Source organism: Neofelis nebulosa, chromosome 4, assembly GCF_028018385.1.
Source record: "Neofelis nebulosa isolate mNeoNeb1 chromosome 4, mNeoNeb1.pri, whole genome shotgun sequence".
NCBI classification, from domain to species: Eukaryota; Metazoa; Chordata; class Mammalia; order Carnivora; family Felidae; genus Neofelis; species Neofelis nebulosa.
In genome coordinates, this window is record NC_080785.1 from 10,304,923 (window position 1) to 10,377,011 (window position 72,089).

General features: G+C 36.5%; 1 long non-coding RNA gene and 1 pseudogene across 1 annotated transcript; both read right to left on the bottom strand.

Moving 5' to 3' along the window:
• LOC131508420 (protein FRG1-like) overlaps positions 1-2,744 on the bottom strand; it is a 4,863-nt pseudogene extending 2,119 nt beyond the window's left edge.
• Positions 2,745-7,379: 4,635 nt separating this feature from the next.
• LOC131508802 (uncharacterized) lies at positions 7,380-33,815 on the bottom strand. Its single transcript, XR_009260157.1, has 3 exons — positions 33,761-33,815; positions 26,759-26,837; positions 7,380-7,548 (listed from the first exon to the last, which is right to left on the bottom strand). It is a non-coding gene; the product is annotated as an uncharacterized LOC131508802 (long non-coding RNA).
• Between the last annotated feature and the right edge of the window lie 38,274 nt (positions 33,816-72,089).

Consider the following 72,089-nt stretch of genomic DNA (forward strand, 5'->3'; position numbering starts at 1 on the left):
TAAAATGTCCTTTTTTTGATCTCAGGTCATAAGACATTTTCCTGTATTTAAAAAAAAAATTGGAGCTTTGTTTTTCCCTTAGGTTTCGAATTCATCTACAGTTTATTTTTATATGTGAGATGAATCTGAGGCCTTAGAAGTGCTAGTAGGTTTCCATTTTTGCAGGACAAGTTACCACAAATGTAGCAGCTCAAGACAACCACCTCTTGCACACTTCTGTAGGTGAGATATGGGCGTTACTGGGGGTTCTACCTAGTGTCTCACAAGTTTGAGATCCAAGTGTCACTGGAATAGCCTTTTATTGGAGTCTTGGGGAAAGAATCTACCTTCAGGCTCCTTCACCTCATTTGGCAGAATTCAGTTCAGGCTGTTGTAGGACTAGGTTTTGATTTTCTTGTTGGATGTCAACTGGGATCATTCTTAGCTTCTGGAATCCTCTCATGTCCTTTCTAAAAACCTTCTCCATCTTTGAACCAGCAATGAAATCTCTCTCCCTCCCTCTCTGCCTCTCTCTCTCTCTTTCTCATAATATCCTTTTTGCTTTTGGATCTCTCTGATTTCCTCTTTTATTATCATCCTGAGAAAACACTGATTTATTTATTTTTTTAATTTACTTTGTAAAATTTACATCCAAGTTACTTAGCATATAGTGCAACAAAACACTGTTTTTATTTTTATTTTTTTAAATCTTTGTTTATTTTTGGTTTTGAGAGGGGGTGGGGTAGAGACAGAATCCGAAGCAGGCTCCAGGCTCTGAGCTGTCAGCACAGAGCCTGATGCAGGGCTCAAACCCACAAACTGTGACATCATGACCTGAGCTGAAGTCAGATACTCAATCGACTGAACCACCCAGGCACCCTGGAAACACTGTTTTTAAAGGACTCACCTCATTAGGCTTGGTTCACCTGGATAATCTACTGATAATATGGTCAATTGATTAGTAACTGTAATTACATCTGCAAAATATCTTTTATCATGTAGTGTATCCTAGTTATGGATGTAATAACAGAGGGTGGGGATCATTGGGTCATCTTAGAATTCTGCTTGCCAGGAAGTGTACTGTGGGATGTGTTTGCTACGCAATTATTTTATATTTTCTTCATGGCTTTGTTTGAATCTTCCCCTTAAAGAGCTGAGAGAGAGAAAGAGGCTCTGACCGAGTGCTTCTGAAAATCATTTAATATATATTAAAATAATCATTATAAAGTCTATATTTTAACTTTATAATACAGTCAGGGATACAATGCAATATTTGTGTTTACACAGTTTTTACCCCAGTCAAGAAAATGTCCTATCTATACATGTCTATTTTTAATGTATTTAACTTAATAATTGACAAAGAATTATAAGATATATATTCTATCCTTCTGTTGAAGGCACTTAGATCACTTTTCATATATATACATGCCATATTGAATTTGAGGCAGTAACTCAATTATGACCATGTTGATAGGATGGGAAAAGGAACAGATGTATGTGTGCATTTGGCATTTTCAGAAATTAAAGTTCTGCAGGAAGCATTAACTTTTTCTCATTTTTAATTTTAAGGAATGCAGCCAAGTGGATTTTTGTAATGGACTCACGTACCTTCTGGAGCTCCTTAAATTATTGTTTTGGTTTCACATAAAGTGAACATTGTGTGCAAGAGTGCCCTTGGGAGAATTGCCCTGACCACACAGCCATGATTTAATAGAAATAATGGAAATCCATGATTTAATAGAAATAATGGAAATAAGTGAGCTGCATTTTACTTTCCAATTGAATTATGTGGCTTTTCAATCGAAAGATAGGGATGGATACAGATAAAGGTAGATACAGATATAGATCTTCTTTCTTTGTTCTCAAGGCCACTCTTTCTACTGAGCTGGGTCCTAGAGATCAACAAGTCAACATAATCATCTCAGTTGTAAAATCCGTGAAACCTCTGAAGATAAAATAACTTACTTGCCTAAAATTGCATTGACCTGAGTCTCAAATCTAGGCTGTGTGTCTCAGTTCATCCAGTCATTCAATTTTGTAACTATAGCTATATAGCACAGATTATTTGAGGGTTATAAATCATGTGCTAAGTTCTAGGACACTGAATGGGTGAATATTTGGGGCCAAAAAATGTCACGTTAAGAAAAATCATCCACTTGTTGAAACCTGATTTCTTTTTTATATAAATAGAAAGTCTGTCTGTGTCTAAGTTGTATTTCTTACTTCATTTTAGGTTTTCTTTAGACATTGAATCCAAGTTCAGTGAAATTTCAGTGGAATATGACAATGACACAACTATACCTTTTGCATTTTAGACTATTCATAAATTTGATATTTTTATGTCTCTGACATTTCAAGCTATGGGATGATATATATAATGTATAATATATAATGTGTAATATATAAATTATACATTATTATTTATGTATATATATGTATATATATAATGTATATGTATATATATAATGTATAATATATAAATTCATAAAATCACTGCAAACAAATATAATCCAATCTTTGTTGGAAAAAGAATTTGTCTTTTATTTTGAAGCACCTGGGTGGCTTGCTTTCTTCGGTTTCCCTGGAAGACGATGTTGTCGCCTTTTGGGGGTATTGCAGCAACCTTTACTCCCTAACTTCATCTATCATGTGAATTCCCCACCCTAAGAGTCCCCTCATCTTTACAAACTTGTCCTTTAAATAAGGTCATAAATCAGGTTTCTCATTACTTTTTCTGCTGCTTCAGTCAGCACTAGAAGGAGCATTTTGGCTTAACGGTATTGGAAAGCCACTAAAAATACCACGCTGGTGCTTGTTAACATATACTTAGTCCCACTTGGAGCCAGGGCTAAATTACTACCCAATTAATATGGGACAGACAAGGAGGGGCCGAGGGATGGAGAGATTCAAGAGCTGCTGTAACCCCATCCACCAGTTATCGATTTGTCCTGCTAGAACAGTTTAATGGAGAATTGCACACTCACCACACTTAATTTGACAGTGGTGTAAAAAGTAGGTTAGAAGCCTTCACGTCGCCCCCGAGCTGAAGAAGTAGAACTGAGAATGGAAAGACTGTTGAAAGGAAAAGATGAGCAAGTCTTGATGATTCAATAGATAAGAGGAATCAGGGAGACAGAAAAGCAAAGGACAACTATGCTGTTCCATTCTTATGTGACCATCACTAAATAAGAAATGCTGAAACAAAATAGGTTTGGGAGAGAAGAATGTAAGTTTAATTGAAGATAGTATCAGTTAAGAGACCTGATGATGTGAAAGAAAATTATATCAACCCCTGGTCACTTATGGAAAAAATATCAGACACAGGTTCTTGTAAGATGTTGGTGTTTTATAAGCTCTATGAGACAAACAAAATTAACTATTAAATAATAATTTTAAAAATGTATAACTGATTAATTTACACGAAAATATATTTCATTCAACATCTTAGCAACTAAGGTAAAGATATCAGAAGATTAAAAAAAATAGAGAAGTTCCTGTATGATTGCCCCCACTCACCTAACTCCAGCCACATAGGCTTCCTTGATGTTCCCTGATTATGTCATGGTTACTCTTGTCACAGGGCCTTTGCACTGGCTTTTCCCTGTACTTGGCATATTCTCCACATGCCTAACACACTCACTACCTTTGAGTCTGTGCCAATGAACCTTGAAGATGTATTCACTATCTTTTTTTAAATTGTAGCCTAACCTCCGCCAATATTGAACCCTCAGTCCTACTCCATTTTAATGTCTTTTGTTTTTTATATAGTACTTGACATCCCCTAACATACAATGTAACTATTATGTTTATTGGTCACTGTCTGCCTCATCTACTAGAAGTCAAACTTTATTCTTAGAGGTTTTTTGTGTTTTGGTCACTGAATATTATTATATATTATATGATATTATATTAATATGTATATATTATTTATATTATATTATATATTATTTATATTATATGTTATATATTATTTATATATTATTTACATTATAAATATATAATATATATATTTGTGTTGGCCACTGAATTATACATAGATAATTGAATTATATATATATAATTATATATTATATAATTATAATTATGCTATACTATATTATATAGTATACCATATATAATATATATTTTAATATATATCCTATATTGTGTATAAATATGATTGAATTATTGATAAATATTATTTTACATATAATATATATATTTAGTGAGCAAAACACAAATATATATAATATATTATATATAAATATATTTATATATATTTATATATAATATATTATAAATATATATTTATATATTGTTATATTTGTGTTTTGGTCACTGAATAATCTTATATATAATACAATATATATATTGTAATATATAATATATATATTGTGTGTATATATGATATATATATATATCATATATATATATGATTGAATTATTGAGCTGTTGGTTAACTTGACTATCTTCTAGTCGTTTCTCATCAAAAGAAAATTTGCCTCCTGAAGCACCGTTCATATATAAATGCAAGGCATAAAACGTAACTTTAAATTGTCATCAAAATTATTAAAACTAACCTATACCAAAACTTCTGATATGTGCCAGGCATTCAGTTAAGAGGTTTACAAGTAATACTTCTTCCTCAGATATGTTAGGTTTATCACACACTCACTTTTCATTGAGGTACTTGAGGCAGTGAGGGCTTCCACAGCTTCCCTGGGGACATTGGGCAGGACCAGACTTCAAAGCCTGCTCCTAGTCCATGGTGAGTGTCCTAAGATTTCCTTAAAGGAGTATGACACCCATTACCTACAAAGACTCATTTTGGTTTGGTAGCAACATTTGGTCTTACACCGTACCGTGTAAGTCGAACGGTAACTTAATTTTTCTTGAGACATAGACCTAATCCAAAGGCTCTATTCACTTCATTGCTTTGAGTTGTGAGGTATTCTGAGAGCAGTAACTATGGAACATCTCAAATTTTCACCTAGAGCTCAGTACTGATCTTATACCAAGGGAAAATTATTTCTATCACTGTTTGGAAAACTGTGATGCTTTTAAGAACGCATCCTTTCATTGCTTTAAACATTCACATTTGTTCAATAGATATAGGTATTAAGTGTCTGTCACGTTGTAGGCACTGTGTCACGCACTGAGTTTATGATGGACAAAATGACTATGGTCCATATCATCAATGATTGTATGGAGAAAGAGATGTTAGGCAAAGGCACAAAAAACTAACTTAAAATTATAGGTGTGACAAGCGCGATGAAGAGACACATACCTGATACTAGGTGAAAAATACTAAAGAGAGCTAATTTTTAATGTATAACTTTAAAGAACATCTTTTAGGTATTATGATATAGATGATCTTTATGTAGTTAGCAAACTGGTTTAATCCTAAATCCCAAGACAGTATTTCATGTGTGGGTCTCTGGTGTGTGTGTGTGTGTGTGTGTGTGTGTGTGTGTGTGTGTGTGTTCATGTATTTATGTGTGCAAAACTTTTCAGTGCTAGGCTCTTGGGCTCAGCCAGTCTTCTCTTTCCTATTAATCATCCCTTTGCTGTGAAACACAAATGTGATAAAGAAACTTCTCTTTCCATACTGACAGAAGTTACAAAATTGGATATAGCATTTTTTATTTTTAGCTAATTATAAATCAATCCCTTTTTATGTAATACTCAAGGTGGTTTTTTGTTTTGTTTTATATTATCCTACTTCATAAGGATTCTATGGGAACATGTACTAGCTTATTTGTAGAACATGATTTTCAGAATGTAATGCAGAGAGATTTTGTGAGATGAAGGTAAACTATTTTTGAGTAATCCACTTTTTAATGTATGTAGGTAAGCAGCATAGTAATTTTCATAGCCATTTAAATTTGTTTCTCTATGTTTCCCTCTACCTCTTTATGCACTACCATCACCATTATTAGTGTTATCCTTTTTTGTCTTCTTTGAAAAATTCATTATTAGACTAGTTAAAATTAGTATAATAATGCAAGGGCAAAAATTAAATCTCCACTTGTCCAAGATTAGAAACTAATATTCATAATATTAAATAAATTTTACATTCTATTTTGATGAGACAAGAAATCACATTACAAAATCTGTCTTCAGGTGAGGAATAGCTTGACATAGAGGGTGAAAAACATCCACGTTTTTGCCATGTATTTTTGCTCTTCTATTGTGATATTAACTTTATTTTCTTGGTAGCAGAATGCTCAGTGTCTATTTAGATTTCATCATTAGTTTCAAGGGAAAGATTAACATATGGTTGGATCATATATTTAACTCATGTGAAATACGATGCACACTGGGAGGGAAATTAATAATAAAGCCATATTCTAAAAATATAAAATACATTCATTAATTATCTTCTAGTTCCTTGAAAACATTAAAAAATTTTCCAATTTTTTAAAAGCTTTTTCTTTGGAGCTTTTTAAAAGAGCTCTAACATATAACTTATTCACATGACAAAGAAACATTTTTAGTTCTGAAAAATTGATGCAAATAATGTTTGTGGTGCCAAAAAAGTTAATTTTCTCTAAAAATCAGGAAATTTATTTGTTTTTAAATCACAGAAAGTTGAATGATAAAGGAAGTGAGATCTATCCCTTCCTCCCTGAATGATCAACTGCCAATTTCCCCTGTGACTTTAAACATACTTCATTATCATGGAAATGCTCGATTATGTGAGCAATAAAATAATCTTCTCTTAAAAGTTGTTGATTTACTTTGTAAACTAAACCAAGCAAAATAAAATCGGTACTGTTCTTAATCATCTTATAAATGAGTACATTACAATCATATCATGATTTTAGGCAGAATGTAGATGAAAGGTATAGCCATAATTTGGTCATATTTTAGTGAATTATTGTAGTCATACACTATTTTAAATTAGAAATAAGTGGGATATTTTCTGAATCTTAAAACATTCATTTTAAATGAATCTTAGTTTTAAATAAAAGTTCTACATTAACTTTTAAAGTTCTACTTTACCCAAATAATTTTTTTTTAACTCTAAAAATTTATTTTTGTTTCCCATTCTTTATTTTACCTAACTTCAAGAATAGAATTATAAAGCTCAGACAATCCATTCCTGGACCTTTCCAGATCTGCCTCAAGCCAAAATGCATTTATAGCATTTTGAGAAGTTATTTTCTCAGAAAACAATAGGACTATATTTTCAAGGCCAGAGAACTTCAGATAAAGAGTTGAGCTCTGAGCCTCTTGTCTAAAAATACAATACCAAAACTCATATTTATGCAGTTAATCTCATAACCCAAGAAATTCATAGAAAATATGGTATTTTCCATGTGCATAACCTTTTTCTGATCTAGCTATTTATAAGTGAATTTTTTGGAATGAGATTTAAAAATTTTTTTTAACATTTATTCATTTTTGAGAGTGAGAAAGACAGAGAATGAATGGGGGGGGGTGGTGGCAGAGAGAGGGAGACACAGAATCCAAAGCAGGCTCCATGCTCTGAGCTGTCAGGACAGAGCCTGACGCACGGCTCGAACTCGTAGACCCCGAAATCATGACCTGAGCCGAAGTCCAACGCTCAGCTGACTGAGCCAGTCCCTGGAATGAGATGTTTTTAGGGTTTGTGCAGTATAGTTAAATGAAATTCTTGTTTAACTTAGAAACATATTTTCTAAATGTCTTTGTACATGGATAATTTTAAACAAAAACATATAATTCATGACAGAATTTATAAGAAATAGCAGAGGGAGGGAGGGAGGGAGGGAGGGAGGGAGAGAGAGAGAGAGAGAGAGAGAGAGAGAGAGAGAGAGAGAGAGAGAAAGAGAGAAAGAGAGAAAGAGAGAAAGAGAGAAAGAGAGAAAGAGAGAAAGAGAGAAAGAAAGAAAGAAAAGAAAGAAAGAAAGAAAGAAAGAAAGAAAGAAAGAAAGAAAGAAAGAAAGAAAGAAAGAAAGAATGAATCACAAGAAGGTTCCATGCTGTCAGCACAGAGCCTGATGTGGGGCTCAGTCCCGGCAAACTGTGATATGGTAACTTGAGTCAAAATCAAAAGTGAGACACAATGGAGCCACCGGGTGCCCCCAAAACAAATGATTTTAGAACAATGTTAGAAAGATAGCTTACTACCTTACTGCTGATACTAAGTGAAGTCCTTTCCACCAAACTTGTTTTAAAAAATGTATTAGAATTATCCAGAATATGGCAAGTTGTTGCATGGAAGAAAGGGTAGGTTTCTTAAGCAGTAGAAATTATACACAGAGGTTATACATTATGCCTCATAAAAATGATTTTCCTTCCTTTAGAGAGGGGGAGAGAAATAGAAAAATTAAGTGCAAAAAAACAAGCAAACATACATTAGATCTATGAGTACATTTATTTCCCAGTTCTAGGCATGACTTCAGCTCCGTGAGGACAACTAAGTTTTGACATGAGGTGAAGCACATGTGTCTTATTTTGAGTCCCTCTGGAATATAGTATTAAAAAGACTTTAGTGATGGTGGTTTTATTTAGGAGTAAATCCCAGAAAGATGTGCAGAGTAGAGAAAGCAGGAGAAGGTGACAGGAAAGTATGAAAAATCAATAAAGGGTCATTGAGGAGTGGGTATAATGCTGTGGGCAGTAGAGGCTTAATGTTACTGGGGTCCTCTAAGAAACCATGTGGAATAAGTTTCAAAATCGTCTTTCTGGGTACCCCTCCCATGAACGGGGTGGAAAGCTGATAACACCGGCCGCTGCTGTCCTCACAAGAAGGAAAAGCTGGATAAACTACAAGAGCATACATTTTCATAAATTTTCTTCAGGTTATTGAAGAGAAGAGTTTGCAGGGCAAGCAAATAGCCTGAACTCTTTGGAAAAACCAGCTCCTCCAAAGAGAAATGGAATACAAACCCTGGGTCACCTTGGCATAACATGAGCAAAATGGACACCAAGCACCACATGAGTGGATAAAAATATTTGAGCTACAATACTTAAAAATGTGCTGAACATTGAGCGTGCGCTAGGGGGAGTGTCTATGGCCCCTCTGAGCTTCAGACACAAAGGGAGTTAGGATGCATTTACAGACTTTCTTCAGAGACCTCTACTGGCTACGAAGATGATTAGGGGTGAGGCACATACTGAATAAAGCCTCCATGAGTGGTACAGAACTGAAGGATAAAAGTTGCTGCCATCGAAGGAAGAAAAAATGGTCCACAAGGACAATTTTTTTGTTCTGCAGAACAAGCATCTTAAGCTACTGGAGAAGGGCGGCAATCTTTGTGAGCACCTGTGAGGATCCTGTGTGGCTAGTGGAGAGGAACTAAAGACAAAACAAAAAGGAAAAAAAATCTTTACAACAGGCCAATGGTGGGAAAATTGAGAGATTTCCTACTTCTGAAGAAAAGACAAGAAATCCTCTTCCACAAAATAGCTGCCAAAAAAGGTAGAGTTTGGCCTCCATAGGAGTAAGAGTAGTATCACTACGAAAGACACATCTCTGAGACCCCAACCTAGACTCCCCTGGCACCTGACTCCACTGGCATGGCAGCAAACACTGAGTAATAAGCAGCCACAGACTGCCATTGGGAGAGGGACACATACATAGAGCTTCCCTCTTAGGCACCAGTCACCAGGAAGTTTGAAACTTAAACATGGAACAGCAGCATTGAAGAAAACCCCTACAGCAACCAAGCCAACATCCTAACCACAGGTAATGCAAGAAACAAATGGAAGTGGATGCGTAGAAGTTACCCAGATTAACAACACATATCAAAATCAGCCCAACTCTGGAAGAGGTTGATTCAACTAACTCTAGCTAAAACTAAAAATCTAGCACAGGAACAGGTATGTCCATTTTCAGAGGTAAATGCTATATAACTCAGTGTTCCTGTTTTCGCATGATGACCATGATTTGATAAAAAAATTTGAGGCAAACACAAAATCACAATGTCAAGAGACAGAACAATAAACATATACTCAACTGAAGAACCAGATGTTGATACTATCAGATAAGGGTGTTAAAATAACAATGCTTACCATGTAAAGGCATCGAGTGCACAGGATGGACATCCTTTACCAATAAGAGGAGCAAGATGGAAAGCAGAGGAAAGAGTCAATGGAAACAGTAACAACAATAACAGGTAGAAAGACAAAAAAGGTTTTGGCAGGCTTGTCAGTAGATATAAGACATCCTAGGATTGACACAAAATGAGAAAAGAACTAACAGTAGCAACAGTCAACCCCAGAACATCCAAAAGCTGTTGGACAATATCAAACGTCCTTACATGTCTGCGATTGGACTCCTACTTGAACTTGGAGGGTATTACACTAAGTGAAATAAGCCAGACAAATATGTGGAATTTAAAATCGTTGAACTTCTGGAAGCACCGAGAGGAATGGGGCTGCCAGGACTTTGGGTGATGAAGAAAATGGGGAGATGTTTATTTAATGGGAGAAAGTTTCAGTTATGAAAGATGAATAGGTCTGGAAGTCTGACATACAGCATGCTGACTCCAGTTAATGATACTGTATTGTATACTTGAAATTTGCTAAAAGGGTAGATCTGAAGTACTCTCACCATAAAAAAAAGTTATGTGAGGTGATACAAATACTAGGTAGCTTTATTGGGGGGATCATTTTATAGTGTCTACATATACTCAAACATCAAGTGTACATATTAAGTATACACAATTTCTATTTGTCATTTATACCTCAATAAAGCTGAAAACATTTTGAAGTTAGAAGAAAAAAATTATATAGAGAAGAATAGGGATTAGAATTACAATGGTTTTTTCTTTTCAGAAGCCATGGAAGCCAAAAGACAATGGAATTACATCTTAAAATTCCTGGGGAAAAAATAGTTCAACCCAGAATTCCATACCCCAAAAATAGCAACTCTCAGGAATGAAGGCAAAATGAAGTCCTTGTTGAAGAATTCTTGTGGAGACGTGTCTGAGAACATCCCAAAAAATCACAGATGCATTTGTCTTTTGATAGTCTAAGACTGAAAAGATCAAGCAAATTTATTTTATTCTGAATACTGGGTACCACAGTGAGAGAGAAGCACAACAAATAAAGCAAGGGGGGAAAATTAAATGAAGCTTTTAAATTTGAACTGAAATTGGAGTTATTGGTATGAACTCGCGGTGTTGAGTATTGATGAAGAGATAGGTGAGTATAGATGTCTTGTATGTACAAATGTGTATTTCCTAGCTCTGTTTGCTGAGAAGGTTAGAAGCAGTTGTATTCAACAACACTGAGCACATCCAGTCACCAAATACTTGTTTCTAAACACTATTGTTTTAGATAAAATTCACCAGGGCTCTTCAGTGAAATACCTTTCATTAGAAATGCCACTGGTTTTAAAAATTGTATTTGTTTTTTGTCCACAGTTGCTTGAAGGATATATGTTTTGATAATTCAATTATTTCTTTATAAATGGACAGATAACAGACATAAACAGAAAGCATTTACAAAGAAGAAATCAATATTAAGTAATAGGTGTCCAATAATTTATTTTGTAAATATATATATGATTAAGCTAGATGTAGCATTTTACAATGTATATGATACATTATATTTTTGTCACAAAATTCTCAGCATATTTTCTTCAAGCAATTTTAAATTACCATACATTATAAAACTCATCTTGTAAAAACAATGACATTAGATGAAATGGATCATTTGAAAATAATATGATATGAACCCTCCAGAGAGTGTGTGTGTGTGTGTGTGTGTGTGTGTGTGTGTGTGTGTATACAATATATATCATATATATGGTTACAAAATTGTGTAGACTGTTCAATTCCAACATGAAACGCAAAACGCGCACAACATGCATCTCTTCAGAGCCACCAAATCGACTAAAACCTTACTCTTTTGAAAATTGATTACCATCCTCCATTTGCACAAGATTATATTGACATGGCTGACTACCATTGATTATCATTGATGGAGTCACCAGAATGCTACCCTTTCAAAAACTGACTAGATTCAAAGGTTTGATTTTGTGTTTAAGTTTAGACCTACGTCTAACAATAATTTTTAATCTAAAAATGTTCACACCTAACATTCATGAATAATGAGAATTTAAAAAATATCTTTCTATTCTCACTTGGTTTTGCATAACAAATATATTTTCTAGTAAAACATTTTAACATACTTTTTAGGTCATATCACTTTGAGCAAGATCACTCACTTATTTCCAACAAAAATGGAGTCAGTGATTCAGGTCTCAGACTTCAAAACAAAAAGTCTTTATTTTACCTGAATTTACATGAATTTCATGAACACATGCTTAGTAAAGATCAGTCATAATGTGATTGTGCCAGAACATGAATTGACCTGACATTCAAAGAATGTATATTCCTGCTTACGCTACCTTGCACTTAGTGGGTTCCTTGAGTTGCATGGATTCTCAGACTCTTGAATATTAAAAAGGGATTCTTCTACTTTCTACATATTGTTACTGTGAAAGAATATTACATGATTTTGCCAAAATCAGCTGGGAGTTAGGGTATTAAAGTACGAAACAGGATGAAAGAGGAAATTTGGATACACAGACAGGTTCACATCTGTGATGTGGGTGGGGTTTCAGAATATACATGAGGAGTCATGAAGTGGTCTGTGTAGTAGGAGGGATGGGTATTAATGGATAATGTACTATCTATGACTAAAACCACAGGTCTTCTCACAACTGAAGAGTTTGCGATGGATATCTTTCCTAAACCTCTTTTTCTGACAGTGTTCTCAGTAGTGTTGCTAAAGAGCTGTCCTTTCGTGCAATGTAACCCTAGCCTTAGTTGACTGATATATAGAAGAAGAAGCATAAGATTGACCCCTGGGTTCTAGTAGTTCCTAAGGGGCTTTCATCATTGACTTTCCTGTAGCTGTCCTGATGTATTTCACTAAGATTACAATGATTTCTCCCTTTTTCTTGGGTTTCTTTCCACCTGGATCAGTTAGCTTTTGCTGCTTACCAAGCACCACAAAACTTAATTGTCTTAAAACATTTTATTATTGCTTAAGAGTCTGTGAGTCAACTAGGCAAGTCTGCTGATGTAACGGTAGGTAGGTGCATGATGTTGGCTGCACTGCCTTGCACATCTTTGTAGTCAGGTACCATACGAGCTAATGCTCAGTTGGACTAGGAAGACTGCAGGTGGGTGCCTTTTCTGTGCACCATATGGTTTATCTACCTTCAGAAAGCTAGTCCAGTCTTGTTCAAATGGCAGCCAGGTAGGTCTCCAGGAGAAGGAAAGGAAGAGAGCAGGACCTTCTGCAGTCTAGGCTTGGAACTTCTACACTATGCCATCTGCCACCATTCTCTTGGCAAAGGAAGTCACAGAGCCAACCCAAATTCAAGGGGTGGAGAAATAAATTCCGTTTCTTGATGCAAAGAACTGCTAAGTCATACTGTAAAGGAGAAGACTGGTGGAGTGCTATGGTCATTTTTGCAATTTGCCACACTGTCAACTGCAATCTGACTAGTCTGAACTGATAGAAAATCCACATTTTCTGGAGAATTTTGTCTTACAGCAGAAGAATGTTGAGACTCCTGCATGCCTGAGTAGGTGGAGCATCCAAATCTTGATTTCGGCTGAGGTCATGATCCTCATGGTCATGGGATCAACCCCGTGTCAGGCTCTGTATTTGAGTGTCAAGCCTGCTTGGGATCCTCCCTCCCTCCTTCCCCTCCTCCCCCCCCCCTTTCCCTCTCTCTCTTTGCCCATCTGCTCCACTCATGCTGTTTCCAAAACTAAAACAAAAACAGAAGAGTCTTTCATTAGGGGTCAGGCTTACTTAAGAATACTTTTTATACAACAGTGACAATTTACTAATCCCCTGCTTAATTAAATTATTAAATGATGATATACACCTTTGTAGAACTGTTATATCTAGTAGTAACTACAGGAAACTTTTGGCTAAGATCGTTTAATTAAAGTAATATAATTCTTAAATTTGAAATGATGGTATTGCTGGTTAATTGAAGTTTACCAAATTGTTCTGAACTGTGAGAAAGGCAATTTTTGTCCCTCTGTTGTTATCGATATTGAGAGAGCAATATTAAACTTTTTAACAGGTTGTTTAAACCATAATATGCGAGGAAACAAGAACGTTTAAACTTGAGGGTATTAAATCCAGGAAGCACAGATGGACTGAGTAGATGAGGGAATTAAAGAATTATTACATGATTAGTCAACGGGGGAAGATAACAATGAAGATATCTTCTCCATTATAATGCTTTATCATCATAAAGAAAAGATAAAACCCCAAATGTAATAGATTTGAATCCTGTTTTGATCCATTGAAGTACTGATTCCCATTTTGATGATGGTGATGTAGGTAAGAGTTCAAAGGAAGGTTGAATTTTTTTAATCCTAAAATGACCTTCTATAGTCTTTGTTTGTAACAATGTTAAAATATTACTCTTTGCTATAAAGGATGACTGCAAAATCATACCGATCATCAACAGGAAACACTAATAAGTCCTTACAGGGGACACTTCTTCTTGATGGTTGGGCCAATCTAGAGCCTTTCTGAAATGCATTGTAATCAAGACCTAAGTATTTCTGGGACTTAGACCATCTCCCTCCTCACTGTCAAGATTTCTGAAGGTTAGTGTATCTCCTGCCTTTTTTTCATATTCTCCTGAGACTCCACGTAAGTTTTATTTTTTTTTTTTTTTTTTTCAACGTTTTTTATTTATTTTGGGGACAGAGAGAGACAGAGCATGAACGGGGGAGGGGCAGAGAGAGAGGGAGACACAGAATCGGAAACAGGCTCCAGGCTCTGAGCCATCAGCCCAGAGCCCGACGCGGGGCTCGAACTCACGGACCGTGAGATCGTGACCTGGCTGAAGTCGGACGCTTAACCGACTGCGCCACCCAGGCGCCCCCACGTAAGTTTTAATTGACAGGTAGCTGCAAACTAATTTTTTCCTCTTAGCTTCTGGCTGTTGATTTTCAGGATAAGTCGTGAATATTAGTAGCACATCTATGTAATGGAATCTATTTAGCAACATCTCTTCCCAGTGAGTATAAAATATAATTTTAAGCAGGTCTTCATGAAAAATGTTACAGATCAGAAAGAAATTGAATAGCTTGGACACATGGCTGTGACCATATATGAGTTTTTTTAATTTTTATTTTTGAGAGAGAGAGAGAGCATAAGCAAGGGAGGGGCAGAGAGAGACTTTGGGACAGAGGATTTGAAGCAGGCTCTACACTGACAGTAGCAATCCTGATGTGGGGCTAGAACTCACAAACTGCAAGATCATGAGCTGAGACCAAATCCAAGGCTCAACCCCCTGAACCACCCAGGTGCCTCATGGTTATGACCATATTAAAGAAAAACCTCAAGGGACACCAGGTCTAATCCAGCTTATTTCCCACCTATAACAGGAAGGGGAAACAGTTCAGCCCATTAGGAAAAACAATTAGGTAAAATGATGCTTATTTTTAAAAATAGTAAGATACAAAACTTGTCTGAATTACCTCATTTCAATGGAATGTAGAATTAGGAAAATGATTATTACTGATGAGAATGTCCTATCGTTTCATGACTTAGACTACTAACTCTAACAGCAGACATCATTAATTTAGTTTGAGCCAATTTTTACATATTCAAAATACAACTAGTGTATTACAAAGTGTAGTTAGCATAGAAACATGAATATTGTGATGATTACCCATGAGTTTATATAGTTATTTGCTTAGCACCTGGTACTACATCTTACATTTAGTATGTGCTGAGTTAAAAATGTAGTGCCTTTCAGGGCACCTAGGGTGCTCCGTTGGTTAAGCATCCAACTCTTGATTTCAGTTCAGCTCATGATGAGATGGGACCCCACCCCCCACCCCCCACCGCCCCATAAGGCTCTTTGCTGACAGCTGAGAGAGCAGAGTCTGCTTGTGATTCTCTCCTCTCTCTACCCCTCCTTTACTCGTGCTTTCTCTCAAAATAAATAAACATTTAAAAAAGACATAGTGCCTTTCTTTGAATATTGATAGCAAGATTAAGATCCTCAAGAAACTAAATATCTTGGATGCATAGCTATGTTATAAAAAAGCTTCACAAAACACCTGGTATAATCCAGCTCATCCTCTGACCTACAGGAGGAAGAGGAAGTACTTGGATAAATACTGATCCTAAGTTACTTACCTCTGAGTTTTTCTTGATAAGATCGAACAATTATTTCCTGGTTAATCAGTCCTATAAATTCTAGTTCTGATTGAATAATGTGCAAGGTGAGTTTACTATTCAAATAGAATTTAATAGTTCTTAGGAAAAAAACTTACCCCAAATTTTATGGTTTTCTTGTTTGTTTTTTGGCTATGAAGGAAAGACACATTTTAATAGCTGTACGACCAAGCACATATAATTTCAAAGAGTTAAAAAAAAAAGAAAAAGAAAAAACTAGGGGAAAATGTGTTTTCCCCCATTGAATGTGGAACAGAGGCTGAATAATAAAATAATTATCTATTGTTATACTAAAAAAGAAAATAAGACGTTAAATTATTCATAGTAAATTCATTTTTGAATATTCAAACAAAAAAGCCTTACTTTTAAAGATAAGCACAAGCTATACAGCTTTGTTGACATGCATTAATAGTATCTGATGAGTTCAGGATTGATGACCCTTTAAGGAATTTTCAAAGAATGGGAATGGATGTTCTATAGTCAACTAACTGCTTTTACACTTTTAAGAAAAAGCCAGAGAGTAAAATTACAAATACTTCAATCCTTACTCTAAAGCCGATTAAAACCATTGTCCATTCATTGTGGAAAATGGAGAAATTAGAGTAAATATAACCCCATTTATAGCAAGGTCCTTAAAAGATATTTTTATAGAACCACTAAGCTTTCTCTCCCATAATGGTCTCCCCCATCCCTGGCTTTATTGGGATATACTTGATAAAAACTGTATATGTCTATTTTATTTTTTAATGTTTATTTTGAGAGAGCACATACATGAGTGGGGGAGGGGCAGAGAAAGAGAATCCCAAGCAGGCTCTGTACTGTTAGCACAGAGCCCAATACAGGGCTCAATCCCACAACCCTGGGATCATGACCCAAGCTGAAATTAAGGGCCCGAACCTCAACCGACTAAGCCACCTACGTGCCCCAGACAACTGCATATATTTAATGTTTACAGTTTGATGAGTTTGGACATATGCATATACTGGAGGGAATCATTACCACAATCAAAGTGATAGACCTATCCATCACAACTAAAAGTTTCTTTATAGCCCTTTGATTTTGTTTGCTTGTTAACGCTTAACATAGGACTTATTCTCTTAATAATTTTTTAAAATGTTTCTTTGAGAGAGAGACAGAGACAGCACAAGTAGGAGAGGGGCAGAGACAGGGAGAGAGAGAAAATCCCAAGCAGGAGCACTGTGTCAGCTCAGAACCGAGACTCAAGCTCATGAACAACGAGATGGTGACCTGAGCCAAAATCAAGAGACACTCAACCCATTGAGCCACCCAGGTGCCCGTCTCTTAACAGTTTTTTTTTTAAGTACAAATGGAGTATTGTTAACTATAGATATTATTTTATACAACAGATATTTAGGACTTGTTCAGGATATATTTCCACAGGAATTGAAATCAGGATCACAAAGAGATAGAAAGTCGATTGCCAGGGGCTGGAGGAAGCTGGAAATGGGGAGTTACTGTTCAACTGATGTAAATTTTCAGTTATGCAAGATGACTAAGCTCTAATGTTCTCTTGAATTCACTCTATTCAAGCTTTGATTCTGATCACTAAACTGAAATTATTTTTGTCAGAGTTGCTAAATCCAATGTTCAACTCTTGGCCCTCATCTTAATTGGTCTGTCAGCACATGTAATATAGTTGATTAGTCGCTCCTGCTTGAAACTCTTGCTAATTTTGGTTCTAGGTGAATACATTTTATTGGCGTTTCATAAATCTCACTGAATCTGACTTCTTAATATCTTTTTCTGGTACTTCTTCCTCTTTTCAAACACTAAGCCTAGTAGCATTGCATCCAATCTAAACTAAATCTCTTAAGAGAGATACTCATGGCTTTAACACCATGTGTATGCTGAAAAAATCCCAATTCTCTTATTGAAATATAATTAACATACAGTATTATAAAATTTTCAGTTGTACAATGTAGTTATTGGGTAATTCTATATTACTCAGTGCCCATCAAGAGAAGTATAGTTACCATCTATCACCAAACAACATTTTTACAATATCATTGACTATATTACCTATGCTGTACTTTTCATCCCTGTGACTTACTTGATAACTAGAAATTGGTACATTTTAATCCACTTTATATATTTTTCCTGTCCGCCTCACAAAACTTCCCTTTGGTGACCCCCGGTTCTCTGTATTTAAGTGTCTGGTTTTCTGTTTGTTTCTTTGTTCATTTGTTTTTTAGATTCCACATATAAGTGAAATCATAGGGTATTTGTCTTTCTCTGTTTGACTTATTCCACTTAGCATTATAACTCTCTAGATCCATCTATTTGGTTGCAAATGGCAAGAATTCATTCTTTTTTATGGCTGAGTAATATTCCAGTGTGTGTGTGTGTGTGTGTATCTCCCATCTTCTTTGTCCATTCATCTATCAATGGACACGGGTTACTTCCATATATTGGCTATTATAAATAATGCTGTGATAAACATAGAGGTGCGTATATCTTTTCAAATTAGTGTTTTCATTTTCTTTGGGTAAATACCTAGTAGCGGAATTACTAGATCACAAAATATTTCTATATTTAACTTTGAGAGTAACCTCCATAGTTTGGCACAGTGGTTTCACCAATTTACATTTTCACGTTATGTAACGTATGTGCACAAGCATTCCTGTTTCTCCATTTCCTTGCTGACACTTGTTACTTCTTGTCTTTCTCATTCTTATGCAACTCAACTCCCCCCCCCAATCAAATAATCCATTTAAAAAAGGAAAAGCCATAAATAGGCATTCCCCCCCCCCCAAAAAAAAAGATATGCAGATAGCCAGCAGACACATGAAAAGATACTCCATATCACTAACTATCAGGTAAATGCAAATCAAAACCACAATGAGATATTATTTTATACCTGTCAGGATAAAAAAATCCCATTTTATATCTTAATATATTTTTCATTAAGCTTCAGTCTTGTATAACTCTCAACCTACATGATATGTATATTTTTTTTCCTTTATGGGAGTCTAGACAAGAGTTGATGCTCCCTGGATCATGTTACTAGAGGTATAGGGGGAGTCTGGTCACATTCTGGATATATTTTGAGGATAAAGCCCAGAGAATTTGCTGAAGGTTAAGATGATGTGGAGAGAGAGAACTAAATGAGCAAAAACGTGCTTTATATATTTCTTACCTGAACAGTGAAAAGAGTCTCATTTATGTAAAATTTTAACGGAGGTGAATATATGGATGTCAGTTTTAAATTCATCAGACAATATGAATTGGTGCTTGTGTAAGATTGCATTTATTATACTTAAAGGGAATACCATGCATTAAATCACACAAAGATATTTGCTGAGGGCTTACCTAGAGATAGAACAATGAACAAAAACAAACACAACTTGCTGTCGTGACACTTGGATTTTAATGGGGGGAAGGAGGCAGTAAACCAGAGATAAACAAGGAAATGAGATAAACATAGATTAATAATGATAGATCTAATCTAAAAGGTTTAAGATATTTAAGATCCATGAATAATATGAAATGAGGTGATTACCTTGGTAGGATGAGAAGGAGAATTACTTTAGATAAGGAGGAGAGCCTTTCTTCAGAGTTGACAGGCCAGGATCTGGGGACAGCACATTCCAGGAAGGTTCTGAGGCTCATTGTCTAAATAGGTGCCAGTCAGGATATACCCTGGAGACCACAGGTTGGGAATTTTGTTCTCAGTGAAGCGGGAAGCCACTAGAGGGTTTCATGCAGGAGAGGTATGACTGTATTTTGTTTTTACTAATGATGATGTTACATGGGTGTGGATTTAAGAGGGTCAAGAATGGCAGCAAGGGGAAAATTTGGGGACAGTGTGACAGTTGTAGATATGACAGTGACTTGGGTTAGTTCTGTGACCAAAGTTCAATGTCTACAAATGTTAATATGTGGTATTATAAGAGTTATCAATGTATATTTCTGGAGCTTTAAAGAGTTTTGAGAAATATTTCTTTGGCTTTATGTTAATTTATTTCTTCAGTAAATATTTGTTGAACATCTACTTTGTACTGGCAACATAGTCATTTTCTGTCGCTTTGAAAAGATTTAGGAATACTACAACTGGCAATTTTTTGATCATAAAAAGAACATTTTTTGTTGGTTGGTTGGTTGGTTGGTTTTAACTAGGCTTAGAAGAACAGGTATTACCTAATCAATCCTTCCCGCTGATAACTGGTAAGAGCCAGACACATGGCTTTCTTCTTCCCCTGACATACACTAAATTATTTTTATCTCACTATTTTAAGAATATGTACAATTGCACCTTCTTATAACAGTAGCAAATATTTCATTTCCATAACTGTTTTATAGGTAGTTTTTGCTATTGTTTTGGAGATATAAAGCATATAGGCTCTTATCCCAGCTCCAGGAACCAATTAAAGTTATTATGAGTTCTTCAAGAGTGGGTTTTAGAGTATACTTATATAAAGAAGTAAGCAATATTTGTTTCTCCAATCCATTGTTACTTATTGCAAAGCCATGGACAGAACGTTATAGAGCAAGAGGAAAGGCACAGAGGAAAAATTTGAAGAACCAGGGTAACTGCCTTTTACTTGCTAGGATTTGATAAGTTACACAATGTTTCTATTACACTGCAGTTTTGGTTTGCAATCTAATACAAAATAGACAATTTTACCAAAATATAAACTCCATTTGATAACTTTTGTTTGTAATGGAAATGGAAATAATATCATGCCTTGTTGATAGAGTTTTGCATTGTATTAAGGCTTCACCTTCTTTCATTTTCTCCATACCATTATGTCCAACAAAGAAGTCATCAATTATCCTCACCACTTTTACTGTAACTTCCATTAACTTAATTCAAGCTCCCATCTTCTCTCACTGAGATATTGTCATCCAGGCCTTCTAACATGGCATCCAGGCCATCTTCTGTACCACTTCTAGAAAATATTTTATTGAAGGCAACAGAAGGTATAGAATGGTTCCCCAAAGATGTACATGTCCTACTCCCCAGAACCTATAAACATATTGCATGGCAAGAGGAAGATTGAGGGCAGAATCAAGTTTGCTAATCAGCTCACCTCGATATGGGGAGGTTATCCTGGATTATCCAGGCAAGCCCAGAGTGATCATAGGATGCTTATAAGTGGAAAAGGGAGGGAGGATGGAGTGTCAGACTGATGTATTGTAAGAAAGACTCTTCTAGACCGTGGTGGTTTTGAATAAGAAATGGTACTCGACACCGTGCTGACAGTGCAGAGGTAGCAGTTTTGATGAGCCAAGGGATATGGCCAGCTTCTAGAAGGTGGAAAGGCAAGGAAGCCTAGAGTATTTCCCTAGAGTCTCCCAAAGAAAAGCAGATCTGCAGGTACCTTGATTTTAGCCTTGACACCCATTTTGGATTTCTGACTTCCGGAAGTGTATGTTTATAAAGGTTGTTTCAAGCTACCATGATAGCTTGGCAATTTGTTACAGCAGCCACAGGAAATTAGATGTCACACCCTAATTTGCAATCTTCTAATGATTCCTCGTTACACTTGAGATAAAGTCAGTAGTGTGCTAGCAAATGTTGAGCAACTAGATCCCTGGGATAAAAAGCCCTGGTTTGTAGTGTTTGCCTATTTCAGTGTTATAATTACTCAAACTCTGATCTTCACGCCACCAACCTGACCTAAATGAAGGCCATGACTGTACAAATCCCGTCCCCAACGAGGTGGCTTTCAGATAGCCCTTAATCTACCTTCTAAGTCTCCAATTGCAGTTCATACATCTTTCCCTGGTTTCTTTCATCTTCTTTGCATGTACTGGCCTTTTCCCTGGGAGACTTCCTTTCTTCTGCCCGTTAGAACTGCACTAATTATTTACAGATCAACAAAGGCGAAGCCTCCCCTACCCATTTCACCTCCGACCTCATTAAATTCCCAGGCAGCATAAAGACCACAGCTGCCTTTTTTGTTTTTCTGATGTCAAAAGTACCTCGAAGCTTCTTTTACTACAGAACGTATCCCAAATTGTGGCAATTTTGTATTTTAGCTTTCTTTCCCTAGTTTGAGACTCCTGGAAGTACAGATATTTCCAGGTTTTTAAATTTAATATGCTGGCATAGATGTAGGCTCCTAAGAAATACGTGGAGATGTTGGGTGGATAAAAAGGCGTAAATGATCTGGAGGGACTAAGTCACGGGAATCAAAGGCACAGCATAAGGAATACAGTCATTAGTGTTGTAATAGTGACGCCTGAGGACAGATGGTGGCTACCCTTGTGGGGAGCATAGAATAATGTCTAAATGTGTTGAATCACTATGTTGTACACCTGAAATTAATGTAACAGGTAACGTGTGTCAACTACACTCAAAAAAAATACAAAAATAAAGGTAATGTACATTAAGCTCACACTCTATACAAAAGAGGAGCAAAAAAAGATTAGTTCCATTTGAGACAGAAGTAAAGATGGTGAGGGAAGTAAGACAGATTGAGTATGAGTGGAATAATTTTGGTAAATGAGAAGAGGCTGAGCCCAGAGTTTCTTGACATTCTCGCTGGTGCTGGACACTGTGCTGGCGACACAGTGGTGGCAATGTCTGCCCTACGCAATCTAAGAGAGCAAATATAAACCCGCTCGCTGAATGAGAAACTCGCAGGTTAGATTTCTAGAGAAGAAAACCCGCTCGCTGAATGAGAAACTCGCAGGTTAGATTTCTAGAGAAGAAAAAAATAAATTTGGGGGTCTTTGCAACTGCCAAATGAAAAAAAAAAATAGATACGGGCGACTCGGTGGCTCAGTCAGCTAAGTGTTCAACTTTGGCTCAGGTCTTGATCTCACGTTGGCAAGTTAGAGCCCCGTATCAGGCTCGGTGCCTCGGATCCTCTGTCCCCGTCGCTCTCTGCTCCTCCCTCGGTTGCTTTCTCTCTCTCCCTCTCAAAAAGAAATACACATTAAAAAAAATTTTAAAAATTAAAAATAGATAAAAAGAATAAGAGTTAAAAATTTGAAATTTGAGCAAATAAAGAAAGCCAGTTTAACAATGTTGATATCATAATATGAAATCTAAGGTGAAGAATACGAATAAAGTAAAAGAATAACAGGAAATGTTCGAAGAATCTGCAAAAACAACAAAATCAGGCATGAACTTATAAGCAATTCAATGAACAAGACAGGATCAACCCATAGAAGGGCACCTGGGTGGCTCATTCAGTTAAGTATCTGACTTCGGCTCAGGTCATGATCTCACGGTGTGTGAGTTCAAACTCCACATCAGGCTCTGCTCTGACAGTGTGGAGCCTGCTTGGGATTCTCTCTCTCTGTCTCTACTCCTCTCCCACTCATGCTGTCTCCCTCTCTCCCATTCAAAATAAATAAACTTAAAAAAAAAGAATCAACCCATACAAAGGGAAAGTGTTGATTTTATTAGAACACATCAGCAGGTTCACAACTAATTTGGAAAAGTTGAGTTTATCTGTTTGACAATCTTATGGATCAAAAATAAAAAGAAAAGGAGGGAGGAAAGAAACAAAGAGACAAAGTAAATTGTTCTGGTTCCAATAATGTGTGTGATAGTGACATGAATGGGTCCTTCCACTGAGAACAAGCTGATATCCTAAATAAAACATTTGAAAAATAGTAACCTTTAGAACAACTTTGAGAACCTAGTGAAAATATAAGGTATTATTCTTAAGTGTACAATTTACTGAACTTGTACATGTGCATTGTATCCAAGTACATAATAATACTTAGATTGATTATTCATTATTTTATAATATTTGTATACTGCTAATTTTTAGTGTTAATCATCATATGCTTAAGGGTTCACAGATGTCCTTATTATTCAGTTAGAATCTAGAACTTCACAAGAAATGACGTTATAAAATAATTATCTATTGTGAAACTTAAGTATCCACAAAATCTATTTTATTATCTCTCAAACCTTTTCACTACCCAGATTTCTGGTGTAGAGATCAATTTTGTTGTTTTGCTAACATGTAGAACGGATAGTCCATAGAGATTCAAGGAAGGGAGGAAACTTGTTGGCCGAGGTCTTTTTCAGTGGCCTCTTCCTAACTGATAATACGCATCAGACTTGAAAGACCCATCAACATGGTAAAGACAAATTCTAGATAGTGACTATGAGGTCTCCCACGGTTCATTATTATTTTTTATTAATTCTTTTGGAATACTTATGATAAAGATACTGGACTCTGGTATGTTTGGAGATAGAATTGTTCAAAAATGATTTTTTGGCCCATCTCTGAATCTGTCATTATTAGCTCAAAAATTGCTTGAAGCTTACCAGGTAGTCTCTTAAGAATTGTATCAATAGTTAATCATTTGAGCCTTGTACTACCTTCCAATAATGGCGTCCTCAATTAATAAATGAAAAACTTAGGCACAGATAGGCAAGGTAAGTAGGTAATTCTCCCTGAGCCACTCTGAGTGGCACAGCTAAAATGTGAATCTACATAGTCTGTGTCTACGGTGGGTTCATTTACAGTTTATGCTGATTGATCAGTTCCTTTTACAAACAGAACAGGGTTGTTAGTTAATTGCATGACAGAAAAAAGAACGTAATTTAGCCAGGACATTTTCTTGGTCAGTGTACTTTTTGTTGAAAGTATCATATATCTACATTTACCAGAGAATAAGGAGAGAAATGTGCCACAAGGGTATAACAAAATTTATCTGGTCCCAGAGTACAATTTCCAGTGAAGTTGCATGAGTCACTAATCTCACCCTTTTCCTTTCTTTCCAGGATAATCTGGCTTCTCACATCTGCTTCTCTTGGTTTCTGCTTCGTTTAATTCTTTCTGTAAAACACTTCTCTCTAGTGACTTCAATTGTGATTGCTTAATCAGTCTCACCTCCAAGTCTATTTGGTGTAATTATGAAAGTTTCAGGTTTTTGTTAGACTTTTCATAACCCTACTGCTACTAGAGTTATTGGAATGTACCAAAAAAATAAATGCTAGATTCTTTGTAGCCTTCATGGTCAAGTTGGCTCTATAACCACTACTTCCATCCCTGACAGGCATGGCTTTTGTGTAGTTCTTTTTTTAGAGGGTAGGAGGAGAGTGTGAGTGGGGGAGAAGGGCAAAGGAAAGAGAGAGAGTCTTAAGCAGGCTGCACACTCAGCATAGAGCCCAATGCGAGTCTTGATCCCACCACCCTGGGATCATGACTGAGCCCACATCAAGAGTTGGACACATAACACCTGAGTCACCCAGGCGCCCCATGTATAGTTCTTACTTACAAATGTCCAGTGATGAAAATTTGCTTGAGATTCACAAAGCAGAAGTGAGACAGTAATCACTGGGAGGTCCTGAAGCTTAGAGAATTCATCAGTTTGTCGATTTCATTGTTGGCTTCACAAACTCGTATGTGGCAAATGCAGGAGCTTCTGGGACTTATCCCCCAGCTTCCAGTCTGCCTTTGCTGTGAACACTGAAGATTTCCCCACAAACTACCTTTTCAACCTGCATCCCTATGCTCTAGTCCAAGACCTACACTTGGGTATATCTGACTTTGAGCAACCACTATCCACATCTTCAGAGGTACCTTTCTTAAACTTCATCTATTTTTTAATGTTTATTTTTTATAGGTGGAGGAAGGGCGGAGAGAAAGGGGGACAGGCAGGATCCTAAGTGGGTTCTTTACTGACAGCAGAGAGCCCGATGTGGGGCTCAGACTCATGAACCATGAGGTCTATACCTGAGTGGAAGTCGGACACTTAACCGACTTGCCCCTTGAACTTCTCTCCAGTTTTTCTAACACTCGTGTAGGATCATAGTTTCTTTTAAACTCTTTCTATTAAGAATACATAAGCTTCTTTTTCCAAATAATCTCTTTTGATATACCCTTGTAATATCTCAAGATATTTTTGTGTTTTTTGTTTGTCTTCTATATATGATACTTACCTGAATTCTAGGCCAATAAATCAGTTTAAAAGTTACTATTCTTAGTACAGTGGCAATATATTTAAGCTGTGTTTTCTCCTCACTTTATCTGTAATGCAAATTTAATGACTTGAAATACCTACATTACCACGTATGCATATAACCGTACCTCTGCTTGAATGAGCTTTTTTTCTTAATGTTTATTTTTGAGAGAGAGAGAGAGAGAGAGAGAGAGAGAGAGAAAATATGAAGCAGGCTCCATGCTCTGAACTCCAGCACAGAACCCTATGTGGGACTTGAACTCATGAATCGCTAGATCATGTCTTGAGCCAAAGTTGGATATTTAACTGACTGAGCCATCCAGGCGCCCCTTGAATGAGTTTTTGGATAGCTCAGTTATAGAAAGTAGAGAATACTCATCCCTATGAGAACACTAATGCTAGTGTCCCTTGAAACTAATGCACATAGAGTAGACTCACATTATTAAGAAAGAATTTAAATGTTTCCATACATAGATTAAAAATTTCCCTTCATGGTTGGAAACGAGAAAAAGAGGAGGGCACAGAAATTTAGAATTCTACCTGTTAAGGGTAACTCCATTCATTTAAACAGTCAGAGTCTGCAGACCTAATAGAACTATATTAGGGAGCCAATATAGTCTGCTATGCTTATCTTTTCCCTCCTAGATTTTTTTTCCTGTAATAAACCTTTCAACTCTCATGCAAATGCTATCTCTATAAAGGAAAAAGATAAGCCAGAAAGGGAAGTCAAGCTTACCTCCTAATGATGATAATGGTGTGAACAAAAGGAGAGTGACAGGAGAAGTCTGGAGCCCAATATGAACCATCCTGGCTTCCTTTTCTCGTCGTTTTCGTAAAGAATCACATACAGAGGAAACAAATGGGAGGAAAAAGTAAAGTCACTCAGATAAACAAATCAAAGAAAATGGAATTTACAATGAAAGCGATTTTCTTAGTGTATCACTATCTCCTGGATTTAACCAGACAATTATCTGACCTTAGGAAAGAAATTATAATGTAATGTAATGTAATGTAATGTAATGTAATGTAATGTAATGTAATATATACAATTTTATATTCAGTATGATGTAGTCAAAAATTTCAAAATTTCAAATAGATATTGGACAATTTAAGTTGTATAAGGGCTAGAGAATAAAAGGCAAAAAGACTGGGATGTTATAATACTGGACTTTTTTTCATAATTTCAAAAGGGTCACAATGTCTCTGAAGCTGCTTCTAAACCAACTGAGGGTGTTAATATTTAGATATGAAAATACCAAGAGAAAACTTTTGCCACTCCATGGGAAGCCGGCAGCCCTGGTGTCATTCAAGCACGCATATACGTGTACAAAGTCGTCTTTGAACATTTTCTATTCCTTTATGATCATGAATGTGTAATGCAGGCATAACATCTCTTGAGGCTTAGACACAAGACACTGGTAGGTAAAAATATAATATGTTACATAAACTCTATAATGTGAAACTTGAGACAAGGGAACACTCCCCCCTATTATTTTAAATAATCTGATAGGTTTTAAATGTTACATAGTAGAGATTGAGAGCCATATCATGGTAATAATAATGTGAAATGTAAACCTTTCAAATATCATGATAGAAAATGATATCATGAAGTTTAAACATTAGTTCCTGTCTAAGGAAATAATATTCAAATAGCACTATGATTATTTTACTCATAAAACTAGACATCATCACAGGTGCAGGTAAAAGTTACAAGCTATTTTATAGCTAGCACTCTTTTCTGAGTAAAAGGAAGAGTTTATTGAATGGAATAAAATTCAACTTAATTTTAACATAAAATGGGATTTATCTTGTAAATGTAAAATTGCCGAGTATTTTATTATAGGTATACTGATATCATATATTGTAATTTTAAAAATTATGACATTGTTTTTTTCAATTTGTAAATTCAAATTACCAGGTACATATTTAAATATGTGTGTGGAGGAAAAACAGGTAGACGTAAAACTTCAGAGCCCTAAAGATAATAAATGCTAATCCCTGAATTTTGCAATGAAATCAAGCCAATTTGTACCTGCTTCATATTCCAAGACTGTGTCTTCTATCTCAGAATACCTCTGTTTCCAAGCAAGAGTCCCTCTTCCTCGTTTGACTATATTTAAATGCATTTAACAGATATTAAGTACTTACTATATGCCAGGTATTGTTCCAGAACCAGGAAATAGACAAATAAAAGAATCGTAGACTTTAAAAAATTGAATTGCACAAAAATTGGCTGCACACTTTTTAAAAAAATTTTTTTTTCAACATTTATTTATTTTTGGGACAGAGAGAGACAGAGCATGAATGGGGGAGGGGCAGAGAGAGAGGGAGACACAGAATCGGAAACAGGCTCCAGGCTCTGAGCCATCAGCCCAGAGCCTGACGCGGGGCTCGAACTCACGGACTGAGAGATCGTGACCTGGCTGAAGTCGGACGCCCAACCGACTGCGCCACCCAGGCGCCCCATGCACACTTTTAATAAAACACAGGATAACTCGCCACAATTTTTTATGTATGTGTCAAGATCTGTTCTTCTTAAGATTCAATTTTTTATTTTTTTTATTTTTTTTTAATTTTTTTTTAATTAAAAAAAAAATTTTTTTTTAACATTTATTTATCTTTGAGACAGAGAGAGACAGAGCATGAACGGGGGAGGGTCAGAGAGAGGGACACACAGAATCTGAAACAGGCTCCAGGCTCTGAGCCGTCAGCACAGAGCCCGACGCAGGGCTTGAACTCACTGATGGCGAGATCATGACCTGAGCCGAAGTCGGCCTCCCAACCGACTGAGCCACCCAGGCGCCCCAAGATTCAATTTTTTAAAAGTGTGCGGCCAGTGACTATGAAGTTTTCAGCGAGCTCTGAATGAGGGCCGGAGCAGGTGGGGGGTGTTAAACTCAAGCTGAGTGCTGAGAAGGGAATAGGTATCTGCTAAGCAATACATAGCAATACTGTGAATGAGCAGAAGAGTTCGAGCTCAGGACGTGAGTAGACCAGGAGAGAACCAGAGAATGAAGTAAGGTAAATGGAGAGACAGAGAGGTGGAATCACAGATGGCTTTTATTTTTTTTTTAAGCAGTGGTGAATACCTGGTGCTTCAACTTTATTCCTTATCTTACAAAACTCAGTCCTACTCCCCACTTCCAATTGCAGCCCACTCACAAGTATAGGTGATAGGGAAAAGCATTCTACATTATTCCCTTGAAAAGCTCCGTCTTTACGCAGTCATTTCCATGCCTGTATCTAACTCGGCCAACAGATACATACTCATCGCTCAGTTAAATGATTAGAAACTTGATGGTAGATTTGGACAGTCCTATTTTTCTGTCCTCTGCCTAGCTTTTACTGCCTTACGTGGCTTCCCTGTACTCTTATAAAACTATTTTTATTAGTTTTTTTAAAAAATTTTATTTTAGAGGAAGTGAGTACAAGTTGGGGAGAAGGCAGAGGGAGAGAATCTTAAGCAGGCTGCACGGGTGGACACAGGACTAGATCTCATGACCCTGGGATCAGGACCTGAGCTGAAACCAAGCGTCAGTCTCTCAACCCATTGAGCCACCCAGGCACCCTGCCCTGTACTCTTTCTCGATACGTGAAAACTGCTCTGGCTTCAGTCACTTCATGATAACACGTAGCCCACTGTCAACATGCTGTCCAGGTTTTATGAGCTCTTCTGTTCTTTAACCACTCTATACTTGTGCTTTCAGAAGGAAACCAGTCTTCTTACAGATGTCTCAAATATTGCAAGGTCTTTTTTTAAAACTTAAACTGTCAAGATTTTCTTTTCTTTGTCTCAAGTTTTTATTGAAATTCTTCTTAGTTAACATACAGCGTAGTATTGGTTTCAGGAGTAGAAGCGGGTGATTCATCGCTTACACCTAACACCCCCATCACCCATTTAGCCCATCCCTTGATGACCTCTGCTCCGGCAAGCCTCAGTTTTATTCTCTATGGTTAATAGTCTCGTATGGTTTGCCTCCCTCTCTTTAGTTTTTTCTCCCTTCCCATGTGTTCATCTGTTTTGTTTCTAAGATACCACATGAATAAAGTCATATGGTATTTGTCTTTCTAGGACTTATTTTGCTTAGCATAATATACCCTAGCTCCATCCATGTCAAGCCAAATGGCAAGGTTTCGCTGTTTTTTATGGCTGAGTAGTAGTCCATTATATGTACATATATAATGTATATGTATATATAAAATATGTGTGTATACACACACGCACCCCACATCCTTATCCATTCATCAGCACACCAGTGAGAATGGCTAAATTTAACAACACAGAGAACAACAGATGTTGGAGAGGTTGTGTAGAAACGGGAACCCTCCTATACTGTTGGTGGGAATGCCAACTGGTGCAGCCACTCTGGAAAACAGTATGGAGGTTCCTCAAAAAGTTAAAAATAGAACTACCCTATGATCCAGAAATTGCACTCCTAGGTGTTTATCCAAAGGATACAGAAATATTGATTCAAAGGGGCTCATGCACTCCTATGTTTATAGCAGCATTATCAACAACAGCCAGATCATGGACAGATTTTCCTTAAAAATCTTTCAGTTATAAATTCGGAGTGATTTGTCACCTTCATTTATCACATTATTTCAAAGCAGAAGAAATTACATGGTCATAATCAAAGGTATGCTGTTAGTTTCTAAATGGTAAAGACAAAAAAAATTAAAAGCAAATCTTTAAAATAATGAGTCATCAGTGATGTGTTTAAGTAAAAACAGCTTAATCTAATCTTTTGCTTCTGTTCCTTATAGCGTATACAGCTAAGAAAAATAAAATGACAGTGTTCTTGTCTTGTAGGACATGTTATTACAGATAGCTGAGGAAGCTTACATATCTAATGCGAACACATTGCTGATGTCAGTAAAACAGTTTAAAGTGACCTGGAATACAGGCAGGTCTTTCGATTTTAGTAGTAGTGAGTTTTTTGTGAAGTTTTCCCAAGACACCAGCAATTCTTCTATGAGGAGGGCTTAGTAATATTTTCATATGCATTACTCTCTACGTGATAATCTTGATGAAATAGATTGAAAGAAAGGTACTTTCTCTTTCCAAGTTCAAGTCTTGTTTTCTAATAATTGCTACTTAATATATCTGTTGGTTGTTTATCCTTAACAGATATTGATAGTGTTATTATCCCCAGGTGTGCAGGTGTTATTATGCAGGGGTGGCTTTCCAACTTTATACGATTCTCAGAGATTACACCTATTCCTCCAGTAAGTAGGAACGGGCTTATTTAATATATAAATGCTTTGTAGAGATGAGATATGGGAAAGGGAGAAATTAAAGGTGACATGAGATTTTGTGTCTGAGTAAATGGAAATAGGAAATCTTCATTGGCAGAGAGATTTTCTGTATACATATTCTATCAATTAGAGAGAGAAAAAGTGTTGATGTCTCTAACTATAATTATGGACAGATATATTTCTCCTTTTAGTTGTAGCAAATGTTGCTTTGTATATTTTAAAGCTCTGTGATTCATGCATACGTGTTCAGAGTGTTTAAGTTTCTTGGAGAGCTGACCCCTTAAAGCTGCATAATATCCCTTTTTAGTTCTGGTAAGTTCCTTGTTCTAAAGTCTATTGTGTCTGAATTAAGATAGCGGTTTTAGTTCTTTTGTTAAAAAAAATTGTGTGGTCATGTTAGATCGTTTCTATCAGTTTTCTTTTAACCTATTCATGCCTTTATTTTTAAAATGAGTTGCAGACCGCCTAACGTTGGGTATTCCTCTTTCCTCTTTCATCTCACTCGACCAGCTCTGCATTTTCATTGGGCCTAATAGATTGTTTAACATCATTATTGATAAGGTTGGATAAAAATACCAGTTGGATAGCTGTCTCCTGTTTTTTTCTATCTGTTCTTTGTTTCTTTTTCCTTGTCTGCCATGTTTGGTTAATAAGACTCTTAAAAATTCAATTTTATGTAGACTATTGATTTATTTTTAGCTTTAAATATTTTAAAGGTTTATTAATAAATAAGACTAGGGATTATGGTCTATATCTTTATAGACAATAAGAATCTACAAATAATGTTATACTACTTCCTATGCAGTGGTAAGGGCCTTACATTAGTAAATTCCCAATGCCTATCTCCATCCTACATACATTTTTTGTTATGTGTTTTATTTTCCTTTGTGCTACAAGTACACAGTACATCTTCTGTTTTAAATAGTTTCCTTTTAGGACAGTTAACGTGAACAGAATATGTTTTATTTTTATTTACCTCATTTCCATATTTTTGTGTGAATCCTAGTTTCTGTCAAGTGTTTGTTAATACATCTGCCCGAGAGTCTCCCTCAACGTTTCTTTCAGGGCAAATCTATTGGCAATTAATTCTCCGTTTTTGTCTATCTGAAAATCATCATGTCTCCTTCAATTTTGGAGGATATTTCCCTGAGTTGCTAATGAACACTCTGGAGCAGGAGTGCGGAGAAGGCACACGAGCAACTGTCAGTTTTCTGTTATTACGCGAAGGTTCTGATTAGCAAACAGTAATCATGTTGTATTGAGCATTGCTAATCCAAGGATTAGTAAATATCGTCTCAGTTAGCAAATTAAAATGGTTGAGTTAATGAGAATTAGGCAGCTACTTTTAATGACTTGAACTTAGGTGTAAGTAAGCCCATAGAAACATAAAACCTCATCCCTTATGTCAATGATCTTGGAGCAATGGTAGGAGGGAGGGGTAAGAGAAATGTTGGACAAGAATTGATTCCTGGTCTGGGGAGACTGCTGTGGTATCATAGCCTGCCTGCTTTTTATAACATATTTATCGAGCTATGACTGAACTCCTTGGCTTCTGCCTCTGTCCAAACAACCAACGACGGGAACCTAATAGTGATTAAGCCATGGTCCAAAAGGTGCCACTATCCACGGCCAGTCACAGTCATTAGAAAATTAAACACTCATCCTGGTTTTAAGGAGGGGAATCTGGAGGGACACCACTCTTTATTCTACTAATTCATCTAAAAATAAGCATTTGTTGTTGTCGTTGAGAGGAAAATACTGATTCATGATTTTCCATGTGTGAAGGGTAAGAAAACTTGGAGTAAGGTCTGTTACCTGGTCTTAAATCACTCTCGCCAATTCAGGGGACAAATGGGAAAAATAAGTTTTATTCCTCAATGAGCAAAGAGAGCTAGGTCGTATTGTAAGTTCTTCCACATGTTTTTAGTGAATTTCCTGTATCTGTGATTACTAGTTTGCTCGCCAAGTAATTTACTCCACGATTTTATTTCATTTTATTATGTTTTTAATGTTTGCTTATTTTTGAGAGAGAGAGAGAGAGAGGGGGGAGGGGCAGAAAGAGGGGGGGGGACAGAATTTCTGAAGCACACGCTGCCCTGACAGCAGAGAGCCCGATGCAGGGGTCAAACTCACCAACTGCGAGACCATGACCTGAGCTGAAGTCAGACGCTTACCCACCTGAGCCACCCCGGTGCTCCTTCCTCCATGATTTTTAAAAAGTCAGATCACTGCAAAGTAGCAGTTTCCAAAGTTACTGGAACAGCAGTAACAGCCGACGGGAAGAACAGCGGCTTGCACGGATACAGAAAAGGCAATTCAGTAGCTACGTTTGTAAAAGAAAGAGAAGACAAACAAAATGGCACCAGTGTGTGTGTGCTTGTGTGTGATTTTAGAGGATTTCAAAGAAAATTAAAAGGCCCACTTCCCCCTGACTTTCTACTGCCTTAAAGTCTCTCATACACAAAGTACTGGGGGCACCTACCTGTGCCGCACGTCCTTATGTTACCATGTTGCTACAGTCTCTCTCTCTCTCTCTCTCTCTCTCTCTCTCTGTCCTTGTTCTCCAGCGTTCTCCTCTCCTGGTGACTGACAGTCTGTCTCTTCCCTCACACCTTGTGTTCCTCACTCTACCTTTGGCTCCCACTGGCCTGCTGACTAGGCAGACAACCCTCTGGGTGGTTGAATCCTCCTCCTTAGCTCAAGGAAACACAAACAAAGCCAGATGTTGTAACCGTGAACTTTCTGTTGAGACACAGCTTGTCAGTTTTTGTGAAAGCATTTTCTGTCAAAAGTCTGTCGTAGGCTTTTGCAAGAGAAAAGAAAAGAGAATTTTGAAAACCGCAAAAACCAGGCTTGCATGATTGACGCCAGGCTCAAAGACAGGAACCCACACGACCTTGGTAATGAGACAACTATAATGACGTAATGTGTTTGCTTGTCTGGTTAATACCCTAGGAAACTGCAGCTTAGCGCCGTTAGGTAAGTAAACTGACCCCGTGTATGCATTTATGAAAGAGCAGAACCCAAATTCGGTGCCTTCAGGAACATCAAGCCTCCGTCCTTTCCTCTACAAAGCAGACTTTGGCCAGTGCTAGAGCACAGAGGTAGCTTTTCCAGACTGTGAAATGTCCCGTGTATCTTGGCCATCTAGGAAACCTGTTTGGGAAAGACACTTTATGCGAAAAATCATAAGTATAATCTTAAATTTGGAATTTAAGCGGTATATGGAATTATATCACCAGTTTAAATATTATGGGAAATAATTTTCAAAAATGAATAAACAGAATCCAGAATCAGGCCTATAAATACAGAGAACAAACTGATGGTTGCCGGAGGGGAAGGGGTTGGAGGGATGGTCAAAATGGGTGAAGGTTGAGTGGGCGGTACAGCTTTCTAAGTTGTGGACTGAGTAAGTCGTGCGGATGAAAGGTACAGCACAGAGAGTATAGTCCATGATATTCGCCATATGGTGACAGATGGTGTCTACACTTGTGGTGAGCACAGCATAATGTACACAGAAGTTGAATCACTGTCGTACATCTGAAACTAACGTAACATTTTGTGTCAGCTTAGCCAAACAAAACATTTTAAAAAATATTTTCAAAACAAGAGAAAACTAAAATTATTACATTTTATATTATTTATTTTTTAATGTGCATTTATTTTTGAGACGGGGGAGAGAGAGAGCGAGCGAGCGTGCAAGCAGGGAAGGGCAGAGAGCGGGAGAGAAGACCCAAAGTGGGCTATACGCCGACAGCAGCGAGCGCCATGTGGGGCTGCAACTCGCAAACCCTAAGACCATGACCTGAGCTGAAGTCGGACACTCAGCCAACGGAGCCACCCAGGTGCCCCTAAAATTACTACATTTTAAGTGTGTCAGTCTTTTATTATGGAAGCATAAAGTAGAGTGGGATTTATCCATAGTTAGATAATAATACTTTTTCTTCCATAAAATATACCAATGAATTCTAAGGAAAAATAAATCAGATGATTATATCCCTAGGTGCTGAAAAGCATTTGAAAAAATTCAGTATTGGTGATTTAAAAAAATCCATCAACTGTATGTATTTACTTATCTATTTCAGATCATTTTTAAAAATTTTTTTCTTAATTTTTTTTAACGTTTATTTATTTTTGAGACAGAGAGAGACAGAGCACGAATGGGGGAGGGTCAGAGAGAGGGAGACACACAGAATCTGAAACGGGCTCCAGGCTCTGAGCGGTCAGCACACAGCCTGACGCGGGGCTCAAACCCACGGACCGCGAAATCATGACCTGAGTCGAAGTCAGACGCTTAACCGACTGAGCCATCCAGGCGCCCCTCAGATCGTTTTTAATGGGGAAAATATCTGTCATTCACTTTCAAGTTAAGAAAAATGCCCTCTGTCTCTGTCAAAACTACTAACAATTCAACTGGAAGTATTAACACTTAGTTGAACACAGAAGTAAAATGAAACATTATAAAAGGTAAGAAATAGAAAAAAATTGCTAGTGATAGTCATTTATGTAGAAAACCCTAGAGAGTAGGAGATTTATCTTAAAGGCAGTACAAAGAATAATTGGATGGCACACAGTGACATGCGAAATTTATGAATAGGTAGCAACTGATTTCACATTACTACCAACCTGATGGAAAAATATCACTGATGATAAGACATGTTTACAACAGCAAAACAAAGTTAGATAATGTGGGAATAGGCTAACGACATGCATGCCCTATGTAAGCAAATGTAAAATTTTAAATTGGACATAAAGGGAAAAGCAAACCAAGATTTGGTAATAAAGTTACTCAACATCATTAAGACATTGGGTGTCCCTGGTCTAATTCATAAATTTACGTGAAATCGGGAAAACTTCTCAAAGTGATTCAGTCGGTGGTCTTTTCAGCAAGTGGTGCTTGGGACGCGTAAATATCCACAGAGAAAGAAAAATTAGCTTCGTGCTTTACTTCACATCAAACCCATAACTCTGTTTGTATTTTCTCAATTACTGTGCAATTGTTTTCATACGATTTAATTTTACATCTCTTGTAGAACATACATTATAATACTTGTTTATATAGCCATACTTCAAAGAAATATAAATAATAAACATAAAATTTAACCACAGATGTAACCAAACTTTAACCAGATGTCACCATAAACCTATAGGTCCCATTTCCGGTGGTTCCCATTCTTTGGGGAAGATTCCTCTTTCCATCTGGTATCATTTTTCTTCTGCCTGAATGACTTCTTCTAAACTTTTTCATAGTGCAGACCTGTCAGGAAAAAAAATCTGTCAGTTTTTTTTTTATGTTTGAAAACGTTTCTGCCTTCATTTTTGAAATGTATATACGAAGAATTGTATGTTGACATTTTTTTTCTTTCATACTTTAGAGATTTTAGTATCCTGTCTCCTCACTTACACTGTTTCCAGTGAGAAATCTGCTATTATTCTTCCGTTTGTTCTGTATAAGTAACATGCCTTTTTTCTCTGCCTGCTTTCAAGACTTTATCACTTTATTTTGAGACATTTGGTACGTTGTGTGGCTGGTGTAGTTTTCTTCATAGTTCTTACGTTTGGAGTCCATTCAGATTTTTGGATCTGTGAGGTCACAGTTTGCATCAATTTTGAAAATGTTTTGATCGCTCTTGCTTCAAATGCTTTTTGTTGCCTTTCTTTTCTTTCCCTGCTGCCTGAAAATTCTCGAAAATTCGCGAACTGGGCAACAATAGAGCCAACCTCATTTGTTTCCTGTCTGTTGGGGATTAGTGTCATTCATTGCCTGATGTCCTCTGTCTTGAAAGCCACCATTTCATATATTTTCGTCTGGTTTTGTTGCTGTTGTTGATAGGAGGCTAAATTTGATTTCTGTTACTACACATTGGCTGGAAGTAGAGTCTCAAAGTTGTAAGACATTCCCGAGAAAATGCAACTCATTTGTTTTACATGTGGCCTATGTAGAAAATTAACTAATGCCTATTTTTATTTTTATTTAAAAAACATTTTCAGTGTTCATTTTGTTTTGAAACAGACAGAGCTTGAGTGCGGGAGGGGCAGAGTGAGAGGGAGACACAGAATCCGAAGCGGGCTCCAGGCTCTGAGCTGTCAGCACAGAGCTCATGGTGGGGCTCGAACCCACGGACTGGGAGATCATGACCTGAGCCGAAGTTGGGCTTAACCGACTGAGGCACCTAGGTGCCCCAACTAATGCATATTCTTTACGTTTCCCTTTAAAGTCAGAATATATTAATTTTTAGTAATTACATTTTTCCTAGTTAGGTTAAAATATGCTTTCAAAGAAAACTTATATTGATTTAGCATGTGATATATAGTTGATGTTATAAGAAAAGAAAACTAAAATATGAATATTCCTTTTATACTAATATTTTTAAGTGTAGAAGTGATAATTTTGAAATTTGTTCTTATTTAAATAAACACATCAGGGGCTTCTGGGTGGCTCAGTCAGTCGAGCATCCGACTTCGGCTCAGGTCATGAAATCGCAGTTGACGGGTTCAAGCCCCACGTCTGGCTCTGTGCTGACAGCTCGGAGCCTGGAGCCTGCTTCGGATTCTGTCTCCCTCTCTCTCTCTGCCCCTCCCCCACTCACACTCTGTCTCTTTCTCTCTCTCAAAAACAAAAAGTAAACATTAAAAAAATTAAATACACATATCATATGCACTTTAAATGAATGCTGGTTACAATTTCACACAGCAATGATAAATGTAGGGCATGCAGCTGATACATAGACATGGACATTTTGCCAGCAAAATACATCTGTCTTTTCAAAAGTAGCCCTGCACCAATGGGACACAGAGTAAATCACCATATTTGTGTGATACGCGCTATTCTAATTCCCAGCTTGTTCGTCCACATTAATTCTGTAGTCCTTTCAAGGTTTCCAATATGTAAACGGTCCCTGACATGCTGGTGAAAATGTATCCGGAGATCAGCCTATCTGTGCTTACTTGAAGATGCACCTGTCATCATCACTCCTCCGATTCCAACATGAAGTACTGTTTTCATCAATTCCTTTAGCAGACGTCCACTGACGTAGTTGGAAGAAACAATCCTTTGCTGTTACCGTGTGCCGCTCATTTTCAGGTGAAGCAAACAAAACCTACTGTCCCTATTTCTGTACAGAGAAATAACACTCGATGTCTCTAAGGAGTTGCCGATAAACAGAAAATATAGCCAGTTTACTCTTACACAAGTTTTGAAATGGTGTCAGAACCAAGTATATTTGAAAACTGATTCGCTCCCTACAAGAAAAGGATTTTTGTTAGTCCAGATGATTATCACAACTGTGGTAAGCTAAGACTGAGGGCTCACACCGTGGCTGTTACTTACAGGTTTTGCATATATTAACTGATTGACACTTCAGAAAATTCTATTATTGTTAGCTCCATGTTATGGGAGTAACAACTGAGGCACAGACTGGTTATGACACATCATCGATCGCGCCTAGATGTGTGAAGCCAGGATTAAAAACCAGAAACATGACACAGAGCGGAACTGTTTCTCTACTCTCGCCCTTACCTTTTATGTATCCCTACCTTAGAAAATCAATAAATGAGTTTTGCTTGACAAGTCAGAATCATCAATAACATAACTCTTATCCACTCCCTGATTCTAATTACTGTATTTTTGGAACTTCAACATGTATCTTTTAATCCAGAAATCTTTCCTAAAATACCTCCAGCGTCTCCAACTCATCTTCACCATCATCATGAAAGCTTTACTATTTTCACCCGCCGATGATTTGTCCTAATTTTTATATGCAGGTTGCAACTCTTCCAATGAGTATCTATATTTGCAATTTCTAATTCCTGCCAGTTTTTATTTCCACTTTTACGTGAACTTTCCATTAAACTTACCATGGAGTTGCTGGTGTAATACCAAAACAGTTTTTTCCAGAACCATTTGATAGTGACTTGCTGATAGGAGGCACTATCTCCTCTACATAGTTTAATGTGTATTTCATACAAAGCAGGATATTTTTATGCATAACCACAAAATCAGGAAATTTACCGTGGTGCGTTATTACCCTCTAATTTTCAGATGCCGTTCAATTTCTACCAATAGTTTTGTTTTATTTTTATTTTTTAAAAATTGTTTAAGTGTTTATTTTCGAGAGAGAGAGAGAGAGAGAGACAGACAGACAGACAGACACAGAATCCAAAGCAGTCTCCAGGCTCTGAGCTGTCAGCACAGACCCCAATGCGGGGCTCAAACCCATGAACTGTGAGATCATGACCTGAGCCAAAGCCAGATGCTTAACTGATGGAGCCATGCGCTCCAAGTAGTTTGTTTGTTTGTTTAAATGCTTATTTGAGAGAGAGAGAGAGAGAGAGAGAGGGAGAGAATCCCAAGCAGGCTCCATGCTGTAAGCACGGAGCCTGCCATGGGGCTTGAACTCATGAACTGTGAGCTCATGACCTGAGCTGAAATCAAGAGTCAGATGTTCAACTGAGTGAGCCACCCGGGCGCCCCTCTACCAGTAGTTTCAAAGTGCCCTTATAGGAAAAGTGTTTAATTCAGAATTGCAAATATTGCTCAGTGTTCCTGTCTCTAGTTTTCTCCAATCTGGATCAGTTGTTCATTCTTTCTTTAATATTGGTAACCTGGGTGCTTGTGAATGAATAGGGGAATTATCTTATAGAATGTTTTTCAGCATGTGCTTGTGTGATGTTTCTCCTGGTCAGTTGCAAATTGTATTTCTTCAAGTTGGCTACTTCCGCTGTGAAAGTGATACTGGTTTTTTTTTAAATTTTTTTTTTTAACGTTTATTTATTTTTGAGACAGAGAGAGACAGAGCATGAATGGGGGAGGGGCAGAGAGAGAGGGAGACACAGAATCGGAAGCAGGCTCCAGGCTCTGAGCCATCAGCCCAGAGCCCAACGCGGGGCTCGAACTCACGGACCGTGAGATCATGACTTGAGCTGAAGTCGGACGCTCAACCGACTGAGCCACCCAGGCGCCCCAGTGATACTGTTTTTATCATTACATCCTATCAAGATGCACATGAATTTGATCTTTCCCCTTACTGGTTACACTAACTATCCTTTGTCAGAGATCTCAGCTGTCAGACTTTTTACTTGTCAGTCAGTAAGTATTTTGTGGAAAACTACACTGAGACTATGTAAGTATCTTGTCTCTTACAAATGTTCAATATATTCAACTCAATACAGTCACATTAACCCAATTCTTCCTATTTAAAAAAAGGGGGGGTTGTGATTTGTTACTATCATTATTTTTAACCTCAAATTGTCCCAGATCAGCCAATGAGAGCATGTTCAATTTGGCTTCTGTGTCCTTTTAACCTGTTCCTTTCCTTCTTTGAGTGATACTTTTCCTGTTCCAGGTTCCTCTAGTCCTTCAACTGGCCTGGAATCCTATTTCTTCAAGGTATCTGTTTGCTTTTCAGTACAAAGTAATGTTAGGAAACCAAGATCCAGGTGCCAGTTTTGCTTATTGCTATAGGGGTGTTTCTACCTGAGCCCTCTTAGCAGACAGAACTGGTGTGGGGGTGGGGGGGAAGGGGGCGTGTGCACACACATACCTTTCTATGCCTATTTATTTCTCTATTATCTATTGCTATAAAATGAAAACCATGAGTTCACACTAATACCTCCCATTTCAATCTAATACCAGGGTTTATTCTAGTGTTGCTTGTTACTCCTTTTTCTGATAGAAACCTGGTTCCCACGAACATTGAAGTATTTTTTAGGGGGTGCCTGGGTGTTCAGTTGGTTAAACATCTGACTCTTGATTTCAGTTCAGGTCATGACCTCATGGTCTGAGATTGAGCCCCGCATCAGATTCTGAGTATGGAGCCTACTTGAGATACTCTCTCTCTCTCTCTCTGTCTCTCTCTGTCTCACTCTCTCTGTCTCTGTCTCTCTGTCTGTCTCTCTCTCACACACACACACAAATATAATTTTAGCAGTCTCCTTGTATGTGTCATATCTCTCATAACCATCATTATCTCTTCCCCTGCATACATGCCCTCCTCATGACATATGACTTTAGGCTGCCTGGACTATTTCTACTGTCACACATGTAAACGTTTTTGTCATCCACCCTGAGGCTGGCACTCAATGCTTGATGCCTTTTCTCAAGAATGCCCTCCAAACACTACATGTGCTTCCATGCCCTTCTCCCTTCTCCATCTGATCGGGATCGACCACCCTGCTCTGAGCCATTGTAACCGTCTTCCCACCAGTGGAGATACCTTGTCAAGACCCTCCTGATGACTTCAGGTTTGAATTGTTCAGGAAGGGAAGGGGAAACCTCTCTTTATTTCTTAAATCCAAATCCATAATATTTCACTCATAGGATTCCACCAAAACATGCTTTGCCAGGGGAACAAATGACTTCCACCTGCTAAATCCAACTGTCAGAGTCCAATCCTTTTCTAGTTGGATATATTAGCAGCATTCCTTTCTCTTTCATACACATTCCATAGTCAACTTCTAGGATATCACACTCTTGTGGTTCTTTTCCTGTTATTCCATTTGAGACTTATTCACTGGATCTTCCTCTCTTCCCTGACCTCTTCATGTTGAGGTGCCTAGTATTCAGACCTCGGTTCTATTCACATTTTGTCCACTTCCTTGGTAATGTCATCAGCCTTGTCATCCATGTGCATATAACCCAGAAATTTCTATCTCCAGTTCAGATTTCTCTGGACCTCTATGCATTGACATTCAAGTACCTATTCAGTTTTTCTAATTCCATGTCGGATAGATCTTTGCAACTTCATGTGCCCCACGCTGATATTCTAACTCCAAGTGGATTTTACTTGCAGACATTTCATACTCAATTAAGGCAATTCCATGCATTCATTCGGAGGTGCTCAAAAACCTTGCACTCATAGGCACTCTTTCTAATGCCTAACACATCACATCCAGTCTAGAATATATTTCCGATTCAACCTACTAAATGGGGCAGAATCTAAACATTTCATGTTGTGTCCACTGTTAACACCCTGGTCCAAAGAGACCATCATCTCCCCTGAATTTCTGCAGAAGCCTCCTAAGTGGGCCCCCCCCCCGCTTTTAGAATTGCTTCTCTATGTTGGTTTTTAACATGGCAGAGTAATCCTTTGAAGTCAAAAGCTAAACATTCTCTAGTCAAAACCTATAACAGTTCCCCATTGAATTTCAAATGAATTCCTACGTATCTACCATTGCTTACCAGATCCCACAAGATCTGGCTTCATTGCTACTATTAAGACAGATTACTTCATACACCACACTCATTTTGCTCCAGCCACCCAAGCCTCCTTGCTGTCCCTAAAAACACACCAGGCACGTGCTGACCTTGGGGACTTTGAACTTGTGTTCTTTGCAGTATGCCCTTGTTGCTCTTTCTTTCTGGAATACCATTTCAGCAGACATTTTCACAGCTAAGCCCCTCACTTCCTATCAGTGGTCAATGTCACCTTGTCAACGAGACCTGCTTTAATCCACCTTCCGACAATTTTAATCTGTACATGAAGATTGTAACCGTTAGTGTGGTCCGCTCACCTTTCCCTGATCTCCTTTGATAGAAACATACTCATTGGCCTTCGCCTCCCTCTAGTAGCCTATAGAGTTGCTTTTATGTGACGTGTTTGAAAATGAAACATTCACACTGAAAACCCCTATCTTGTAATTCGATAAATAACTTTCTACATCACCTTCCTACCGCCTAGACTCCAGGGCAATTTCTTCCTACTTCCATGTCTAATCTAGCAATATTGCGTAATGTCTAATCTAGCAATATTGCGTAATATCTAATTTTCCAAACCTAACAACTATTTATCTTTACAATTTTGCTAAGGCTCAAACTTTTGCACAGAGCTCTCTCCTACGTTTCTTCTCCCAGATATATTACTCAGCACAAATTAATCTACGTAAATTAATCAATTGGCACAAATGAATTAAGCGGCACACATTCTGAATTTTGGTTGTTCATCCATTCTTGCCCATGAAATACTGTTTTATAGTTAGTTCAAATATCTAATGTTTCTATTAAAAATACATTAATTATTCATATAGTTACATTTCTTTTATTTACTCTAATATATGCTAGACTTTTTAGTAGGAATCAGCACCAGGAACAAATTTAGCTCAATATTCAGCTTCAATTCTTATAATAACTTGTTAAATTTGTCAGAGACCATTATAATATTGTGAAACTTTGAGGCAGTTTTATTAAAAATGGAAAAAATTGTACTTCCATAGCTACATATGTGTTATTGACATGGATATAAATAATCACCTAAATGAATATACTTAGGGGTTTGTAGTTTTGCTGTGCCTACTAGTAATTCACATTTTCAATGATAACTGAGTTTTGCCTTTTTGATAAAAAAGTAATCAAACACTGAAAAACTTACACTAACATAGTAAACTAATAATATTTGCCTGATGTGTAATAAAAAAATAGGGAAATTTTCTTTAAGACTCCTCAATCATTATAAATTTCACTCATTCATTATCACATGATTATTTAAGACCTGCTTTTTTTATTATTTTAAGTAGGCTTCAGGCCCAGCATGGAGCCCAGTGCAAGGCTTGAAATCATGACTCTGAGATCAAGACCTGAGCTGAGATCTAGAGTCAAACACTTAACTGACTGAGCCACCCAGTCAGCTCCATTTAGCATCTTCTATCCACCAGACATAGTTCCAGAGTCTGGAAATGCATTAGAAATAAATAACACTGGCATTCATGTTCCTTACAGCATATTCTAGAATATCAAGGATAAAAGTCATTATATTTGATGAACTAAAAACTTACCAACGTAGGGGCACCTGGGTGGCTCGGTCATTTAAGTGTCTGACTCGCGCTCGGGTCATGATCTCACAGTTCCCAGGTTCGAGCCCTGCATCGGGCTCTATGCTGACAGCTCAGAGCCTGGAGCCTGCATAGGGTTCTGTGTTTCCCTTTCTCTCTCTCTGCCCCTCTCCCGCTTGTGTGCACTTGCTCTCTCTCTCTCTCTCTCTCAAAAATAAATGAATAAACATTAAAAAATTATATTGTAAAAATTTACCAATATAATACAGATGCACTTGAAAAGTATCAGAGAAGATTATTGGAAAGAGGTTTGAACAAATGATTAACGATAGATCCACTCAGGAGTTTGATACTCTGCCAATACAACTTGGTTTTAGTTTTTCTCCCATAAAACAATGTATGTAATTGGGCATAAAGACAGATGCACCATTAAACTCTTCTATTCATCTTCACCATTTTGTGGTCATGCTTAGTTTGGCTGAAAGAAATAGGGAATCGTTTTACATTTACTTTCTTTTATCCTTACCCTGAGAGGGCCCACCTAGTTTATGAAAGTAAAACCACGCTCTTTTTCAACTTCTGTTTGCATGGGCATTTCCCATTTCCACCGCGAATCATTCCAGAATAAGATATGGGTGCCATTACCTCATAGGTTTTGCTTATAATTTATGAAGCAGGCAAGATTTTGTTTGATTTCCCTAAGCTTCACTGAACCTGTAGGCTTGAGAACAACATTTATTTTGACTGGAAAGCTGAATAAACACAATTTTACAGTTTTAACGGGGAACGTTTATCAAATCTATCAAGTTAAAATAGTGGGATAATTCCACAGAATATTTATGTGTTTTCTTCTTTCTTTTAATGTTAAGTGTGTCAATAATATTTCACAGTATGGATTGGGCTACAGACGCTAGACTACACAGAATAAAATATGATTATGCATAGATTCTGAGATATTCCTTTTTTTTAGTCTGTACTACATATTAAGTAGCACGTTTATGTTTCTAGCCTCCACTGAATTTACTTGGCTAATTTGATTTTGGCCTGTCATCTTGAATGTTATAACTTATAGTTTGATCAAATAGATCAGAGAACTAATTTAAGAGATAAGAATGTAGGGAAAGTTCTGTCATGACTTGATTGTTCTTGAGTCAAAGTTGTAGTGTTTTCAGAGAATGTTTCTGTGACTTCAAAACTGTTCTAGAACTTCCTTGTATAAAATTCTCAAAATATGTACCATTTACATAGAGTATGCTCTGATAATATGAAAATATATTGCAAGTAGATTTCAACCAACTCTTTAAAATGTAGACAGTCTAGGGCACCTGGGTGGCGCAGTTAGTTAAGGGTCTGACTTTGGCTCAGGTCAGGATCTCATGGTTCGTGGGTTCAAGCCCCATGTCGGGCTCTGTGCTGACAGCTCAGAGCCTGGAGCCCGCTTCCAATTCTATGTCACTCTCTCTGCCCCTCCCCCGCTCATACTCTGTCTCTCAAAAATAAATAAATGTTAAAATAAAAAAAATAAATAAAACGTAGACAGTCCATGAGAGTAGGTCATAATTCTTACCCTGGAACATTAGCTTCTTTGACATGAATAAAATGCAATGACTATTTTTTTTCTGATAAGACAGAAACACATAGTAATACATGCAACAGTTTTTAGTGTCTGCTTCTTTTTTAATTGTTGTGTTTTTCTTTTTTAACTTTTGTATCCTGCCCCAAGTGAGTTGATTTTTGGATACAGGATATAGTGAATTAGTTTGGGCACCGGATAAAATTTGTTATAGGTGGAATTATTAACATATTCAGAAACTGATGAAAATTCATCTCAGATTTAAAACTGTACTTAATATCGATAAAAGCAAATAATAGGAGCTATAATTAAGTTTTAGTTTGGGACACTATATGGATCCAGTGGCACTGAAAAGATGAGCAAGGATTATGTAAATGTGAGCCAAGTTGAAGAAATAGGCTAGGGGCTGGTCATGGAATTAGCTGGGCTTGAGATCTCAGAATATGGGTTAGGACATGGTCAAGAGTATGGAGACACATCAATGCATGACATTAATCATAGATCCACATTTTCATTAATCACATAGGACCTCCTCTGTGCTAAGTACTCTTCTTGGAACTGGCACCCTGAGGTGAAATGTGTGAAGAAGAGTGGCTATCAAGACAATGACATTTTATGGACTAGGGAGTTTTCACCTCCTGGAAGAGGGTAATAACCATGGCACATGTCAGAATCGGACCATATCAAGCCTCATGATAAAAACAAAGTTAGACACTAGTAAATGATAGCGCACATTTTGAAAATGAAACTAAAATAGAATAAACAAATGAAAAAATATCTTTTTTTCAGAATGTTTATTGATTTAATAAGTTTTCTTTCATTTGCTTGGGGTAAAAAGCTTAGTTCATATTTTTATTCCTCCTTCATCTCCTGGGAAGTCTGAATTAATAGCTTCTATTGACTCTCTCTCTTTAATATCTCTATATTCAGTTTAGTTTTTCAATTAAATGCAACCACACCGTCTTCCTGCCTCCAATCTTGTCCATTCTGTTTGATTCCATAAATTGGAGCCAGGCTGTTTCAAACACACATAGCTGATCCGAAAAGACAAGTCACAAACTTAGAGAAAGTTTTGGCTGAAGGCAAATTTGAAAAAAGGGTTTGCATCCAGAATGTATAAGGTCCCCTAAAAACTCACTAACAAGAGGGGCGGCACCTGGGTGGCTCAGTCAGTTAAGCTTCTGACTTGGGCTCTGGTCACGATGTCACCGCTCATAGGTTGGAGCCCTGCATCAGGCTCTGCACTGACAGCACAGAACCTGCTTGGGACCCTCTATCTCCCTCTCCCTGTGTCCCTCCCCCACTCGTGCTCTCTCTCTTTCTCTCAAAAATAAAGTAAATAAAACATTAAAAAAACAAAGTCAGTAACAGGAAATGCAAAGAACCCCATAAAGTATGCAAAAGTGTGGAGATACTTCAGCAAAACCCTGTGTGGATGGCATATAATAGCATCCACATTAATAATGGTAATATCGCAACTATACATGGAGGGAAAATGATAACAAAATATAGCTGCTCGATATCATTAGTCATTAGGAAAATGCAAATTAAAACCGCAATAAAATACCTCTACATACCTATTAGAAGACCTAGTACCTAAAATCAAAAACACACCCGAACAGCACGGATGCAGGGCAACTGGAACTCTCATATACTGCTGGTGCAGATGCAAACTGGCACAGCCACGTCGGGAAATATTTTGGCAGTTGCTAGTAAAAATAAATATATAACCAACCTATGACCCAGCCATATCAATCTATTTTAATAAAGAGACATGAAAATTTGTGTCCCCATACATGTTTATAGTTATGTCTGGTCTACCACAAAAACTGGAAACAAGCTCATGGTATATCAATACACTGGAGAACGACTTGGAAGAAAAAAGAAACAGACCAGTGAGAATACACACGGCAGCATGAATGAATTTCAAATGCGTCAGGCTGAGTGAAAGCAACCTGATTAAATAGGCTACATAGTGTACGAATCCATTAACAAGACATCTTGGAAAAGGCAGAATTCTAGTGACAGCAAATGGGTCACTGGCTACTAAGACCCGGGGATGGAAGAGAGTACGAGGGACTTCCTGGGTGATGGAATTCTTGAGGATTGTGGCTGGGGGTATGTCTGACTCTATTTGTCCAAGCTCATAAAAATGTACAGTAAAGGGTAAAATGTGGTATTATGGAAGTTATATCTCAATAAACTTGGCTCTTAAATAATGTGGTTATTCCACTCTTTAAAATCCTAAATGATTCTACATTGCCCAAAGAATGAAATTCATATTCCACCATATAACATACGTCTTTTATTATTTCCTCTGATTAGTTTTTCTAAGCTTGCCTTCTTCATTTATTAACCAAATCCCGCATTCAGCTCAACTTAAATAGCCAGTTTCCACACCAAGCATTCACACTCCACTTTTTACGTGAGCCATGGGGTTTAAATTTATATGCTACATCTCTGATGTGCAGAACTGCAATTTTCTTAGGTTTTTTTTTTTTTTCCCCCTATGATTGCAATCAACTCGCTCCTAAATTCTTATTTCCACTCAACGGAGGAAAATAGAATCTGGCCTCTTTAAGGAAACTCTATGCCATTCCAGTTAAAACAGTCTCTTAAGGTTAATTTCTCAATCAGTATTGCATTTAAGCTTAGTCAATTTAAAATTTAAGCTTCCTATCAGGGATAGTGTCCCCTCTTAATAGACTTTTTTTTTATTCCTCTGTCTGAGCTGCAGGGGAAATGTTTATAACCTTGTGGCATTAGAAGGGGGTATAGAGTTCTGAATTGTCACCAAGGGCCAGTGGTGGCCTCTCTAATGTATCTTGATAAATTTATTTTAATCTCTGGTTCATCTTCTGTCCCATCTGCTGGTGCTGTGTCTTGCTGTGTCTGTTGACAATAGGCATATATTGCTGTTGTCCTGTCCACAGCATTAGCTATGACATCCAGTTGCATGGTCCACAAACTGTGTCCAGACTTCAGGCATCTTCTTGATAATTCAACAACATAATCGGTGTTTTCCACTGAGTCATGACTTACAGGGGAAAAAAAAAAACACGTTCAATATTCTGAGGATTGAATTTTACTGTTTGAGTTAATATTTAGAATAAAGAATGCATTTTAACCTTTGAATGCTTAGGTCTTGTAATCTAAAAATCTAGTTTTTAAAACTTTTTTTTTAATTTCCAAGCAGAAACAAAAAAAGAAGTTTCCTTTTTATTCCAATCCTAAAGAATTTGATCTTCCCCAATAAAAGAATTGTTTCTGGATGAGAAAAAAAAAGAAAACAAATAAAAAGCAAGTAAACAATTATCTTGCCATATATTCTGTATCATGTGCCTTATAAATGTTCCACCCCTTTCCTGAGCAATCTCTACTCTTCCTTTGGGAGGTTCTTAAAGTAATACTTATAAAAATACTCTGATCTCTAAAGATTGTGTTAGTTACTATGCCTCTGTTTTCCCTTCTATAAATATTTTCCATTGCCAGTAATTATCACATTTATTGTAAACTCTTTAATTAAAATTATATTTATGATTTATTTTTGAATTTATGAGGCATTTAGAAGTGTTTTTATTTTATAATTCAGTGTTCTCTTTCAAATTCATCTCTAATTTTATTGCATTTTATTCAGAGAACATAGTCTGACAATACAGATAAGTTGATGTTGTGAAATGTTGATAATTGCTTGATGACCTAATATATGTGTTAATATTTTTAGACATTTTATATATTCATTAAAAAATATAATCTTTGCATATTGAGTTTTATATATTGCTCAGAAGCAATATAAAAAATTATGTGAAAACCAATGCTGTGTTGGTCCAAACAACCAGAATATAACTTGAATCAGTCAGAACAGCGAGGGGCATGTACATTTTACCCAGTGATGTAAATTTCAGGGCAGCTGAAATTAGCCCTGTTTATGGCCAACAGATAAAGCTTGTTTATTGTGTTATTCAAGTCTTACATATCTTCAATATCTTTTTGTATATTTAGCATATAATTATAAGTGAGAGTATTAGTGTTGAAATCTCTCGGTGTGATGGTAGATTTGACAATTCCTCAAAGTATCTGTATCTATTTTTGTTTTACATATTGTGAAGCTTTCTCTTAAATTTTGTGTAATTTTGATATAATTACCTTGTTCTCATGAGATCTTTTAATGAGATTATGGGCTCTTTTATCATCATTTGGTATTCTTCTTTAACTGGAATAACATTTTATCTTTAAGTGTATTTTTTTCTAAAATTTGTCTGTTTTTATAAGTTTATTTATGTATTCTAAGAGATAGAGAGTGAGAGAGAGAGCATGAGCAGGGGAGGGACAGAGAGAGAGAATCCCAAACACGCTTCCCACTGATAGTGCATAGCCTGGTGCAGGGCTTGAACTCATGAACCCTTGAGATCATGAGCTGAACTGAGATCAAGGGTCAGACACTTAACCAACTGAGCCACCCGAGCACCCCTATTTGTCTGTGCTTTATATCTCTTTGCAGAATTTTTTTTTTGGTGTTACTCATTTGTTATTGATCAAAATTTTGTTGAAGTTGTTCTTAAATTATAGACATCTAACATCTTACCATCATATCTGTCCAGTTGCTCAAGTCCTGTTTTTATTGATATCATTCTTACCCATTATTTTTGAATTGTTCTTAGTTTTTACTTTTTACAATAATGTGATAGAGATAATAAGAATTAGATAGGACCTTTTAACAGACTTTGTAGCTGATACTCGTTGGCGTAGAGAACATATATATTATACGTATATTTATATATCAAAGTATATGCCTATTTTATCCATTTTAGTATATTTTTGTTTAACATAGTGCTCCCAGATGATATTTTTATAAATTATTATTTTTTTCTTTTATAAAATTTTATATTAAATGAAGAACATGATAGAGGGAAATCTTGCTTTTTTTCTTTTTACTGTGTTTTAAAAAGTCTTCAGCACTTTACAAATTTTAGTATTAGCATAACACAAATAATATACATATGGTTTAAATATAAAATGTATCAACTTAAATAAACATTTAAAGATATTTTATAGCTGCATGTTCCTCAAATGAACTTCATGCTAATAATAATCTCGATGATTGTTTCGTTTTTTTCTTATACACTTGCATTGCTAAAGCAGTTGAGACCAAAAGGAATTGTCTGAAAGGGCACAATTACTTAAAAGGCATTTGTTGGTGTGTGTGGACCTGTAAATAGAAGGCACAATAGGATCCAACTAAATCAAATAAACTTGTTTCTCAGGGTGAGTCAGCTTGGTCCCCTGAAGAAAAAAGATAAAACAAATTGAGTGTTTCAGTGTCAACAGGGCTATCAACCAGGGTTACAAGCATGTATGTCTAAGACACCTCAAGGTTATAAAACAAATTCCTAAAAGTCCAGGTTTATTGTTTCACCCTGAGTCACTGTAAAACCTTCTGAATCCCATTGGGAACCTTTTATTTCAAAATCAATGTTGGAGTTGTTTGAAGAGAAGAGAACTGCCTCTGAACCAATGCTCAAGCAGTTAGGAAGGATTACAGGTGTTTGAAATAAACTTCTAAGCTTTTCAAAATTTGAAGAATGGACATAACATCTACCTTTTACATGGCATCCACAAAAATACTATCTAGCCTACCTATACATAATTAATACCCATTGTCATGAAGAATTTTTATAAACTTTACAGGAAGCATTTTTACTCGTTCAAAACAGAGATTTAAATTTTTTCAAGTAGATCCCCAAGAGCGGTTTTGATCTAGGCTTCGAAAAAGAGGGAGCTAAATTTCATTTAGAATTTACAGAGTATTTACTGATATTTGTAGTAGGTGGCTGAACAGAGTTGGGGGGGGAAGTAATGTGAAGAATCAAAATATTTATTTAAATCTGCTTACATACACTGGTGTGTGATTTAATGTGAACACATAGACATAATACATGTTTGTTCTTCAGAGATGATCCTCCAGTAAAGATGTTGAGAGTTATTTCTTCTTTTGAGTTTCTTCTTGAGGGCTAAGTAAGGAGGTTATCCATTTACAAATATTCCACAAAAGTGATGGAGTAATGAGCTAAAACCTTTCCCCTAGACTTTGGAGGCCAATTTGCTCACCTGTCTCCTCTTGTCTAACAATGACATGTTGCTGTGTGTTTTGCTGTCACATTGCAGATTCAGAACCATTCTACTTTTTTGAGTTGACACTGAATGCTGACATAGGACTTCCTTGAGCCCATGCTGGAGGAATATTTTCTCTTTATTTTTTTTCTCCTTTGTACAACTGATTTGAAATATTCCATGAAATATTAAATGTTTTAAAATATGCCTAACATGTTAGAAAGATTAACAATAATATAAACACTCATGGACACAATACACAGGGATTTAAAAAAAATTGGGGGGCAGGGAGGGTGGGATTCATGCAACAGGAATTTACTTTCTCACAGTTCTGGAGGCCAGAAGTCTTGAGATCAAGGTGTTAGCAAGATTGGCTTCTGAGGACTGTGAGGGAGAATCTGTTCCAGACCTCTCCTTGGATCTAGCTGGCCATTTTCTCCCTGTGTGTGTTCACATTGTCTTCCATGTTCCATGTATATCTCTGGGTCCCACTTTCCTCCTTCCATTGTGGTCCTTCTCAGTCTATGTCATCCAGGGGGGTGTTTCAGTTCCACACCTGTGTTCTGGGATTTTCATTCTGGTGTTTTGTCTGTGGATAGTTGGTAGTTGATCTTCTGGAGGAGGACTGAAGTCAGAAACAATGTGTGTCACCATCTTGATCGTGTAACTCAACACAGTTTTAAAAATAGAACATAGGGGCACCTGGGTGGCTCGCTTAAGTGACAGACTCTTGATTTCGGCTCAGGTCATGATCTTGTGGTTTGTGAGCTCGAGCCCTGCATTGAGCTCTGTGCGGACAATATGGAGCTTGCATGGGATTCTCTCTCTCTCTCTCTGTCTCCCTCTGCCCCTTCCCCACTTGTGTGTGCACTCTCTCTCTCTCTTTCTCTCAAAATAAACTGTTTAAAAATTTTTTTTTAAATAGAACAAAGCACATGTTCTTTCCCTGTGATTTTCCTTGCTTTTCTTTATGGTATAAACACATACATATGAAAGATTAAAGAATACGATGTTCAGATTTCCCTTAATTTTGAACTTTATATAAATGCAATATGAAATAGCTTTATTTGTTCTTTTCCTTTAAAATTAAACAAATCACAAGATCAATAAAAAAATCATGAGATCCATTAGGTTGACATCTAATTATGTAGTTGAATCCCTTATTACTGCTGTTTTTTTTCCCCCAGCTTGACTGAGGTATAATTGGTAAATAAAAAATTGTATATATTTTAAGGTATACAACTTAATGGTTTAATGTATGTATACTTTGTGCTGTAATCACCACAATCAAGCTAATTAACATGCCCACCACCTCTCATCATTACCCCTTCCTTCTTTCTAGTCTATCTTTTGTGGTGAAATCACTTGAGATTTACCCTTGTGGCAAACTGGTATTTAGAATTCCATTACTTGGACATACTACAATTTATTTTTCTTTTGATGGACCTTAGTTTGCTTTCAGTATATTTTTTTATTATGAATATTCTTATATGTGTTTCTTCTTGCCCACATGCCAATGAATCTTTAGAGTGGAATTGCTAGGCTATGAGATATGTGAAAAGCCAAATTGTTTTTGAAAGTAATTGAATACATGTAAACGTGAATTCCGTTACCTTTTTGATTTTCTTACTTTTTTCCCAATCTGATGCTTTTAATTTTCATTTTCTGATTAAAGTTAAGTTAATCGTCAAATAATTATTGGCAACTTGTGTGTCCTAATCTCTGTTACTCCCAATTTGTTGAAATTTTAGAATTGATTTATAGAAGTCCCTTATTTATTCTGATTATTTTTCCTTTGGTAGTTATATATGTTGTGACTATTTTCTCCTCATGTTTGGTTGTCATTTTCATTTTAACAGAAATTAGTACATTTTGCTTTGTTTTGTTTTCAGATGACCAGTCTTTTTCCCAGTTGCTCTTTTTTTGCTTATATAAAACATTTTATTCCTTTTCTTAAGTTATAAAAATGTTCTCCTGCTTTTCAAATTAGAATTGACTTTTGGAAATGGCCACAGTCTTAAAATTTTTCAAGATTTCCTAAAAACCTTGAAAAATTATATACTGCTTTGAAAGTTTTAATTTGACATGTGTGATAGTTCGACAAATGTAAATAGTTGCAAAAATAGTTTTGGGTATTTGCCACTTTTCGCTTTCAACAGAGAGCTTATGTCATTTTGAAAAAGGTATCCACTGAGGGATGTCTGGGTGGCTCAGTTAGTTAAACATATGAGTCTTGATTTTGGGTCAGATCATGATCTCATGGTCAGGTCATGAAATTGAGCCCTGCATTGGGCTCCATACTGGGTGTAGAGCCTGCTTAAGATTGTCTCCCTCCTGTTCCTCAAAAAATTAATAATAGAACTACCCTACAATCCAGCAATTGCACTACTAGGTATTTATCCAAAGGATACAGGTGTGCTGTTTCAAAGGAGGCACAGGCACCACAATATTTATAGCAGTGCTATCAACAGTATCCAAAGTATGGAAAGAGCCCAAATTTCCATTGACAGATGAATGGATAAAGAAGATGGATATACACACGTACACACACACACAGAAACACACACACACACACACACACACACACACACACACACACAAATGGAATATTACTCAGCAATCAAAAAGAATGGAATCTTGCTATTTGCAGCAAAGTGAATGGAACTAGAATAAATTATGCAAAGTGAAATTAGTCAGAGAAAGACAAATATCATATGACTTCACACATGTGGAATTTAAAATTCAAAACAAATGAACAGAAGGGAAGGGAAGTAAAAATAATAAAAACAGGGAGGGGGACAAAACATAAGAGGCTCTTAAATATAGAGAGCAAACTGAGGGTTGCTGGAGGGGTTGTGGGTGAAGGTATGGGCTAAATGGGCAAGGGGCATTAAAGAGGACACTTGATGGGATGAGCATTGGGTCTTATATGTTGGGGATGAATCTCTAGATTCTACTTCTGAAATCATTATTGCACTACATGCTAAGTGACTTGGGTGTAAATTTTAAAAAATGACAAGAAAAATTCTCTCCTTCCTTCTTCCTCTCTCCCTCCTCCACTTGCTCTCTCTCTCTCTCTCTCTCTCTCTCTCAAAAAATAAAAAAATGAAATTAAACCATTAAAAAGTATCCAGTGAATCAAAATATTATGGCAATTTGATACCCACAATCATCCAGTTAATAAAATTGGCAGTTAGAGCATATTTAACATTCAGATTTTTTTGCCTTGTGTTCAACATTTAATATCTTTTATGATTCAAATTATTCTAATCACCTATCATATAGCTGCCACAAAAATGTAAACATAATTTGAAATATTATTTTGAGAATTTTTGTGTTTCCAAAGGTCTCTATAACTTAAAATTTTTTCAGGATTTTTTCATTACATTTGAGTTAGTATGAGGTATGAGTATAAGAATGAACAAATAAGCATTTTGATATTTATCTGAGTAGTTATTAAAGGTAGCAAGTAAAAAATAAAATCTAAATCTTTTGTGAGACAAAGGCAACTTTTAAATTTTTTCCATTAGTTCATATATGTCTGATTATTACTTATTGTTAGAATGAGAACTTTTCCTAGTTTTCTTTATTATAGATGACAAATTTTGTGTATTTAAATAGAGAGATACAAATGAAAGAAGCTGCTTTAATAGCATTGTTACTCAGTGCTTTAAACTCTTCAAATTATATTGCAAATAACATAGTGGTTTCTCATAAAACCTATTTTTAATGTTATATCAGCTGACAAGCTGATTACTTCCCCCTTCAATTTTACTGATAGCAAGAAATTGGAAATGACCTCACTTTCAAAAAGATTTGTTACCTAGTCATGAAGATCAATCACATACTGTTTCTAGGAATTATACCTAAAAGGCTTTACTAAGACTTTTCAAAAGACCATTAATTATTTCTTATAATTCTTTCTCAACTTAGAGGCAACCTGTCGAACCTGATATACTAAAAGTTTATTAGAAGAAAATAAAAATACAATTGATTTAAATATACCCTTATAAGTGCAATATATGTTTTAATTAATGTTTTAATCTTACCTTACATTTTAAATATATTTGAGCAAAAATCATGAAACCGTAGTTAAACTCACTCATTTTATGGGAAATGATGGTCCTATAACCTAATTGGCAAAGTCAATCCTTGTCAGACAAATCACCCAAGTGAGATTTACTTTCCATTAGAAAGTAACATGAATGTGTTAATAAGCTTCCCCTTGGCAATCATTGAACTTCTAAATTCCAACTCTAAAATAGATTCCTAGCATGATTTTGTGGTATGGATAAAATAAAGGGCTGGCTACATCATCAGCATTTCTTAAATTTTCATTCAATCTCATCCGTTTTTCTCTCTCTCCTCCCTCTCTCTCTCCTTCTGTCTCCTTTGTACTGCTAGACTTTCCCAAAGGAGTGATGCATTTAATATTTGACACTAATTTTAAAATATTTGGAAATAATTTGGACTTTATCACTTCTGTACTCCACATGGGAATAATCTAATGAAGAATATCTTAATAGAGAAAAAATGTTACCTTTCTTATGCTAAGCTTTTTTTTTTTAATATACATAAGAGAGAGGAAATGAGACAGCCTCATGGCAAGGATACTGTGTGTTGGTCTAATGATATCGACATTTTAACTTCTCCCTTTATCAGGTACTTTGGCAGTTTTATACCACAAGATGATTTTGGACGAGTGAGAGGTATGGCCCTCTTTTGCAAACATGGAGATAGGCAAAAATGAGAAGGACATTTAAAAAGCAAACCATAAATGATGCCTTCATGTCAAGTGTATTCTCTGGCAGAATAGTTTTTATGGAAGAACAGATATTGAAGTTAAAAACTGAGAATGTTTTTCTCTTCAAACTACCTGTGTTTATGTAAGACTTAAGCAGTCCTTTTAAGCTCCTAGTTTTCACATATGCCAGGTTGAAAATGATTGGTATATGGTGTGAGGGATTTTTTTACTTTTATTTTTCTGTAGTTACAGCCAATTGCAGTATCACCGTATACTGCATAAGTACCATTGGTCTGCAGTGGTCACTGGTCAGTAATCAGATTTCCATTTATTATGCATGTGTATCCCTCAGTGGTCTCTATGCTGTTCTAGTGTCTTTCCCTGCATCAATAACACAGTGTAATTACCATGGCTTTGTAAAAATTCTTGATATACAGTGTAGCAAATCAGTAACTTTTATCCTCTGCCTGCATTTTGTCTCCTGAGTTTCATTGCTATTTTCTTTCATTTAAACTTCCAATTAAATTGTACCAAAAAGCGCTATTGAGATTTTTAGTGGAACAAGATTGAGTTTATTATCAGTTGAGAATTGATACATTTATGATATTGCATTTTCTGTTTATGAACTTTCCATGTCTCTCCATTTATTCAGGACCTTGTTAGTGTTTTACATTTTACAATTTTTCCCCATAAGGAGATTACCCTGGTTTTCAGCTTTATGCCTACATACTGTGCATTTGCATTGTTATATTTAGTGATATTTTGTTTGTAAGCACCTACTAAGTGAGAAATTATGTGCTCGGCACCTTTTATATGTTTCAGAAAACGTGGAATATAATTAAACTTTATAATTGAAGTAGTTAATTCTTAGAGAAGTTGAACAACTGAAGGGCAAAGACTGGTTTTGAACATAGGGCTGATTCATTCCTAGGGCAGTGCCCTTGTCTACACCTTCTAGTCTAGAAAAACTTCAATATATACAGAGGAGTCTGAATGGGAAGAAATTACAAGGCAGTGTAAATAATGTCAAATGCAGGCTTATGAAAGGGGAATTAAACACAGAGGAAGAGATAATTAATAGATTTTTTTCCTGATTGGAAGATATTTATATTAGATTAATAATATATAATGTATTATGTATTTTATAAAATATAGTTGTACATTATATAATTATGTAAATATATACTATATTATAAATATTAATTTGCTTCTGCCTACCTGAGGTTTTATCTGCTTATCAGAAGTTTTGTTTATCTTTCAAATATACTAACTTGTCTTATTTATGAGCAAACTCAGAGGACATAGCCACAGGAAGGTCCTAAATAGACTGGTACCTTTTCCCCTTTAACTTTGTCACTTCAATTTATTTACGTGCTCTATGTGGGGACAGTAGTCACATATTTTACTATTTGTAGAGATTTCTTTTGCAACACTCCTAATATTACCAATTTCTTTACTTAATCTTACTGTTGTTCCAGGTTAAATGTGTAAGGGGCAATTGAACAACCAATCCTTAGATGGTTCTCTAGTTAGTGCTAATGGTAATCAGGCTAGAGCCATACATGGTTCCCAGGGAGCAAAGAGACACGATGTTTTGTTGTAGCACACTGTATGTACATACACGTGAAATTTCCTTCTACACGATTCTTCCCCTTTCCTTTAGTTTTTATTTATTTAGTTTTACTTATCCTTTTTTTTTTCTTATATTGGTCACTCTAGTGTCTAAACTACATTATCTCAAAGGCCATTTGTGGGTCTCCTAGCTGCTATCAATGTGTGATGTCAGGTACTGCTAAGGGAGAAAACTACCAGCCTCTCATGATCCCTGCACTACAAGAATTTTTAGTCTGCAGCCTCCTGTGAAAGATGGTTTATTCACAGAAATGAAACCCAAAGTAGAAAGCAGAGGTGGAAATAGCCAGGAGCAGTCAAGAGACCAACTCCACATGTGGTCATCAGGAAAGCCTCAGTGAGAAGATAGATTTTAGTCTTCCCCTTTGAGTAATTATAGGATTGAGTAGGTGTGGGTAAGAGAGAGAGGAGGTACTGGGTTTTTTTTTTCTTTGTCTTTTTTTTTCTTTTAAAGCTGGTTCAGCCATGACTACTCCCATATTAATTATGTTCTTAGGGAGGTGAGTGCATTAGGCTCTTTTCTCTCAACTAGTCTGTGTAAAATGCAGCTATGTACTTCTTTTTTAAAAATTTTTTTTAAATGCAAGTGCAGTTTCTCAGGATCCACATAAAAGTGAATCCTGAGAAACTTAACAGAAGACCATGGGGGAGGGGAAGGAAAATAAAAGTTAGAGATGGAGGGAGCCAAACCATAAGAGAAGGGTTGATGGGGGGCGGAAGGGAGGGGAGGGTGGGTGATGGGCATTGAGGAGGGCACCTGTTGGGATGAGTACTGGATGTTGTATGGAAACCAATTTGACAATAAATTTCATATTAAAAAAAAAAGAAATTTAACCTCTAAAAAAATAAATACAATGCAAGTACAAGCTGTAATCAAGAATAGTCTCCCCTTTACAAGTTATTTTTTTAATCAAATTTACTATTGAATTGATTCTACCCATTTTGCAATTTATTGATTACATCAAAATTCCTAATTTTTCTGACATATATTGTCTGAACCATAATAATTCTTTTTTCATGTTACAGTACCTCTTATAACCCAAATTTCCTTCTCCAAAAGAAAGAACAGGGTTATCTGTGTGGCCAGTTTAGTTCTCCGACCTTTTCTTTTAATGGATATCCCAGCTACCTATCCATTCTTTCACTGATGAAACTCTTACAAGAAATTGCTGTCTTGGAATCTTTCACACGCTCTCTGTTCAAGAATGCCTGTGCAAATTCACTGCTCACAGAGGAAAAGACAGTTTTAAAAAACATTCTAAAGACCCCATCTCTCTCTCCTACACACTAAAATAAGTAAACATCAATGTCACAGTTTATTATGTTTTTTATCTTGTTTAAACTTTGCAAGAGGTGCATGGGAGTTCAGTGGGTTAAGCGTCCAACTTGGGATCACGCAGTCCTTGGGATCACTGAGCCTTGCGTCGGGCTCTATGCTTACAGCTCAGAGCCTGGAGTCTACTTCAGATTCTGTGTCTCCCTCTCTCTCTGCCCCTCCCTGGCTCCTGCTGTCTCTCTCTTTGTTTCAGAGTTAAAAAAACATTAAAAAAAATTAAACTTTGTAAGACTGCTGTTTAAACACTCCTTCATCCCTATGTTTTCATAAACCAAAAATTTTATTTTTCTCCCCAAATTCTAGACATTGATATGAGAAAGGTATTTTGGATTTTTTTTCCCTACAGCAATGACATTTCTGTTTGGAAAAATTTATTTTTTTTCTTTCTGTTCTTGCTGGGCATATGGATTAGGGAAAGAATGTTAATTATAATAGTGGGAGAATAAAACAACTTCTATGTTTGGAATTATATTTCTATAGCATATAGAATTCATGTCTTGGGACAATAAATTTGTTGAACAGAATTATTCTCTCTGTGTTCTTTGCTAATGGTTATATTAGTATAAAAGTGGGTGTTCTTATGTTATTATAAGCACATTTCTATTAAGGTGTATAAAATTAGAATTGTGAGAAATATTTGTAAAAAATCTACAACATATGGTAATATGATCTTGAATAGACATAAACAACTTTTACAAAATTTTTATCATTTTGTATTTTTTCTTGATACTAACATAGTTCGCTACCAGACAGCCTTCGCAGGTCTGTTGTAAAACTACTCAGATATTGTTTAAATTCACATTGTCATTGACTGGGAGAGCCTACTACTTAGATAAGGTTAATGAGCTTTAAAAAAACACCGTAAGTCTAAAAGTTGAATTTCTTTTTTCGTTTATGCCAATGTGATATTTTGAAACTCATTATCTTACTTGATTCAAACTGTGGATAATATTGTATAATTTTATTTTATTTTTTTAGGTTTGGAATCTTTCTCTTTTTTTGTTGTAATTCCAATATAATTAACATACAGTATTATATTCATTTCAGGTTTACAATATAGTCATTCAACAATACTATACATTACTCCGTGCCCATCACCATAAGTGTACTCTTAATCCCCTTTACCTATTTCACCCTTCTTCCCCACCAACCTCCCCTCTTGGTAAACAGTTTGTTCTCTATAGCTAAGAGTCTGATTTTTGGTTTGTTTCTTTTTCTTTGTTCAATTGTTTGATTTCTTAAATTCCACATATGAGTGAAATCATATAGTATTTGTCTTTCTCTGATTGACTTATTTCACTTAACATTATACCATCTAGATATACTCATGTTATTGCAAATGGCAAGATTTCATTCTTTTTTTATGACAGAGTAATATTCCATTGCTTAAGTATGTGTGTGTGAGTGAGGGTGTTTGTGTGTCTGTGTATCACTTCTTTATCCATTCATCTATTGATGTCCACTTGGGCTGCTTCCATAATTTAGCTATTTTAATAATGCTGCAATAAATGTAGGGGTGCACATACCATTTGAATTAATGTTTTCATATTCCTTGGGTAAATACCCAATACTGTAATTACAGAAGCAAATGGTAGTTTTATTTTTAACTTTTCAAGGCACCTCTATACTGTTTTCCACAGCGGCTACACCAGTTTCTATTCCTACCAACAGTACACAGGTGTTCCTCTTTCTCCATAACCTAGCCAATCAATACTTAAGGTCCTTGTGTCTTTTAGTTTAGCCATTCTGACAGGTGTAAAGTGATATCTCACTGTGGTTTTCGTTTGCGTTTTCCAGATGATGAGTGATGTTGAGCATCTTTTCCTGTCGACCATCTGGATGTTGCCTTTGGAGAAATGTCTGTTCATGTCTACTGCCCATTTTTTTTTTCAACGTTTTTTATTTATTTTTGGGACAGAGAGAGACAGAGCATGAACGGGGGAGGGGCAGAGAGAGAGGGAGACACAGAATCGGAAACAGGCTCCAGGCTCCGAGCTGTCAGCACAGAGCCCGACGCGGGGCTCGAACTCACGGACCGCGAGATCGTGACCTGGCTGAAGTCGGCCGCTTAACCGACTGCGCCACCCAGGCGCCCCTCTACTGCCCATTTTTAAGTTGGATTATTTTTTTTTGTATTGAGTTTTATACTTTATAGATGTTGGATATTAACCCCTATGGATATGCCATTTGCAAATATCTTCTTCCATTCAATATGGTGTCTTTTGCTTTGTTGATTATTTCATTTTCTGTGAAAAAGATTTTTATTTTAATGTAATCCCAATAGTTTATTTTTGCTTTGCCTCAGGAGATGTATCTAGAAACATGTTGCTATGCCCAATGTCAGAGAAATTACCACCTGTGCTCTCTTTTACTGTTTTTATTGTTTCAGTTCTTACATTTAGGTCCTTACTCCATTTTGAGTTTATTTTTGTGTATGGTGTAAGAAAGTAGTCCAGTTTTATTCTGCAGGTAACCATACTGGTTTTCCCAAAACTACTGGTGGAAGAGATTGTCTTTCTCTCTTTGCATGTTCTTCCCTCCTATGTCAAAGATTAATTGACCATACAGTTGTAGATTTATTTCTGGATTCCCTATGCTGTTCTATTCATCTATGTGTCTGCTTTTGTGCCACTACCATACTCTTTTGATTGCTACAACTTTTTAGTGTAATTTGAAACACGGGATTGTGTTCCCTCTAGTTTAATCCTTCTTTTTCAAGATCGCATTGGCTCTTTAGGATCTTTTGTGGTTCCATGCAAATTTCAGGATTATTTTTTCTAGTTCTTCGAAAGATGCTGTTGGTATTTGGATAGAGATTAGATTAAATCTGCAGATTGCTCTGGGTAGCATAAACATTTTAACAATTTTTGTTCTCCCAATCTATGAGTATGGAATATTTTTCTGTTTGTCTCATCTTCAGTTTCTTTCATCAATGCTTTATAGATTTCAGAGTATAGATCTTTCACCTCCTTGATTAAGTTTATTCCTAGGTATTTTACTCCTTTTTGTGCAATTGTAAATGAGATTGTTTTCTTAATTTATCTTCCTGCTACTTCATTGTTAGTGTATAGAAATGCAGTGGACTTCTGTATATTGATTTTGTATCCTGTGACCTTACTGAATTCATTTATCAGTTCTAGTAGCTTTTTCGTGGAGTCTTTAAGGTTCTTTCTATATAGTATTGAGTCATCTTCAAATACTGCAAGCTTTACTTCTTCCTTACCAATGTGAATCGTATGTACTTCTTTTTCTGGTCTGATACCTGTGGCTAGGTCTCCCAGGACTGTGTTGAAAAAAAAAAAAAAAGAGTAATGAGAGTGGAAATTCTTGTCTTGTTCCTGACCATAAGGAACAGTTCTGAGTTTTTCACCATGGAGTATGATGTTAGCTGTGGATTTTCATATATGGCCATTATTATGTTGAGGTGTGTTCCCTCTAAACCTACTTGGTTGAGAGTTTTTTTATCATGAATAGATGTACTTTGTCAAATACTCTTTCTGCATCTATTGAATTGATCATACAGTTTTTATCTTTTGTTGGTGTGATGTGTCACATTGATCAATTTGTGAATATTGAACAATCTTTGCATCCCAGGAATAAATCCCGGTTGATCATGGTGAATTATTTTATAATAAATTGTTGGATTCAGTTTGCTAATATTTTGTTAAGGATTTTTGTGTTGGTGTTCATGAGAGATATTGGCATGTGGTTCTCTCTTTTTTTTGTGGTGGCTTTATCTGGTTGTGGTATCAAGATAATGCTGACCTCGTAGAATGAATTCATAAGCAATCTTTCCTCTTCTATTTTTTTTTTTTTGGAATTGTTTGAGAACAATTCTTTAAATGTTTGATAGAATTCACCTGTGAATCCATCTGGCCCTGGACTTTTATTTGTTGAACGTTTTCTGATTGATGATTCAATTTCACTGCCGGTATTCTATCTGTTCAAATTTTGTATTTTTTTTCTGATTCAATTTTGGGAGGTTACATGTTTCTAAGAATTTATACATTACTTCTATGTTGTCCAATATGTTGGCACACAGTTTTTTATAATATTCTCTTATAATTCTTAGCATTTCACTGATGTCAGTTGTTATTTCTCCTCTTACATTTCTTAAATTTTTTAAATGTGTATGTATTTTTGAGAGAGAGAGAGAGAGAGAGAGAGCGTGCATGTGCACATGAGCGGGGAGAGGGGCAGAGACAGACAAAAAATCCAAAGCATGTCCTAGACTCTGAACTGTCAGCACAGAACCTGACATGGAGCCAGAACCCATGAGCTATAAGATAATGACCTGAGCTGAAGTCAGATAGTCAGATGCTTAACTGACTGAGCCACCCAGGTGCCCCTCTCCTCTTTCATTTCTGTTTTTGCTTGAGTTCTCTCTCTCTCTCTCTCTCTCTGATGAGCTTTGTTAAAGATACATCAATTTTGTTGATCTTTTCAAAGAACCAGCTCATGGTTTCAATGATCTGTTTTGTTTCTGTTTCATTTATTTTTGCTGTAATCTTTATTATATTTCCTTCTACTGGTTTTGGATATATACCTCCTTGAGGTATAAGATTAGGCTTTTTATTTACATTTTTCTTTCTTCTTGAGGCAGAACTTCTTTGCTGTAAACTTTCCTCTTATAAGAGCTTTTCCTCTTATAACAGCATTCTAGAGATTTTGGACAGTTGTGTTTTCATTTACATTTGCTTCCATGTATTTTTAAATTTCTCCTTTGATTTCTTGCTTGATGCATTTATTGTTTAGTAGTATTTAGCCTCCATGTATGTGTTCTTTCCAGGTTTTGTCTTATTGATTGCTCGTTGCTTTGTGTTGTGGTCAGAAAAAAATGCATGGTATAACTTTTTTTTTTAATTTGTTGACATTTGTCTTGTGGCCTAATATGTGATCTATTATGGAGAATGTTCAATGTGTGCTTAAAAAGAAAGTGTATCCTGCTGTTTTAGGATGAAATATTCTGAATGTATCTGTTGGATCCATCTGGTCCAGTTTTCATTCACATGTGTTATCCATTGTTTCTCTGTTGATTTTCTGTTTGGATGATCTATCCATTGATGTAAGTGGGTGTTAAGTGCCCTTATTATTATTGTATTATTATCAGTTATTTCATTTATGTTTGTTATTAGCTGTATTATGTATTTGGGTGCTTTCAGGTTGGGTTCATAAATATTTACAACTGTTTTATCTTCTCGTTGGATTCTCTCCCTTATTAGCATATAGTGTCCTCCTTTGCCTCTTGTTAACTGTTTTCATTTAAAAGTCTATTTTGTCTAAGTATTGTTATCCAACTTTATTTTCACTTCCATTTGTATGATAAAGGCTTTTCAATCCCTTCTCTTTCACCCTGCATGTACCTTAGGTCTGAAAAAAGTCTCTTATAGGCAACATATAGATGGGTTTTGCTTTTTTAAAATGTTTATTTATTTATTTTGATACAGAGGGAAGCAGAAGGAGTGGAGAAGGAGCAGGAGAGAGAAGGAGAGACAGAATCCTAAGCGGGCTCTGCACTGTTAGCAAGGAGCCTGACATGGGGTTTGAGCTCACAAACCATGAGATCGTGAACTGAGCTGAGATCAAGAGTTGGATGCTCAACCAACTGAGTCACCCAGGTGCCCTGGGTTTTGCTTTTTTATTCTATTGGTCACCCTATATTTTTCTTATTGCAGCGTTTAGCACATTTACATTCAAAGTGATTAATTTAAGATATGTACTTAGTGCCATTTTGTTACTACTTTTATAGTTAATTTCATAGTTCTTTGTTCCTTTTGTTGTCTTCTCTCACAGCTTGCTGGCTTTCTTATCTAATGTACTTGAATTCTCTTTATTTTTTCAAATATTTATTACCAGTTTTTGATTTGTGGCTACCATTAGTTTTATAAATAACATATAATGCTTAGCAGTATATATTAAGTTGATAGTTGCTTAAGTTTGAACCTATTCTCTAAGCACTAAATTTCTACTTCTTTTTGTGCTCCATTTAAGTTATATAGTGTCATATTTTTATATCCTTTTATTTTGTGAAACCCTTGACTGATTTTTATAGATATACTTAATTTTACTGCTTTTGTACCTTATATGTTTACTCCTACTTACGGTCTTTACTTTCTATGCAAAGAGTCCCCTTTAATGTCTCTTGTAAGGCTTGACTGGTGGTGATGTCTTCATTTAACTTTTGTTTGTCTGGGAAACCCTTTATCTCTTCTGCTGTTCTGAAGGATAGCCTTGCTGGATAGAGTATTCTTGATTGTAGGGTTTTTTTTTCTTTCAATATTTTGAATATATCATGTCACTTCTTTCTGCCCTGCAATATTTCTGCTGAAAAATCCTCTTATAGTCTTATGAGGTTTGCCTTGTATGTAAGTGTTTTCTTTTCTCTTGCTTTTTTTTAAATTCTCTCTTTATCTCTGTGTTTTGCCATTTTAATTGCTATGTGTCCTGGTGTGGACCTCCTTGTGTTGATTTTGTTGGGGTCTCTCTGTGCTTCCTAGGTCTGGATTCCTGTTTCCTTCCCCAAGTTTGGGAAGTTTTAAGCTATTGTTGCTTTAAATAAATTTTCTGTTCCATTCTCTCTCTTTTCTTTTGGGATCCATATAATGTGAATGTTATTATACTTGATGATGTTGCTGAGTTCCCCAAGTCTATTTTCATTTCTTCTTATTTTTTTTCCCTCTCTTATTCAGCTTGATTGCTTTCCATTACCCTGTCCCCCAGATTGCTAATATTCTTTTGCTTCCTCTAGTCTACTGTTTAGTCCATCCAGTGTATTTTTAATTTCAGTTCTTGAGTTCATCTCTGATTGGTTCTTTTTAATGTTTTCTCTCTGTTGAGGGTCTCACCGAAGTCCTCCATTCTTTTATCAAGCCCAGTGAGGATGTTAATGACCATTACTTTACATTTTTAAATCAGGCATATTATTTATCTATTTTGTTTAGGCCTCTTACTGTCATTTTGTCCTGTTCTTTCATTTGGGACATACTCCTCCATTTCATTTTGCCTCTTTGTGTCTGCTTCTCTGTGTTAGGAAGGAAAATCAGCTATGTCTCCTGCTTTTGAAATAAGTGGCCTTTTGAAGAAGAGGTCCTGTAGTGCTCTGTAGTCCAATGTCCCCTGCTCACCGAACATGGCACTTGAGGGGTTTCCGATGTGTGTTGCCTACTTCTGTGGCTGAGCCATGTTTGCCGTTAGTCCAATCATCTGTAATGACTCTCTTTGCTTATTGTGGGCAGGGTTTGGTCTACATTGTTCATGGGCCAATCTGGGGCCACCTTCACCCTGATGTGAGTGACACCAGGCATTTGCCAGAGACGCAGTAGCCCTGAACTTCACAGTACTTACCCTGTGTTATATCCTCACAAGCTTTCATCAGTGGGTGGAGCCTGCTATCATACCATATGTCTTCCTCCAGCAGCCCACTGCTGGAGCTGCAGTTGAACTGATGTGTGCAGTTTTCTTCCTCTCTCCCTGCTTCAGGCATCACTTTGTGGTGGTGCTCTCTCCTTCGGGGTTACTTGCACATTTCCATGCTTGTGGCACTGCTTTGAATGGGTTTCTTCCAAGGGAGTGTTGAAGGATACAGTTCCACAGGAGACAGGTCATGCATATGGTGTTAGAAAGTTTGTGCCCCTCTGCTATGGGAGGGGACCCGTACCTGCTTTGGAAAACTGTTGAGGGCAGATTGGAGGGAGCAGATCTGCAGAAGGGCATAGGTGGTGCTGTAGAAAGCTAGATGGAGAGTGTTAGGGCTATGCTTTTTCCAGCAGGTGTCCTTATATCCAGGCTCAGAGGCAGGGGAGGGAAATAGTGCCTACCAGCTTTTTTATTTTTGGAGAAGTCTCCTAAGGATCCCTGTCCCTGTAGCAAATGCCCTAAGATAGTAAACAAATCTTTGTGTATACTCTAGGCATTTTTTCAAACTGTTGTTTCTATGCTATACCTCAGCAGGGGCTGTTTGTTATTCTGTCTCTTTAATGGCAGGCACTCAATTTCTTCTTGCCTGCTGGCTCTCCCAGAGCTGAGACCACTGATTTTTTTTAAAGTTCCAGGTGTTAGGCACCACTGATTGTAAGAACTCATGAAGTTAAGCCCCTCTGGTTTTCAAAGACCAATGTTATGGTGATTTGTCTTCCCAGTGTAAGTTCGCCGTGCCTAAGCTGGCTGGTGTACATTCTGTTCCTCTCCCCAGTCTGGGCCTGCAGCATCTGTGCCTTTTGAGGACAGTCCCATGAATCATTTTGACTCCTGACCATGTCTTCACCCTTCCTACACTCTTTGATTTGGCCTCTTGTCTACATTTAGGTGTGGAGAATCTGTTCTGCCAGTCTTCGGATTATTTTATGCATTATTTACACTGATGTATCAGTGGGATGAGGTGTATCAGTGTATCAGTGGGTGTATCAGTGGGATGAGATAAAGCCCAGGATCTTCCTACTTCACCATCTTCCCGCATCACAAAATTTTAAAGCACTTTGTAGCTAAGGAAATTGAGGTTTGTTAAAAGGCAGTGAATGGGCCTCACATTTCTGCATCTTACGAACAGAAGCACTGGATTTTTGTCCTGGATTATCTTCTCAAAGATGTTTGTATGGCGCAGTCTTGGAAGAGAGCATTTTTCTTTGGAGCAGAGGGAAGATTTGTGTAGTGCTATGTATAATGAGGATAATATATCTTTCCAGGGCAAAGGTTGAGCAGGTTTTCTTGTAGCCCATTATAAAAAACTGAATTTCCTTAGTTTGCATTTCTTCAGCTATGATGAAAAAAACCACTGCACATGCAGCATCCATCTGTGCTGCTCCATTACACAAGGGGAAGCAATGCAAACATGAGTAACAGAGTCCTTCATCTCGACCCTTGACTGTCATATCATTTGCGGGCGTCTGTGCAACCACTGAAAGCTTAGTTTTTAGCTTATGTGTCATGTAAAAATATCATGTCCAGGGACCCTAGAGAGCTCAGTCAGTTGAGCGTCCAATTCTCCATTTGGGCCCAGGTCATGATCATAAACATGCCCAGGGTCATGGGATTGGAACCTGCATCCATGCTGAGCACAGAGCCTGCTTGGGATTCTCTCTCTCCCTCTGCCCCTCTCCCCAACTTGCATGCATTCTCGTTCTCTCTCTAAAATGAAAAATATGTATATCATGCCCTTTATGGCTTTTAACAAGGCTCAGAGAAAATAGGTGCAAGTGGAAATACTGCATATGAATGAAAGTTGATGCTATTACTATGTGTCTTTTTATTATAGTCAATTATTATTTAATTTCATAGAGCTACTTTTGTTAAATGTTATATATCCTGATATAATTAGTTTTTGCACTAAAAAGTGCTTCATAATGCAAGAAGTCCTTGTTGACTTTAAAATATTTTTCTTTAAATACTATTATGGTCTTAAGGTGGAATAATATAATTCCTTTATAATGTTTTGCGATTAACTTTTTCTAAAAAACGAAAATACATGAATATGAAAATAAAAGTAAACATGGTAATTTCAAGTAGAGTTTTACATATATTTTCATACAGTCTTTTGTGAACACTCCTTTTTATCCAATTGAGCCCATGCCTCGAATTTTATTATTAAAAATTCCTTTATGTCAAATCTTGTTTGGAAAATATATGAGGTTAAAGATGCAATTCAATATCAATTTTATTTTATATTTTTCCACTTACTACCATACCACAAACATTTTAAAATGCTATTAAAATGCTTATTAAAAGTTACTTAACTGGTGCACATTATTCTTGGATACAAGATACACAGTAGTTTATTTAGCATTTCCTTCGTTTTGGAAATTTTATGTTTTTTTTACCATATAAATTAAGTTGTGATGATTAGTTTTATGCATAAGTTTTCATTTACAAATACAGCAAAATGATAGAATAGATTTTCAGAGGTAAAATTCCTTGCTCAAAATTTGAGTACAGTTAAAAACTTTGATTTATAGTAATAATTTTTCAGAAATGTTATACCATTTGATCATTAGTGTTAAAAGAAATTTCATTAATATGGCAGGTGAAAGTTACAGGTCATACTTGGCTATATTTGGAGGGTTTTGAGTTTGTGAGGTTAAACTTGAAAAGTATATTAATCAGTCATTTGTTTATATTTCCATATTTTTAAATTGCCTGTGTTTTTCCCACTGTAATCCTATTCTGGCTCTTCCCACTGTGATCAATTTCTCTCTCATCTGACTCCATAAATTATTGAAGAAGAATCAGGAATTGAATACTGAAATAAACTCCATTTATTCATCCTGTAACCACATGTCCCTACACAGTATGCACATCTCGTGTTCAGATGTATCAGTATTTTGTTACTGTTTAATGTTCAATAGTCCACTGTATGAATACACCACAATTTTTTCAGTATTAATGACCATAATAATATTATAACAGCTGCCAATAATACTTCCAATTTCATTGTTGCAACTGTGCTGTCCTCCCCAAAAAGATAATTATTTTACTTCTATAGTTTTTTTTTTTTTTTCAATTCTGGAAATTGGTTGTATTCTTTAGTCCTCATTTGTCAGCAGAAATTTTTCTAACTCAAGGTGCACATACATTTCTACTTTTAAATTTCCTTTTGAGTAAACTGTCAATCAAATATTCTTAGATAGATAATGTCTTCTTCCACGGCAAAGGTTGAATAGGTGTTCTTGCAGCCTATTATAAAAAAAAAAAAAAATAGAGTTTCCTAAGCTTGGACTTCCTCAGCTATGATGAGAACTCACTACAACCACTGCAACATCCATCTGGTCTGCTATGCATCATAAGTGGGAAACAATGCAAATATGAGTAATAAGTTCCTTTGTCTCTGACCCACAAATATCATGTCATTTGCTAGTATCTATGAAACTACTGAAGGCTTACATGGAATTCTATTTGCTATATAGACTAACTGTTTTTGCCCCCACCCCCATTCATATGTTGAAACCTAATCTCCAATGTGAGGGTATTTGGAGATGGAGATTTGGGGAGATGATCACTTCGAGAGGTGATTAGGAATGGCATTAGTGTCCTTACAGAGAAATCTTAGAGAGCCACCTTATTTCTTCTGTCACATGAGATTACAACAAAAAGTGGCTATCTCTGAAACAGGAAGCAGACTCTTAGCAGACACTAAATGTGCTGATGTCTTGATCTCAGACTCCTCAGCTTCCAGAACTGTGAGGAATCGATTTCTCTTGTTGAAAAGCCATCCAGTGTATGGTATTCTGTTATGGCAGCTTGAAGGGACTAAGATACTGCTTAATATCCACTAGCAAAGAGGGCTCATGCAATTCTAAAGTTTCCAATTAGCATATTCCATTAAAACTGGGTGAAGGGCAGGTTTAGCAGGTAAGGACACAATATGATCTGTTCACATATAGTAGCCATTCGAAATATGCATCAGGTAAAGCCTCCTTACTCTCAGAAAAATCTCTCCAGTCACACTCCCACTGTTACTTGACATTTATATTTGTTCTCTCCAGCATGGCATCTCTAAACCCATGCAGTTTCACACCAGAACTTTAAGCACTGTCCCTGTCTTCCACAATATTTGCTGTCTATTGAAAACAAGCATCTTAAAATTCTAAGAAGTTATGCATATGACCTGTAGGTTATTTCATCCCAATCACTGCACGTTTCCTAAGGTCCCTTGAGGGTGGTACTAATTTCTGCAATGCTGTAGGAATGAGATATGCTTCTGATTTAAGATATTGCTAGAGTGAAAAAATTCCAAGAGATTCCACTTAGGCATTCCTATTATACTGTCCATTTCTCTGTGGGTCAGAGAGCCAATATGAAAATTCTGAGTCCTGAAATATGTCTATCTTAACTATACATTCAGGACATAACCACAAGATGAGTCATTTCCTGGTCCCACTCTGAGCTCAGCTTGAACCAAGACGCCATCTATCACCCAACCCCAAATGTATGCACTTTGCCTAATGAGCTGCTGTAGCCTATTTGTTGCTCAGGAGTTGGTGTCCATTCAGAGCCAGGGTCTAGGCATCTTTAAAAAGTAAGAGCATCCATTTCTCCCCACGGAACAGCCATTCTAGTAAACTGTCATACCATATTTTTTTTCCATTCATCAGCCAATGGCTATTTGGGGTCTTTCCCTGGTTTGGGTATTGTTGATAATGCTGCTAGAAACATCGGGGTGCATAAATTCCTTTAAATCAGTATTTTTGTATCCTTTGGGTAAATACCTAGTAGTGCAATTGCTGGATTATAGGGTAGTTCTATTTTTAAGTTTTTGAGGAACCTCCACACTGTTTTCCAGAGTTGTTGCACCAGTTTGCATTCTCACCGACAGTGTAAGAGGGCTCCCCTTTCTCCACATCCAGGCCATACCTCTTGTTTCCTGTTTTGTTAATTTAAGCCATTCTGACAGGTGTGGAGTGGTATCTCATTGTGGTTTTGGTTTGTATTTCCCTGATGATGACTGATGTTGAGCATCAGTTCATGTTTCTCTTAGCCATCTGTATGTCTTCTTTGGAAAAATGCCTATTCATGTCTTCTGCTCATTTCTTAACTGGATTATTTGTTTCTTGGGTGTTGATTTTGACAAGTTCTTTATTGATTTTGGATACTATATTTATCTGATAGATCATTTGCAAGTATCTTATCCCATTCCGAAGGTTGCTCTTTAGTATTGTTTC